This window comes from Prunus persica, chromosome G8, assembly GCF_000346465.2.
Source record: "Prunus persica cultivar Lovell chromosome G8, Prunus_persica_NCBIv2, whole genome shotgun sequence".
Lineage (NCBI taxonomy): Eukaryota > Viridiplantae > Streptophyta > Magnoliopsida > Rosales > Rosaceae > Prunus > Prunus persica.
In genome coordinates this window covers 12,283,705-12,343,633 of record NC_034016.1, presented here as the reverse complement: position 1 = coordinate 12,343,633, position 59,929 = coordinate 12,283,705, and the positions used below count along the sequence as shown (strand labels likewise).

General features: G+C 35.8%; 5 protein-coding genes across 10 annotated transcripts; 3 read left to right on the top strand and 2 right to left on the bottom strand.

The window, feature by feature from the left end:
* Positions 4,763-11,827, bottom strand: LOC18767413 (SUMO-activating enzyme subunit 2). Its single transcript, XM_007199679.2, has 11 exons — positions 11,326-11,827; positions 11,096-11,185; positions 10,137-10,220; positions 9,833-10,051; positions 8,415-8,516; positions 7,434-7,892; positions 7,066-7,295; positions 6,314-6,407; positions 6,032-6,214; positions 5,839-5,936; positions 4,763-5,413 (listed from the first exon to the last, which is right to left on the bottom strand). The coding sequence occupies exons 1-11, from the start codon at positions 11,356-11,358 to the stop codon at positions 5,077-5,079; spliced, it is 1,929 nt and encodes a 642-aa protein (XP_007199741.1). The 5' UTR covers positions 11,359-11,827; the 3' UTR covers positions 4,763-5,076.
* Positions 13,302-21,444, top strand: LOC18766904 (protein CHROMATIN REMODELING 35). 2 transcript variants are annotated; one of them, XM_020570588.1, is made up of 7 exons: positions 13,302-13,452; positions 13,641-13,710; positions 14,858-15,411; positions 15,530-15,697; positions 16,258-16,419; positions 19,195-20,948; positions 21,049-21,444. In XM_020570588.1, the coding sequence occupies exons 2-7, from the start codon at positions 13,665-13,667 to the stop codon at positions 21,050-21,052; spliced, it is 2,688 nt and encodes an 895-aa protein (XP_020426177.1). In that variant the 5' UTR covers positions 13,302-13,452; positions 13,641-13,664; the 3' UTR covers positions 21,053-21,444. The 2 variants fall into 2 exon arrangements, with proteins under 2 accessions (XP_020426177.1, XP_007201415.2); XM_007201353.2 differs by having other exon boundaries at positions 13,303-13,489.
* Positions 22,000-27,538, top strand: LOC18768934 (protein CHROMATIN REMODELING 35). 5 transcript variants are annotated; one of them, XM_020569632.1, is made up of 8 exons: positions 22,000-22,368; positions 22,986-23,330; positions 23,414-23,518; positions 23,607-23,711; positions 23,804-23,896; positions 23,984-24,391; positions 24,514-24,672; positions 25,362-27,538. In XM_020569632.1, exons 2-8 carry the CDS (start codon positions 22,992-22,994, stop codon positions 27,168-27,170), a joined length of 3,018 nt encoding a protein of 1,005 aa, XP_020425221.1. In that variant the 5' UTR covers positions 22,000-22,368; positions 22,986-22,991; the 3' UTR covers positions 27,171-27,538. The 5 variants fall into 5 exon arrangements, with proteins under 5 accessions (XP_020425221.1, XP_020425224.1, XP_020425222.1 ...); XM_020569635.1 differs by having other exon boundaries at positions 22,000-23,330; positions 25,362-25,523; positions 25,638-27,538; XM_020569633.1 differs by having other exon boundaries at positions 22,000-23,330; positions 25,362-27,142; positions 27,225-27,538.
* LOC18768334 (BEL1-like homeodomain protein 7) lies at positions 28,244-35,352 on the bottom strand. The gene is made up of 5 exons (XM_020569617.1): positions 34,393-35,352; positions 32,558-33,515; positions 29,929-30,308; positions 29,769-29,829; positions 28,244-29,275 (listed from the first exon to the last, which is right to left on the bottom strand). Exons 2-5 carry the CDS (start codon positions 33,455-33,457, stop codon positions 28,577-28,579), a joined length of 2,040 nt encoding a protein of 679 aa, XP_020425206.1. The 5' UTR covers positions 33,458-33,515; positions 34,393-35,352; the 3' UTR covers positions 28,244-28,576.
* On the top strand, positions 46,237-55,811 carry LOC18767955 (RNA-binding protein 28). Its single transcript, XM_020570569.1, is given in 19 exon segments — positions 46,237-46,812; positions 47,013-47,073; positions 48,955-48,991; positions 49,258-49,388; positions 49,728-49,820; positions 49,910-49,988; positions 51,107-51,240; positions 51,496-51,635; positions 52,217-52,267; positions 52,356-52,438; positions 52,534-52,588; positions 52,670-52,790; positions 52,935-53,460; positions 53,542-53,755; positions 53,890-53,934; positions 53,937-53,962; positions 54,339-54,507; positions 54,606-54,735; positions 54,899-55,811. Coding segments are annotated over 19 exon segments (2,928 nt in total). The 5' UTR covers positions 46,237-46,704; the 3' UTR covers positions 55,624-55,811.

Genomic DNA, 59,929 nt, shown 5'->3' with positions numbered 1-59,929 from the left:
ATGAAAATCCTAAACCAAACACGGTGTGAGCAGCTTTGAGAGGCTCCAAACCAATCCACTTTTATCGAACCCACAACACAAGTTGCGTCCCCGAACCCCAATCCCCATGACGTGTGACCTCCTATCCCCTCTGCCATTTATACATACGTGACCTCCTCCATACACATCCCACAATTCTTTTCTCATATATACACATATATATATATATATAAATAAAACGAGAATTGCTCCTCCTAAAGCCTCATAAACAATTCCATCCTTTTCTTCACCATCTCATATTTCTCTATTTTCTCTTGTTTGGATATCATGGAAGGTGATAACATGAGAGCCTTTGACATGGGTACACTTAGAACAAATCTTCCACAAAAGTAAGAACACAAATTTTGTTTGTTCTCTGGCTCTCTTTCTTTTCTTTCTTTGATTTTGCATTTTCTATAATTTTTCAGGTTTCGACAGAATATTTGCGAATGCAAATTATTAGTGTCCAACATAATGCACTAGAGGTGCATAGATTTTGTAGTTAGGTTTTAAAAATTTTGTTGAGAATATTAGGAATAGATGTGACAATAGTGCTACTGTTTATATTGTGTGTGAATAATTGAATGTAATGGGTACATGTTTGTTTTCTCAGCAGGAGATCTGGGTTGTCAAGGTACTACTCCGGCAAATCAAGATCATTTACGTGCATGGACGACGTTAGAAGCGTGGAAGATCTTAAGAAACCGGAACATCCCGATGCTAAGAAGAGGAAGAAACATTCAGAGAGGAAGAACTTTCCGGTTCCGACCTACCCTCCTTATCCATGTCGAAGAGTTTCTAGCACCACCCAATGTGCTGCACCTTGTGTTGGTGTGTGAATATATAAATCTAACTGGAAAAAAAATTATGGAAAAGCACAATAACATATTCTTTTTTGCAATATTTTGCTGCTTTCCCAAATCTCAAAAGATGCCGACTTCGAATTCCATTCTTAGGAATTTTGTGGTTTTTGGAGGATCTAGCTACGGGAGAGCAAGGAAGAGAGAGCTTTCTTTTCTCCCAAATTGTGTAAATAATTAAAGTGATTAAACGTACATGTATTAGATTTTATTTTTTGTTATTATTATTATTTTGGTTTTGGTTTTCCATACAGAAAACAGAGTTATGTTCTATTTGTACTAGATAGAACTTGGTTTGGTGTAATCAATGTCATGAAATCAGACAATTCAAATATCTAAAGGACTCATATTTTGGGAATAAATATTTTACCACTACGGCTAAAAAGCTTTACCATATTTTAAATAAATTTAAAACAAAATTTTAAGGGTTCGTTTAGTAGTAAATATTTCTTTAATTTTTTTATTATTTTTTTAAAGTGTCACAAGATACTTGTTTATTCCATAGCATGATTATGTTATGTCTAACTAACAGAAAGGAAGCAACATAAGTTTGATTAACGATAGAGGCAAGATACTTCTTTGATAAACTGCCATTACAGTGTCAAAGAAAATTCTAGTATAAACCAAAGGGTTAGATGTACTATCTGTACTCGATTACAAACATCCTTTTTTTTCAATATTCTGTATTTGTTTATTTTGCTAAGAACAAGTATGGTGAGATGTTGGGGAAAACTGAAACTTAATACTCATTCTTTTGGGGATAAAGGGAGCTTTTTTTGGCTCAATAATTTTTTCATTAATTATCGAGGTGGCTATAATGCATTACTGCATTTTAATAATGCATCTAAAACACATGAAAATTACAGAAACAGCCATCATAACAGCCCAATTGTCCCACTTCGGGGACCAAATCTGGCTGGTCATCCTTTCTATCACAACATCCGGCAAACTATCTTTTCCGCTAACCAATTTCGGTCAATCATCTCTGGCCAAGACCAATAACTGTGAGTGGCGGATTAACAAAGGGACAAAAGGAGACATGCGACCCCATAGACAGTGGCGGACAAACAGAATAGCAAGGAGGTACATATGCACCTCCCTTCGTTGGAAAATGCATTGAAGATACCGAAATTTGCCGCTCTGTTTGTGCCCACCAAGTGTTCAATTAAAAGCCTTAAAGAGGTTGTTCTGTTGCTGTTGTGTGAGACCCTGAATATTTACTTTCCATTATTGGGCTCAATCTTACAATCATGCAGGAGAAAACGGTTCATCAATTGGACCTCCACAACCAAAGTTATAAATTTGAGAAGATTTTGAAAAAATTTCACTAAAGTTGCAAACCAAAGTCGAAGGAGAAATGATTGGATGTGTTTGTAGTTAGAATCTCATGCTTTTTAGCTTTAATTCCTTTTGAATATGGTCCACTATCAAGGTGTCATTTGTCAAATTTTAACTAAATCAACTTTAAAATTCATTAAAAAATACATCTGTACTCCAAAAAATTCACCGAAAATTACCCCGAACTCATAATCACGTGCACTTTAATCTCGTGACCTCCAAATTATATGTACTTTGGTTAGATTAATTGGTATTGATTTTGGTTAGATTAATGGATGATTTCATATGAATTTTGTTAGACTAATTGTGTAATCTGCATGCATTCTGTTCATATTTAATATGAATCTTGGTAAATAATTGTGTGACATGAAATTTGTGCATATTAATTGATATACAAAATAGACTATAGGCAATTAGTCTTTGACATTAAACTCTTGAATTTACATCCAATGGTTCAAAAAAGTTTTTTAAAATGAGTGCAAGAGTGAGTGAACCGTTGAATTTACATCCAACGGTGAGTGACCATAAATCTCTTGGATCCCTGTAGTCCAAAAGATCAAGACTGATGAATAACATTAGTATTGTTCAAATTGTAAGGCTATTTGGTAATTTTATTTTTTTAAAACCTTTTAGCCTTTTTAACATTGCGCCTTCTTTAGAAAATTCATAGATCCGTCATTGCCCATGGAGGCCGAAAATCTGACTGTGCATGCGACCCCTTGGAAGCTTGATGGGCAACCAAACTTCGTTCGTTTGTCTTTATAAAAATAAAATACAAAAGTTTTTATTCTCACCCCTAGCCCAACAAGAAGCCCGCATTTCCCCCTAAAAGTCCCTACAATCTCTAATTCTCTCAACCTAACCTCGTCAAACCCTAACCCCAAACCTCCCCAACCCCCAAATCCCCACATGTTGCCGAGGTGTTGCCACTGTCGTCGGAGTTCTAGCACCGTCCACCACTTGTTGATCAGGTGGTTATGGTTTTTCGTTTTGGCCAATTGTTATGGATTTTTCTTTTGTTTAAAATTATACAAATTTTTATTAGGAATGAATAAATTGATGAACGAACTTTAAAAAATCCATACTCTTATCAGTTCTTTAAGGTGCCAATAAATCTTCATTATTTTTTTACAAAAAAAAAAGTGCCAATAAATGAACCTAATATGTCCAAAGCCTACCCAAAAATAATCCTCAAAGAATTCTACAAAGGATACCTTCAGTCTCAGAAACCCAATATCAAAGCTGAATTTAAAATCATCCAAAAGCATAAACTAAAAAAGATGATAACTAAAAAGAGGGATTTACTATTATGCCCAATATAGAGGCCTAACTTATAAAAAAAAATGAAATTGACTTTTGAAACACACCCAAAGCCCATTTATAACATAACAAAGAGGTTTCGAACTTCCTATAAATTACAAAACTACCATCGATTTCTTAAAACAAGCCCAACCCCAAAACCTCATATTAAAAACTCAAAACACTCAACATGGCATCAAAGTAATTTAATAATCAAAATTAAATTCAACAAGGCCAGCTGTCGTTTTTTAGATTTGTTTATAGAAATTAAATTGTATAGAGTTTATCTATATCATTAGTGCTAAGAATGAGTATATAACTAAATATCTAAAATAAAGAATACGAGAATGAAATTTCCTAATTTAGTAATAGTATTCGTACCAAACATCTAAGTTTCATACCCATTAACAAAATCAAAGCCACCAAAAAAAAATTTGTTCAATTTCATACATCATTCAAACTGTCAATTTTATCGTTAGCAGGTTTCACAACCAACAAGGAGTTTGAGAATGCTTGCAATGGCCTACAAAGTCACTCATGTATATTACCATACAATGTATAAAGTGTAAAAGTAAATCATTATAAATAAATTATTATGGTGTGTTTAATCTTATTTCATTAATTACTACATATTTTCTACACTCACAGTGTTTGTCAACTCGCTATATAATCAACTTAAATCAGTTAAACCCATCATGCAATGCATTTCCTTCTAATTTTTTATGATAAAGTAATAGATAATTGACTAAATAAACATCCTCCAAAGTTTCAATAAAAAATTTCAAGTTTTTCTTACAATTTTCGTGATTTTTATTTAATTTTTATCGATACCGATAATTTGTCGATATTTTCATCAAAATTTGTATGTTTTTTTGGATCACCGATATTTCCAAAACTACCGATTTTTAGACCTTTCTTCAACGCACCCCTGTCACAAAAGAAAAAAGAACGAACAGTAATTGATGGGTCGTTAGCACCCAGGGCCTATATTGGCACATGAAGTCTGTCTCCACAAAGAGGTGTAGATCCATCACACTTGTTTGCATGTGAGATAAAATGCGAGTGCGAATAAAAACAAATTACAGGCCCTATATTGTAGATCAATCCATCATTCTTATCGGTATAATTGGTTTTACTTTCATTTAACTAAAGCAAATAAGAGCTCGAGTATTTTGCTGGTTTTCAGAACTCGATCCTGCAAATTTTCCAGATGCATATGAGCGCATATAAATAGAGAGAGACCTGTGTGTGTGAAAGCTAATTTCAAAATGGCCATAAAGAAGCTTTGAAATTCATGGGCACTTGTTTGGTCACTGATGTCATTTCAGGTCCATTCCTAAGTTATGGTTCTCTTCATGTTACACTGCTAAAACTCTGTCAACTAAGTTAGGAAGAATACACATTACACTTACACCCACAAAAAAAGGGAACCAAACGACCATTTAATTTGTACCAGCTCTACCTAATAAATAGCAATTATGAGCCCGCCAAAAGAATCAATGCTTCTCACTAGTGGTACAAAATTAGGACTAAGGGCCTCCACATGGAATCCAAGGAAGAACTATTGCATTCTTATCTTCTTGTCGGTGACCGAATCCCAATTATCAAATATCATAAGCTCATCATCATCATCAAGAACTTGCAACTTATCAGGATTTCTTGTATCGCCATCAACACTTGATAAATCTGGATAGACCGCCTCAGAAATCTCGGACAGCTTTCTTTTCTTTTCAGGAGGAATTTCAATCTCATCATTCTTTTCAGCCTCCACTGAAGGCTCATTTGATGTGCTTCCAGCATTTGCAATAGACTCCTTGTCATCCTTTACCACTGAAGGAGCTTGAGTCCACCCAGAGAGAACCATTCCATCGGGCTCCTTCTCCTCATCAAATTCCTCTCTGTGAGAAATCAAACTTACATATATAAATTATGTAGCTTACAAGATAAAAACAGAGAAAATAACATCAACTCCCCAACCCCATAAGAAAAGAAGACAAAAGGAGACAAATCAGCCACTAGAATGAGGAAACTGCTTCATATAACATGATTAGACAACCAATTTGGTTGGGTTCAGAGGGGGTGGGGGAGCCAAACATAGGGGGGAAATTGCAGGATGAAGGGCATTAATTTCAACTAATAAAGTTTCTGATTGCTTATTCTATCATAAAAAAGATTTCAACTTCTACAGCTAGGTGAAGATTTCTGCAACCCACAACAGGAAAACTAGCAAATCCAGATGCTCAAGCCATCCATAATGTTGTATAACTAATAGATGCTAAGAAGTAATCTTAATGTCATATACATAAACTGTATAAAGAAGAACCTGTGCTTAATATTGATCTGGCATGATAGTTCTTGCTGAAGATCCTCAATTGTCAGCATGGTTCCACTGGTAACTGGAGTAGGAAGCTCAGACAGCACCTACGTGAAAAACATTAACCCACATAAACAAGAGACATATATCAAGTGAAAACAAATTACCAAGTCATCTTGAAACAGAGGAAAAGAATTTATACCTTATCAAGGTTTGCTGCATAATTTGCAACCATTTCTTCATCCAGGTCATCACCAATTTCATAAAGAAGGGCTGAGCCATGCATAATGAGTGGCAAGCTCATCCCAAGCATGGCTTTAACTATCTTTTCTACGAAGTCCCGCAACTTTGCATGATGAGTATTGATCTCTAGAGATAATGGTGTCTGCTTGCAATCATATTGCATTAGCGTCGCAATTATACTTTAAATGTCAGCAAAAAGATCCCCACAAAGATGGAATTTAGAAGAGATCATTGAATATACCTCTGAACAGACATAGCAAGACCGGTTAGGCTCAAATGGTTCCACTGGCATGAGCAACATTTTTCTTGTTGGATGTTCCAGACAATAAGTCATCCTACATAGCCATTCAGATCAGAGTAGAATTTTACCCCCAAAAAAAAGATCAGTGTAGAACATACAAGTTACAGAAAAAAGTAGAGCCAGTAGATTTTACAACAGAGACTTGCTGAATTACCATCATGTCTGACATATTGTTCACCATTAGTTTTACGTTTCAATTTTCCCTAGTATCACGTCACCCAAACAAAAGGTAATCGCAAGTGAATAGAAAGTAGGACCCTTCCTATTAGCACTATATGCAAGCCAATCAGTGCAAATAAGGCACTTCCAGCAAGTTAATAACATGTCACAATCCTTTTTTCTTTTCTTTTTTCAGTTCATAAGCAGCTAGGATGTTTTCTTCCCTAAAGATACATATATGATCATAGCTTTAGCTCATTGATGCCAATCACAAAAAATAAGGGTGTTGAGAGTGCATTTGGGTGTATGAGTATGCGTGTAAGTGTGCGGGTGTGTTTATGTGCGGATACCAGAAGTCAGTAAAATAATATTTTTGAAAATCACAAAACCACAAGCAAAAGCATTTTCTCTGCACCATTTTGAAATGCTAGAATTCAGATAGAAAAAGACCACATGCGAAAACATTTTTATGGGAATAAAAAGAAAAAGAAAAGGAAGACATTATTTAATTAGAAGGAAGGTCAATTGCACACCTATAATTCTTTGTATCATTTTTCAGCACCTTGATTGCCTCAATAACAATCAACCCAGCAATAATAGCATTCGTTGTTGCTACAGCATGTACAATATTACCAGCAATGCCTTTAGCTTCAAAAAGGCTATGCAATGGGATTCCAAAAGAAGCGGCCCTTATATTGGCAGCAGCAGTAACAAATTCCACTGCTAGCTGATCATCTTTATCAAAAGTCAGATTTCCAATCTCCTGCCAACCAATGCCCCGCCGGACCCAAAAGACAATAAAAATACGAAAAAGGGAAAAGAAATTAGAGTTCGGTCTTGACATATGGAAAATAAACGACCCTGCAAGGGCTTTATTTAAATGCAGAGAGTTCACACTAACCTTTTCCCTTTTCAGGAAAAATAATTTCAAAGCCTCAAGAAAGACTCTGGAATTTTCCTTAAGGCTCCATACATCCTGTGGATTCTTCATTCCTAGAGATGCCATGGCAGATACTGAAGATATATCATTGGCTGCACCATTTTTTTCCATACTTCCATTCTGTTGACTGAGATCATTAGGCATGAATTCACTACTGTATATAGGCTTTGGTCTGTTGCGGTTTTTCCAAGTCTCCTCATTAGACAAAGCTACCTCAATGTTATAACCAAATACATGATCATATATTCTCCTTCCATACTGCTCAATGTCTTCATCTTTTCTATGTTCAAATACATCTTCTGCCTGCTTTGATGAGCTAGCACCATCACTAGAGCGGACATTCAAATCATTTGCCTGATTCTTGTCCCCAAACAATTTTGCGAAGAGAAGTTCCTTCGCCCATACAATACAGTGAACAAACTGCAAAATTCAAATAATAAAATCAAAGCCTATACCTAAGACCATGGAGCAGGGGTTGTCGTGAACAATGATGTTTTACCACTGAAAGTCTCATGGAAAATGACCATTCTCCAACTCATAGTTTGTTCCATGCAAACTAGCAGAAAGCATACAATCAAATTTTTTTAAAGTGCAACTCTCAATGACATTTTTATGCCAAAAACATCATTAAATTTCCAGATAGCTTTAACCAATTACATATCAATTGCAGTGTAGCAGAAGTGGTAGTCCTACTAATGGTAATTTCTGGAATAGAAAAAAGGAAAAGCAGTTCAAATCTATTTACTATTAATGATTCCCATGGTTTCTTGGTTCCTTGGGTACCCGTTCCCCATTGATTTTTTTCATCTTCATTTACTCTTTTTTTTCTCTTTCCGATTATTGAATCCTCCGTGTTAGAATTAGACATTTTAATTCACAGGATATAAGTAAATAACTATGAAGAACCCAAAAAAAAAAACATAACTAATCTTTCAACAATACCTTTGATGGAGTACTGGTAATGGTACAGACAGGATAAGTTTTAGGAGCAGGTTTTGGTTGGCATTCATAGCACTCTGTTCTTCCCTTCACATGTACAGTCACCTGCTTTCAAAGTTTCAACAAATAAGTCAAAAGGGGAGGAGTATCATCACACACAGAGTTAACTGCAATGATGCATTTTACAAAACAAATGCCCACAGATAGAGTAATCACCATGATGCCAAACCATTTGAACATGCTAGTCAAACACACTGATGCGTTAATTCCACCAAGTGTCACTCAAAAAACTAAAAATCTACAAACTTAAAATACATCGTACATGAAATAATTCACTCCAAAGCTACATCTAACTACACACAAAGAAAAGACTCCTGAAAGTATTTAACATTATGCAGGAAACACATGACTGACATTATAATTCAGATGGAAATATTTCCCATAACTGAAACTAATGGAAGACAATAATTTATGTGGCTGACCCCATATTATCAGGACAAGGGTAAAGATGATGCTGATGATAGTGACAAAGTTGATGATTAATGTAACATTGCCATGACATAGGCTATCATAAAATAATAGAACAGGATCCTTAGCTCACGTAGTTATCCAATGAAGCCCATAATGCTTAGACAGAAAACAAACAGTTTCTATGCATGAACTCTGATGAAGGCATTCCATAGCGAAACCCATTCTGCAACTACTATAGAGAACCTTCTAGATCAAAGCTCAACATGTCAGAAAATTCACATCTCTAATCATCAAACCAGTTGCAATTATACTTAGTTGATGTGGAGTGGAGTGGAGTGGGCGATTCCTAAAGGGTGTTTTGAGCTCCTTAGTATCAATCTGAGGATTTCAGGGAAGGGGAAGAGAGCTGGAATCCTTCGTGATTGTCTAGTTCATGCTATTTTCTGGAATATCTGGATGGAGCGAAATCGAAGAATTTTTCAGGGTCATATAGGAGTTACGGTTGAGGAATTATGGGACAGAATTAAATTTTGGGCATCCCTTTGGGCTTCGGTTTCGGGGCAGTTCAAGGACTATCACTACTCTACCATCATGAGAGACATGATGGCAGTATTAAGATGATTTTACTGAAGTTTTTGTGTTTTTCGTGTTTTTTATACAGTTTGTTTTTCAACCTTAGTAGGTCAGACTCTTTTTTTGGTCTTCTTGTTTGATCGAGGATTTTTCCTCTTGATTATCAATACAATGTTTCTATTCAAAAAAAAAAAAAAAATTATACTCAGTTGATGTGAACTCAGACACAAGACACACCCACCCACACACCATAAAACAAACCAAAAACATAACAGGCGTTCAAACAAGACGTTATTGGATGCATCAATGAATGTATAAACCTAGTTCAATTAAAAATAAACAGTTACTTGCCAAACAACTCTAAAGCAATAACTCACCTGTCCAAGGAACCCAGTTGTCCCACTTTCAATCAAGGGAACGTCAGCTGCCAAGCATAGGCGATTCACATGTCGCCTCGCATCTAAGTTGTCAAGTCCATTCAATACAACATTAAATTGCTTAAAGAAGTCTACGTTGAAGTCAGAATCCTTAACATTTGCATGGTAAGGAGTAATGCTTATGTGAGGCCTAAATTTTAAGACAGCTTCCCGAGCAACCTGTTGAAAATATCCGATGAAAAAATCTTACAGAAAGCACAGCTATTCAAATAGACAAAAAAAAGTACGTAGTAAATACACCTACTTTAGCCTTGGATTGCCCAACATGTGATTGTCGAAAGAGGAATTGTCTGTTGAGGTTACTGACTTCTATAGTGTCCATGTCAATCTGCAATTTAACATTATCACTAATGAATAATTACCAAGAACAACAAAATAAACCAGCTCATACTTCCCTAAACACAAAATCAAGAAAAATAATTTGGACTATTACAATTTGCAGGCTATAACTTGTCGACTTAATAATACAGGGATCTATTCAAAGTAGTTAAAAATATAGACTGTACTTCCAAATCCAAACCCACTATCTCATAAAATTTTGACTTGTAGTTCATGCTTTTCTAAATTGGAAATTTTTGGCTGGTTCATGCTTTTCTAAATTGGACATACCTAATCAGTAGTGTTAAAATATATAGTTCTCTTCTACTTTTAACGTTTAGAAAATATGGTAGGATCCCCACCACAGAACATAAGAAGCCATAAAAAATGGACAGCGATGAAAGTAGAAATGCAAAAAATTGCAATAATTTAATCCAATTATTTCTTATTGGCCAGAACCTAGATTCCTCCAATAATATCTTAATTCACTTGTACTTGTTTACTATGGTTATGATGGTGATGATGATTAGTATTATGGTCATGATATAAATGAATGAATAAAACAATAGTAAGCCATCATTTGATCACTATTTCACTCTAAATTGTACATGACCATCATGTATAGATAAGTAAATTTTGTTTTTAAAAAAATACATCTGCAGAAAATTGAACTATATTTTGGTACCAAAAGAAATATTTTCCTAAAATAAGTAAAACCCTCTCCAAAACAAACACATAAATTTCAATCAACAAACATATGAGATGGGGAACACAAAATGAAAACCCTAGAAATAAAACCTTCGTAAACCACCTACAAAAATAAGAAACTAGCAAAAACCCATCAATTAAAGCTAACAAGAAAAAAAATTCAGGGAGAGAGCTCACAATATGAATGTCTTGGAAGCCAGAGAGAGCGAGAGTCTTAAGGAGCTCGCAGCCAATACCACCTGCCCCAACCATGAGCACTTTCGCGCCCTACAAAAAATAACCCAGAAATTTTTTAAAAAAAAAATAACCCAAAAAAAGTTCAAAATCCCACTCAAATTCGAGCGGGGAGAAACTTTGACAGTTGGATTAGGGTTTCAGTTGAAACTTTGTTGGGTCCTCAACAGTACCTTTACAGCAGGCAAGTGTTTCAGGGAAGCCATGAGAATTGAAGAAGAAGAAGAAGAAGCTGAAGAGACGAGAGAGAGAAGACTGAAACAGTGAATTGGAGTTAATAGCAGAGCAAGCAAGCAAGCAATTTGTCAAATACCATAGAGAGAGAGAGAGAGAGAGAGAACGAGATGGGTGGGCTTAGAATTCAGATGGGTTTGGAGGGAATCGAACAGAGGACGTGGGGAGAATCTTGGAATGGTGGGTTGTGGTCGTGGGAGGAGGAGGGTTCGAGGAAGGAGGGTTGAGACTTGGGGGCGCCAAAAACGGCAAAAAGTGAAAATTTTCACACCCAAAAACACCCTCTCTTTCCTTTTTGCTCTGTCCTTTGTGAGAGATGGAGGGTCTGAGAAGTGAGAGAGAGGTGGTGTTTGTGAGCGGAGTTTGTAAAGTTCGAGACTTTTTTTTGAGTCTTCCTCTCCCTCCCTTTGGGGTTAAGGGGATTTTGACTCTTTTTTGCCTACTTTGCTATGCCTAAAGAAAAATGGCCGATTTTGGTCTTCACAAAATTAAGTGCACACCCTCCTCTTAGGGCATGTTTTCTAATAGAGGGTACCAAAGGGTTAATTGATTAGTAATGGTACTACATCTACCAAATAATTAGGGTTTAGGATTAACAGTGTGTAAAGTAATGTGCTCAATTTTGGGTTTAGCAAAAAATTTGCAAAACGTTGTTGGCCTTTGTTTTAGGGTTTAGGATTTTTTTATAAAGACCTTAACTATATACTTATATTAAAGTGATACGTATTTACACAAATATTCATTGGGTGTCTAGGGCTTTCGAACTTTTGCCCATATGGTTGAGGTGGAAGAGCTCAACCAACTGAGCTAAACTCCCTTGACCATTTATTATTTATTTTTAGTAAACAAAGGTTTGATATCTTACTTTGTTGCTTAGAACAAAAAAAAAAAAAAAAAAAAGACTCATATGAAGCCCTATATAGTGTTATATTGTTTCACATTCATAGTGTCACATAAGGTGATCACTCTATCTATGGTCCTATTTATAAGGAACATATTAAAGCCACCACTTGTAAAATGCATCCTCTTTCATTACTAGTGAAAGGCTACAAGTATTCTGCTGGTTTTACAATTGGAAAAAATTACTATGTTAGATGACAATGTTGTCACACATAATAATTTTTGCACGTAATTGATTTTGGGGTTCACAATTTAGCTGTACGTGTGCATAACTTGAATGAATTCGTAATGCTATCATCATACTAATTTCTAAATTTTTTATTATTTATTTATTTATGAAAAAGCGACATTATTTTATTGATAAGGAGGAAACAAACAAGTAAAAAAAAAACAGGTAATAGATTAGGGGATTAGGCAAGCTTCTCTACACATAGGAGTCTGATTATCGAACTAACTATGTAGCCTTACCCATTCAACTACAAATAGGAGCAGGAACTCCGCCACTGATAGAGCGCTCCCCGGTCCCTTACGTCTATGCTCATAAAGAATTTTTTATTTATTTTTTTAAAAGAGAAATAAAGTAGATACTTTTGAGTTCAACTTAAACTTTACCAAAATTGGCATAGATCAGATGTTGCCTCAAAGCAACTTCGGATTGAGCACACCCCAAATTGATAATCAATTTTTCCAAAATTGCAACAATATCATGTTTCCCATTCCATTTCATTTTCAACGCATACCAAACACCGGATTCGAGTCATCACATTTCCTACTCCGGCTCGAGAGCTATAATTCCATATTTCCAAACATCCCCAATCCTCGCGGGACCAAAAGCGCCTAGATTCCAAGCGTGACGCGATTAATATATATTTTCTAACTTTTTTAATTTCTTATTGGCAACGACGTTTGCACCCACCACACACATCTTCTCCACCCAATCAGCTCCTGCCACGTCATGAACTCGCACTCTCACACGGTCTAAGTCTTATACACGAAAGCTCCTCTCTGCTCTGCAATGCTTTGCTTTCCTCGCTGACGCTGTGCGTCTGTTACGCTTTTACACAGAAACAACACCTGGAGGAGAAGCTGTACGGACGCTCCTACACACACTGTGTTTGAGAGCAAGAGAGAGCGAGAGTGTTCTTCTGAGACTCAAAAACCCAAATGCAAGTGCTTTTTCATTTCTGAATTGCCAGTTCGAAGGTTTTTGTTTTTTTACTTGTTATCATCAATTTCTCACACAAAAATGGTGATTTTACTAGTTTACTAGTTGGGTTTTTTTTATTTGATGAAAATGATTGATTTTTTTATTTGGGTCGAAATTGAATTTTTTTGTTGGGTTGCTTATGTTCAGTGTTTTCTTGGATTTTGATGAGCCATGGAGTCACCACTTGATCTAACGCCTATTAAAACATCTTACGATGGTAAGCCTCTGCTTCTTGAATGGTATTTTTTTGTATGGCATCTGAGAGAAATGCAGGGTTGAGGGTAGTCAAGAACCCATGAGTAGAAGAATTAGAAGTTGTGGAATTCATGTTTTGCTTAACAAATTGTTTATGCATTAAAGATAATTTGAGATGGAGAAGGGGACTTAGAGGTTAAGAAATGGATTAACGATGAAAATAGTAGAGATTATTTGGGTATTTTGGGCTGTTAGGGCCAATTCAATAGTCTGTGGCGTTTGAGAAGCTAGTGTTGAGAAGCTGAGAAGAACTTTTTATTTTTTATTTTTATTTGGGATGAGGAGGGCACAATCAGAAGTGCAACGGCCTTTGGAAGCGCACCATTTGTGTGGCTACTCTCCTTTAATAAAAACAAAACAAAATTCGTGCTGCTTCTCAAAGTTGCCTGTTGCAGCTCACCAAACAGTGTGGGGGTTGCTTCTATTCTACCATGGGGGAGTTGTAGTATGCACTGAAATTCCCCACTAGCGTAATCTTGCACTCACTCTTTTTTTTTTTTTCCAGTTACATAGTCTAAATATATGATTATAAATATTTTCATTAGTAGAGAAAATGCAATATTATGAGTCCTAATTAGAACATCATTATTAATACAGTCAAATCACTTTTCTCAATGTATAAAACCCCTAGCAGATGAGTCGGTGGTATAAGAGACTAGAACAAAATTTGAGGTTTGGGAAATTAGAGCTCATACTGATCAGGTCTTGTAGTTTTGGCTGTTAGCTAAATTTCTTTGCTTTTTCTTTTAAGTGACTACCCATAACAACCCGTTTTAAGCAACTGAATTTGTTGCCTGCAATTCAACTTATTTGTTTGCCCCTGTAGGCCTGCCCTATCCCCTCCTGTGAGGCATTTTTTTGAACATGTTGCCCCCACACACTCAAACAAATCACCAAGAAATCATCAAATTGATGTGCAAGTTCATGGGTGTAGAAAAGGCAAGTGGGGGCGATTGACTTCACTGTCCCTTGCTGGATCCACCATTGCTTGGCTAGATGGTTTTCTGAACTCATAAGTTTCTGGAATTAGCCTACTTCTTTTTCTCACTTTACGCAAGTTCCTCATTTCTTCTTTGTCTATTTGTATGGCACCTTTCATTCGAGCTCAGGTTTGTATTCCAAGGGATATAAGAGGATGAAAGTATGTTTTGATACAAATGATTATGATAGCATGGACTTCTCTCCAAGTAACCATGATGAAGCTGTACATAAAAGGCCTAAGTCTACTTCAGAAGTTGTTGATTACAGTGATCCATTTGCCATACCGGACTTGCTGGAGAGGATAGACTCTGGCAAATATGGAAGTGTTACAAAGGACATAGAGGCAATTCTTGCTCGAAAGAGGCAAACTCTTTGCCCTTATTTTGAAAAATATCCTGCTCTGTCAAATCTATCCTTGGAGGAGAAAAGGCAGAGTAAAAGGGCTCCTAAATCTGCAAATCAACAGGCTAGTCCATTGTCCCAAAATAATGTCATTGATTTGGAGGATGACTCTGTTGAAAATAATGCTCCAGCAGCATTATTGCCTGTTGTAATTATTGATTCAGATGAGGAACAAAGTGAACATCCAAGACCTCCTTATCCTTTCAAAGAGGTCGTCTTGCCAGAACCATCCTATTCTTTCCAGGAGGTTTTCTTGGGACAACCATCTGAACAGTTAGTGGTATGTATGCCTTATGAGATGATTTTATTTGTGCAATATTCTCTGACAGGAGGCTGTCTCATTGTTCTCTTCTCACTTTTTATCCTATCTGTCAAATGATTGGCTGGACCATGTTCAGGTAAGGGACTTTGTTGAGAACAAAGTTCCAGGAGAGACCAAAATCAAGAATGACCCAGGAGTTTATGTTGGTGTAGAAGATGATGACAATCACCAGACTGATACTGAAGAAGATGATGGGTTGGGAGATATTTGGAATGAAATGTCAATGGCATTAGAATCTAACAAGGTATCATTGATATACATTCTTTACTATGTTATCATGTCTCTTTGCTCTCTGTGTGTGTATATATTTTATGGTCTTCCAAAGTGGAAAGACATGTTTGCTTGGCCTACGGTTGGTGCAGATTGTGCCAGGTCTCTTTGCTTTGATGGAGCTCAAAGTAACAACTTCCATCTTTGATCTATAGGAAATGATTGTTTGTGCAAATATAGTCCACTGATGCTTCATAAAACTTTAAAACTTTTTCATTTTTCCCATTTAAAGAGATGTCTCATCACCTGAACAGACCAAAACATGATTAAAATTTAAGGTGAGAGGAAAACCCTAACCATATTTGAGGGAAAATGACAGAAAAAACCAAACCTTCCAGTAAATGTTACATTTTTCTAAGTTTGTTCTTCTTATTCAATCTGATGTGGACATGTGGAAAGTGTGTCTCAATGTCAAATGACTGGTATAAGCTTGAGGATTATGAATCTTTTGTACTACAATGTTTGATTTCTTTCCAGAGTTCCATTCACCATTTTAATAAGTATCTTACATTGACTTTATACTGCTTCTGATAGGATGTTGTTGTGGACCCTTCATCTGAAGGGATGAGTGACGGCGGGGAGGACTGTGACTGTGATCATTCTTTTGTCTTAAAGGATGATCTTGGATATGTTTGCCGCATTTGTGGAGTTATTGACAGAGGAATTGAGACCATATTTGAGTTTCAGTTTAACAAGGTATGGCTTTCCCTTGAGCATCTATAATATCATCATATTATCAGCTTTCTAAGTTGCTTCTAGAAAATAGCAACATATATGTGTGCGGTTTGATTCTCCTTGGATATTCAGTGGCCTGTAGGTATCGGTGATATATGGCCTTAGATACTAGAACTAAACCAATAGGAAAACAATATCATCCCTTGAATCAGCTTTGTCTCTTATGACGATTTCTGAAACTCTATCATGTGAGCTTATGCACCATGAAAGTAGGATAAAGTGGCCCCTTATATGAGAATGATCTGCAGGGCAGGTACCAACAAACCCATACCCGATTATATTCAATGGGCATTACCCATACAGATGACCCAAACCCGATGCACCAATCCTCAACATTAACAAATCTTTTTAAACTCTTGCACAAAACAATAAAAAGGAAAACGGTAAAGAGATAGTGAAAACATGCATGCAATAGCTGGAGGATCTAAGCGCTTCTATTCCTCCAATTTTTCATTTAAATGCAATGATGTAATCACATCAATTGTTTACCTTATAAAGCATATTTAAAGATTTTCTTTTTCTATTTTCTTTACATTATCAATTGTATACTGAAAATTAAGGTCTTTTCTATTCTATGACTCCCCTTTGAGTCCTAATACTGGAGCCTTGATGATCTATTACTCTCCCGTTCTTGATCCCCTTTTTTATGGAGTCAGTACCACCTCTTCCCTTTACTCTTTCTTTTTTATGGAAGTTTTTCAATAATAAAGGGCTCAGAAGTAGAATGTTTCTATTTTTTTTCTTTCAAATAAATTAATAATGTGATTTCTGGTTTCCCGTGGGTATTACCCATACCCGCCTTGCCTCGTCATTAGGTTTTATAAAAATCCCCATACCTGATTGTTCTTACCCAAACCTGCTCCTAATAGAGCAGGTCCCTGCGGCTACCCAATCCAGCAGCTAATTTGGCCATCCTGTAGCTAGGGTAACTACGTTTTGTACCAGCTCAATTTGAAATTCACTTTTTTTTTAATGCAAAATCTTGCTAGATTGTTGTACCAATGTATTTAGGGAGAGGAAGTCTTCAGGTTCTATAATCTAGAGTGAAATAGGACCTAAGTAATATAATCCTGATCGTCTTTTTTGGTGAACTGAGGATCTGTTGTTTCCATCAGAGGTGGTCGTGGTAATTTGAAGGACTAATGTCTAGCTATAACTCATATAACGCATGGATTATTTTCTAGTCCTTTTGAATGGATGGAGCATGATCATTCCAAGCTGTGGTCTTACAACCATGAGGTTGAAGAGTTAGTGATGGCTGAAACTTATCCTAGGGAACGTGAAGTTTCATCCTGCTATTCTGGTTCTTTATGAATGATGTCTCTAGGTTAATGCCTCTTTTTTTTTTCTTTTGGTCGAATAGGTTAATGCCTGTTTGTATGATCAAAATATGTGAATTTGGCTGAATTTTGCGCTTTATCAGCCGAGGATGTAGGAAGTACTGTTTTCAACATGGAGATGTACACGTACCTTTCTGATTACTGGATGGAGTGCATAAAGTGTCCCTGTTGTTAGCAATGAACCTATAGATAGGGCTGTTCTTGGACTGATCCATCCAATGGATTCGACCCAAACTAATAGGTCCTGGTTGGTTGTATCAGTTCATATGGGTTGGGTCTGCTTTATCGTTTAAAACCTGATATGCATTGGTTCCGTTTTGTATATGTTAACTTTCCACCTGAACAAACGCAAACCAGACCAGAGTTGTATATTTAAGGCTTTCTGAGCATGAGGGATTGAGCAGGAACAACTGACCATTATGCTTCATCTCCCATGTTGTCAATGGTAAGACCTTTTATCTTCCTGAAAAGGTTTCTGAACTTTGGGTGATAGATAATTGAATGAATCCCATATCACCTGAATCTTGCCTTGCCCTTTTGTGGGCTCCCTTGCTTTAGCAGGCTCGTCCTTTATGGGCCTGCATGCCTGAGTGATATGCCTAGAGTCGTGCTTTTGCTAATTGTTGGCCAAGTTTTGTCAAAAAAATTGGGTTTCTATTTTAAGCCCTAGTCGGTCCAATCCAATCAACCTTGACATGGTTGGGATGATGGAGAAAGTACCCCAAACCCAATCCGATCCAACATGTGAATACCCCTATCTATCAATTAGTGAACTGGGTATCCCTACAGGTTTCTTTTTTGTCTTTTGTTTTTTCTCAATTCTTCACCTTATTTTTGGCACTAGTAGAAAACTCACTCAACACTTACAACTAAATAAATAAATAAATAAATAAGGAAAGCAAGGGTTGGCTTCTCACTACTCAGAAGTCCAATATAATCTGCTTGATAGAAACACCCAACTTGTGTCTCTGAAGGACATGCGCTCATCGGATTTGACAATAATTTGATTCTAAACCCACCCCATTACTCTTTTGCCCAGGCTCAGGATCAGCTGGGCGAAAATGAGATAAGCAGGGTTATAGGAATAGGAGATAATTTTCTGAGAATAAGTACCCAGAAATAGTAGATAATTAAATTGGTATTAGTATTTTAATCCATAAAATTTATTGCATATTGGAAGTGAATATTTTTGTTACCGCCTTACTGATCACCTGGTTTAGCTTTTTAACTGTGCCTTGAATTCTAGTTTCTATATTTGCCTCATTGTTATGGAATAAATGTCATCAATAGATGGATCTACTTAAACTTATTAGAATTTATTTGTTTTCTTAGTAGCTAAATACCCTCTTCTGGAAAGTAAGACGCATATTATAATAATTTTCTTTTATTATCTCAGGTCAAAAGGAGTACAAGAACTTACATGCCTGATTCTCGGAATGCCAAAGACAGAGAGGCAGCTGAGATAAGTGGAGTTAAATTGTCAGAGGATGGTTTGATAATAACTGAAATCTCTGCCCACCCAAGACATATGAAGCAAATGAAACCTCATCAAGTGGAGGGTTTCAATTTTCTTGTTAGTAACTTGGTGGGTGATAATCCTGGGGGTTGCATCTTGGCCCATGCTCCAGGTTCTGGTAAAACATTTATGATAATTAGTTTCATGCAAAGTTTTCTAGCCAAGTATCCAAATGCTAGACCGCTTATTGTGCTTCCTAAAGGAATCTTGGATACATGGAAAAAGGAGTTTAAAATTTGGCAAGTAGAGGATATTCCATTATATGATTTCTATGAATCCAAAGCAGACAATCGATCACAGCAGCTGGAGGTGTTGAAACAGTGGGTGGAGCAGAAAAGTATCCTTTTCTTAGGGTACAAGCAGTTCTCCTCTATTGTTTGCGATCGAGAAACTAGCAAGATATCAGCTATGTGCCAGGAGATATTGCTAAAGGCACCTTCAATTCTGATTCTGGATGAGGGGCACACTCCAAGAAATGATAACACTGATGTGTTCCAATCCCTTACCAAATTACAGACACCTAGGAAAGTTGTACTTTCTGGAACCATTTTTCAAAATCATGTCAACGAAGTATTCAATCTTTTGAATCTTGTTCGTCCTAAATTTTTAAGGTCCGAAACTTCGCGACCCATCATTAAGCGCATCATGAGTAGAGTTCATATATCGGGTGTAAGGAAGCAGTTCAAAGCTGGAAGTGAATCAGCTTTCTATGAACTAGTGGAACATACTCTACAGAAGGATAATGATTTCAGAAGGAAAGTGACTGTCATACATGAGTTGCGTGAGATGACTAGCAAGGTGCTTCATTATTATAGAGGAGATTCCCTAGATGAACTTCCTGGACTTGTTGATTTCACTGTGCTACTAAATCTCACCACCAGACAGAAGCATGAGACTGAGAAACTGAAGAAGTTCGCGAGGAAGTTCAAGCAAAGTTCTGTTGGGAGTGCTGTTTATCTGCACCCAAAATTGTACTCCTTCTCTTGGAAACCCACTGATCCAGATGATAAAGTGGATGAGCTCTTGGACAAAATGGATGTGAAAGATGGAGTCAAGGCAAGGTTCTTCCTTAATCTACTGAACTTATGTGAGTCAGCTGGTGAGAAACTTTTGGTGTTCAGTCAGTACCTCCTACCATTGAAATTTTTGGAGAGATTAGTAGCCAAAATGAAGGGTTGGAGTCCTGGGAGAGAAATGTTTATGATCTCAGGTGAGTCAAGCTCCGAGCAACGGGAATGGTCCATGGATCAATTTAACAATTCCTCTACTGCTAAGGTCTTCTTTGGCTCAATTAAGGCATGTGGAGAGGGTATATCTCTGGTAGGGGCATCTCGAGTCATACTTCTGGATGTCCATCTTAATCCCTCAGTGAGCCGGCAAGCAATTGGCCGTGCATTTAGACCAGGTCAAAAGAAGAAAGTGTTTGTGTACAGATTGGTAGCTGCTAGTTCCCCTGAAGAGGAAGATCATAGCACTTGCTTCCAGAAAGAACTAATTGCCAAAATGTGGTTTGACTGGAACGAGTATTGTGGTTATCGGGATTTTGGAGTGGAGACCATTGATGTGAATGAATGTGGTGATCTCTTCCTTGAAAGTCCAGTGTTTAGGGAAGATATAAAGGTTCTTTACAAAAGGTTTGTACTCTTGTACATCTTCTTGTCATCTTTGAGTTGCAACTTGCAAGACCTAAATCTTTCTGTAGCATGTCCTAACTATTTTTTTCTATTATTTCAGGTAGGTCCTGCCATCAGCGTTGGGCTGACGTACAGAGTAGGGAAAGTTGTCTCACTATAGTTTGGTTGACATATAGTCTCTTGTCTGTTCATATATATGTTTCCCTAGATTTTGGGATTTCCGAAAGCATTTCAGACAGGTTGCTCAGCATCAGTGGTTTACCAGTTACTACACAGTTTCCATATTGAACTTCTCCTTCAGGGTTGCTTTTTGATTCCTTAGAACAGGCAGCTTTTGTTTTCTGTTTTTAGAAAGAATCAGACTAGTCAGAGAAATATCTATGTACACAGATCAATGAATCCTGACTTGTAAAAAATCTGAAGTATGGCAATTTTGAAAATGCTATTTGCAGGAGGGTGATTTTCTGTCTTTGGGTCACGTAAATTCTCCTGATAATTTAGGGTTGAAGCATTTTGAGTATAATTGAACTGACATCATGCGGTCACCAACCACCAGTTGCGCTTAACGTAAGAAAAAAAATATCGTATGCTAGTGGCACAAGGGTGATAGGAAAGAATCAGAGTGACACCTCCATGACCTTGAGACCCTTTTACAATTAATCATCGCTACATGCAAGTGCAAATGGGAATAATTATACTTGCCCTTCGTCACTGCATGCAAGTGCCAATTATAGGGAGGTGGTGGTTGGCTAGGTTGGGAGTGGGAGGTTAAGGGGAAGAGAGATGTTTTATTTTTATTTTAAAACTATTTTTAAAATTTTTTATTTGTATGGTTTATTTTAAAAGGAATTAACTTGTTAATAATTTGTGGACTGAGTTGCCCCTCCACAAATAACTGAAATTGTGAATTGTCTTTAAATTGCTTCAAATTGAAATCATAGGCTAAAAATGACCAAATTAAAACCACAAAGACCTTAATGATAAAAATAATAAACTATAAAACCAAAAGTCACGTTTTACCTTCTAATTTTTGACTCTCCGGATTCAGACGGAGAGTGCCACTATTTAACTTGGGAATCCGTACCGAGAAAATACAGAAAGAAGGGTGGGGGAAAGCAGAGCCTGTAACTTTGTGTGTACGGTACCTTTTCCCATTTTCCCACTCTCCCCACACAAACACTCGAAGAAGATTTTTGAGCAGAAGCCATTTCTAACACCCGTCCTTATACATTCAGTGCATGCTAGAACAACCCATCTTTTCTCTCTCTCACTCTTGCTTTCCAAGAAGAACTAGGCTCATCTTTTGCTTGCATTACAGAATAATGAACTGTTTGGTGTTTACACTTTCTTTAAACTTATTTGTTGAAACTGATTTTAGTGCTTAGTGAGCTGTGTGTGGGACCAGAAATTGATTTCCCAGGTGAGTTCTACCCGAGTTTCAGAGGTAAAGGTTCAGTCTTTTTCTCCGTCTTTCAGTAATTTCCTTTTATGATTTAACATTCAGTTGCTTGCTCTTTTTTCTTAAAAAAAGAAAGGAAAAAAAACACTAATATCTTTGATTCTTCCTTTCTTCATTCATTGTTGTCTATTGCTTTTTTAAGTGTGTTTCTACAAGCAAGATCATTTTTTTTTTTTTTAACAATAACGTTTTACAAGAGAAACCTTCATTAAGTAATGGGTACTTTTTATCTTTCCACCTAATCAATGACGCCTGAAAGCTTTCTGGGTTGGACCAAAAAGCCACCCAGTGGAACCAATACGAGTTTATTGGCTCCAAATTGATGGGTTATTGACATTTCAGTTTTTCTTTTGTTAATATTTACTGTTACCCAAAAACAGAGCTTTAGTATGTTTAGTTTACATTTTTTCTGGTGGGATCTCTTTCAAGATTAATGTTGGCATGTTCTGAGACAATGTTTATGTGATGAATTCGAAATAGTCGTGTTAGCGGTATAAAATAAAAAAATTGATTGTTTATCACTTAGCATTAACTTTGAAGCGTTGGAAGAGTAATGGAATCAGAAGGTTGTGCTGCAGCCTCCTATGGAACATCATCAACATATCATTGATATAGAGGATGAGAGTCCAAACAATAGTACAGCAGTAGGACCGCCTGTTGTTGTCCTTAGTTCGGATGATGAAGACAATGGAAGTAGGAGGCCACTTCATATCTATCAGAAGCTTGTGTTGGAGCATCCTCCAGACCATGATCAACATGTCATTAATTTTGAAGATGAAAATCAAAACAATATTACAGCACGAGCACCGCCTGTCATTGTCCTGAGTTCTGATGATGAAGACGATGGAAGTGGGAGGCCAGTTCATCTAAATCAGAAGATTGTATTGGAGCCTGTTGGAAGATTGCTAAAGAAAAGCATGACAGTATGTTCTATCCCTGCATTTGAAATATTAATGTACCTTGCGTAAAATTTCAGCGATCGACTGATCATCATATTCTGTTTCAGGATTCTGTAGAGGGCAAACATCAGAGTAGTGAGTTGGAAACTCTGCTTAGAGATTTCGATATTTGGATAGATAAAGATGTAAATGCTGGTGCAGCAGACAATATGGTGATTGGTCTAGAATTCATTGTTCAAATTGTTTTCCCTGTTATCCTATATTCATATTAGTTTTCATGGTCATCATATTATGTTTTAGGATTGTTTAGAGAGCAAAGATGAGAGAGAAGAGTTGAAAACTGTGTCTGGAAAAGTTGATATTTGGATAGATAAAGATATAGACGTTGGTTTTGAAGACAATATGGTGATTGACGTATAACTCGTTTTTTAAATCGTTTTCATTGTTTATCCTATATGCATATTGGCTGGCATGGTCATCATACTTTACTGGCTCAGGATTGTGTAGAGAGCAAAGATCAGACAGAAAAGTTGGAAACTTCATCCGAAAAAGTCGATATTGAGATAGCTGAAGATGCAGCAGAAAATATGGTAATTGGTCTAGAACTTACTGTACCATTTTCCTTCTTGTCCTATATGCACATTGATTGCCATGGTCATCATATTTTACTGTTTCAGGATCATGCAGAGGGCAAAGCTCAGACAGAAGAGTTGGAAACTCTATCCCGTAAAATTGATACTGGGATAGATAAAGAGATCAATGTTGGTGCAGCATACCTTATGGTGATTGGAAAAGGGAATCAAAGATCTTCTGAAAAAGAGGAATGTAATTGGAAAACTAATTATCAAGAGACTAACAGGGGGTGCATAGCTCAAAGCACAGAGGTAGGAGTTCTGGCTGGTAACATGGATGTTGGGACAGATAAGCCCGATCATGTTATTGGAGAATATGAACATGATAAGGTGGTTGGGGAAGGTAATCACGACACTTTCCAGATTAAAGAACAGTATCAGAAAAATGATATTGACGAAGATGATCTAGCAGAAATATGGAAGGAGATGGCAATGGCAACAGAATGTTCCAAGGTATCTGCATCAGATAGCTCAGAGCATACCAAAATTTTGATAATTGATTTTGTACCAAACTTTCCATGATGGCACTTTTGTTTTTCAAATTATATCAAATTTATGCTTGCTGCTTCTTCTAGGATATTGCTGTTGATCCTTCAGCTGATGAAACATCTGGTGTATGTGGGGAAGAATGTGATCACTTTTTCATCCAGAAGGATGACCTTGGATTAGTTTGTCGTATCTGTGGAGTTGTTCAACAAGGAATTGAAACTATGTTTGAATTCCTATATAGTAAGGTATTCATGCTTTTTTCTTCTTTTGTGCAACTTATGTCATTATATAAAGTTACACATGAATGAACTAGTAAACTACTCGTGAGAGGTTCATTTACTTGTTTCTGAAATTAAATGTTGGATATATTTGAAAAACTCTGGACTATCTAGCTTTGAGGTGGAACATGTGTTGTTTAATCATTAACTATCTGCTTCAATTTTTTTTTTTGTTCCGAAGTGGTATTTTTACATTCCTACTATCAACACCGATATTGTCCCCAACTTAACCATGTGCATAGCCTAGAAGGTGTGGCGTTTTATCACAAAAGGCCTCAGTGTTTTTTTTATTTTTATGCGAAGGCCTCGGTGTTATTAGTGGTGGAACCACTCACATATTGTATTATGTTTTGTCAAGTTTCAGATGTGGTACTTTTACATTCTTCAACAAGAAATAATTATCTAGGGTGCTATGTTTCATGTCATGCCTTGGACGGCTATTACTCAGTTGTGATTTTTCTTTAACTTATGATCTTTTGTCATGGAAAAATATTTGACACTTAATTATCCATCTTTTGTTCCTTGGTTATTATTTTGTGTCATCTAGTGGTATCTCTGATTGGATCATGTCAGGAGATGGGATGCCTTTTTCTGTTAATTTATTCTCGTGCTTATTTTTCACTTGTGATCCTTCATCCTTGTTTCCTCACGATCAGGCCAAAAGGACTAAACGAACTTTCAAGTATGAGTCACGGAATGCCAACACTACCGAGTCAACTCAGAGGTTCTCAGTTGGACTGAAGTCTACTAAGGATTATTTAATAGCAACAGAAATTTATGCCCATCCAAGGCATAGAAATCAAATGAAACCACATCAGGTGGAGGGCTTTAATTTTCTTTCTAGCAACTTGCTGACAGATAATCCAGGCGGTTGCATTTTGGCTCATGCGCCCGGTTCTGGAAAGACTTTTCTGATTATAAGTTTTGTGCAGAGTTTCCTAGCTAGGTTCCCCCATGCTAGACCACTGATTGTTCTACCTAAAGGCATTCTGGCTACATGGAAGAAAGAGTTCAAGATATGGCAGGTGGAGGACATTCCGTTGCATGATTTTTACACTTCCACAGCAGATAACCGGTCTCAGCAGCTGGATATTTTAAAACAATGGGTAGAGCAGAAGAGCATCCTTTTTTTAGGGTATCAACAGTTCTCTACTATAATGTGTGACAATGGGACCAGCAGGACATCGGTTGATTGTCAAGAAATTCTGCTGAAGGTCCCTCGCATTCTTATTTTAGATGAGGGTCACACTCCAAGGAATGAGGATACAAATATGCTTCAGTCCCTTGCACGAGTCCAAACACCTCTAAAAGTTGTCCTCTCAGGAACCCTGTATCAAAACCATGTGAAAGAAGTTTTCAATATTTTAAATCTTGTTCGTCCCAAGTTTCTGAAATTGGATACTTCCCGGGCTGTTGTTAATCGGATAATGAGCAGAGTGCAGATATCAGGTGTGAGGAAACAATCGAAAACTGGTACAAATTTAGCCCTGTTTGACTTAATAGAACACACTCTCCAGAAAGATGAAGATTTTAGAAGGAAAGTGGCTGTCATACAAGATCTTCGAGAAATGACCAGGAAGGTCCTGCATTATTACAAAGGAGATTCTCTGGACGAACTTCCGGGACTTGTGGATTTCACCGTTGTACTTAATCTTAGTTCAAGACAGAAACTTGAAGTGAAAAAGTTGAACAAATTGGATTACTTCAAGAAAGCTTCTGTGGGGAGTCTTGTGTATATGCATCCAGAGTTGAAATCTCTTACAGACAAATATTCGTCAACTGGAGGAAAAGGCTCTGAAATTGATAATAAGGAGATGGATAAACTTATAGAAAATATAAATTTGAGAGATGGAGTAAAAGCTAAGTTCTTTCTTAGTATACTAGGCCTATGTGAATCAACTGGTGAGAAGCTGCTGGTTTTCAGCCAGTATATTACGCCCCTGAAACTTATGGAGAGATTAGCAGCGAAGGTAAAGGACTGGAGTCTAAACAAGGAAATTTTCATGATCACAGGTGATTCAAATTCTAAGCATAGGGAACAGTCCGTGGAACGCTTTAACATTTCAGCTGATGCTAAAATCTTCCTTGGCTCCATTAAAGCTTGTGGGGAAGGAATCTCTCTAGTGGGGGCTTCTCGAATCCTAATTATGGATGTTCAACTTAACCCTTCAGTTACTCGCCAGGCAGTAGGCCGTGCATTTCGACCAGGACAAAAGAAGAAAGTATATGTCTATAGATTGGTTGCTGCTGATTCGCCTGAAGAGGAAGACCACTTTATCTGCTGTAGGAAGGAATTGATTTCAAGAATGTGGTTCGAGTGGAACGAGAGCTGTGGAGACCAAGATTTGTATATGAAGACTGTTGATGTCAATGAATGTGGTGATATGTTCTTGGAAAGTCGATTGTTGCAGGAAGATATAAAAGTTCTGCAGAAAAGGTTTGTGCATTCATCATATTTTCATTAAGCTTTCAGGAAGACATAAAGATTTGACTTTTTTTTCTTCTTTTTTTTTGCTCAGGTAAAACCATCTAGGCAGGCCCAAGGCTTTGGGGAAAATGTAAATAATCTCTCTTTTTGTCATGACTACTAAGCTTTATACTCATCTTTTTAGACTTAGGTCAAGGATACCAGTAGACTCTGTAGGCCATTTTGAACAATGCTGACGGTAGGTAAGCAACAGCTGTGCTTGGCTTCTCTTTCTTTTGTAAATGAATCTGCAGAATGGGAAGTTGTAAAAAATGCATGTTGTTGAGTTAGATATTGTAGCTGATCCAAATGCTCGTTAGAGCTTGTTAGAATTGCTGTGATTTTCAGCCGAAAAAGAGAAAAATATGTGAAGTGTTTTTTAGTATTTCGACAAGTTCTCAGGGATTAAGGTACAAAATACTTCTAAAATAATTAAAAATATGAGCATTCCAGAGTAATGACTTCAAAGGCCTTGAAAGCAAAAGAAAACTGCTAGTTTTAGAATGCCGAAATGGCTTTGCTAATCTTCCCCTAATTGCTTTAGAGCGTAAGAAAAGGAAAAGGAAGATAGAAAGAAGACATATAGCGTATAGGCCAAGAACGAAATCGGAACTGTAATATGTTGCCTTTCGGGAATTCAGCGTTCGAAAATAGTTTGTTTTTATCTTCTTCTTGTTGATCATTAGCAAACCTTAAAACTCCCTTGTAAAAGCAAAGATCTTTCTTAGATTTAGACAAACCATAATTTAAGAAAGGGAACTAGCTGCATAGAAGCAACTTATTTAGAGTTGCATGCGAAAGACTGCCAATATCCATCCATCTATATACTTTAGATAAGAGAGCCCTCTTTGTCAACCAAAGAGAGTTAAATACCAATTATACCCCTATCAAATAAAGTAGTTTTAATATTTATTTTAAAAACTTAGGGTACCAATTACTTCCTCCTAAGCGCTTGTATATCATGCACAGAAGTATGTAGCAAACAGCAATGCCGGGCCAAAAGAAGGGCTCTTGTTGGCTTTGTTGCTCTTGTGAAATTGACCGGGCAACGTTGAAATAACAGTCAGACAATTTGTCAGGAAGCTTTATTATTGCAAACTATAATATAAATTTTTTTCTTCAATACCATTACCACAGTGAGCACTGATTGTACATTTTTTTTCCCTTCCACATATTAAACCAAAAAAGAAATATGTATCTTATCTTTACAAATATGCTGATCTTTCAATCAATTTCCTCATATAATACAACTGTACTAGTATGTTTTCATGTCTGGAGGAGTACAATGTTTCTTTTCACCATTTGCAAGCAAAGACGAATGTCCCTAAACACGCAGTCCAAAGCCTATCAATGTCTGTTGTTTCTCCCCCTAAGAATAGGTTGAAAATAAGCAATGAAGCATCTTCACACGACGAAATCGCGTAAAAGATGGGAGGAACTGAATCTGTGTTGTTGGTTCCCAGAATCCATGCATTCAAAATCTGCTGTCTCAGATCCTACAGAAGAAGCTGCAGGATTGTATAAATCATCCCCTCTCATGGCAACAAAACTGTGATGAGTTCCAGTAGAGATGGGCAGGCTACCACCATCGCAATGCTGCAACCCCAATGTCAGAGACACCCCGCTTCCACTTCCAAATCTCCCCAACTCCGGCATGTGGTATGCATCAGCTGCTTCCATATACCTCTCACTGCTCCTATCAGAGTGAACATTTGGATCAGAAAAGAGGCTACAGTCATCCATACCAGCCCTCTGCCCCTCTCTAAGCTTCACCAGCCCATACTGAGCTTCAGCTTCGCGACGAGTCCCATTTTGGAAACTGGCAGACCCAGTGGATCCAGCCATTTCCACATCATGGAAATGGTCGGATTTGGAGTCCATAAATTGTCCAGTGCTGCATCTCTCAGTGCATGTCGAACTAGCACTAGGCTGCATATCTTCTACTCCATCTTCCATGGTCCTCATGTCACTTTTTTTCGTTTGAGGTGCGTTCTCAGATGAAGAATTGGAGTCCATTTCCGCATCACCAGCCTCTTCTTTGTACATCTCCTCGACCATGGGCTTCCAGAGACGCACCCGTGCATTTATAAACCAGTTTGAGACCTGTGCCACAATGAAAGAGTACATGAACTTTGAGATCTCAAGTTGCATCGAATTAAAATGAAGATATTTGTACTCGGTAACTGATATATTATCTGTAAATGCTAATTTTTTATTCAAATAAAACAATATTAAGTTTATTTGAATAACTTGTTATAGCAATACCATACCCATCAACTTTGAAAAGTAACAATAAAGTAACTGCTGCAGTAAAGTTCATATTTCTAGCAAGGAACTGGCTATATTTTCCTCCTTAATGTCGACAACATTCTTTTGCTTTTTCTTTCGTAATACTCAGCAAGTACCCCTACCAACTACTCAGCTCCACAGTTTTCCTAACTATGTATCCCTTTAAGAATCAACACATTCCATGTCCTAATTCAACAGATTTATATGTATCAAATTCAAAATAGGAAAAATATCCTATTCCCTGTCACATATGCGAATGTGCACCTAGCCAAATGCTATATATAAAATATGATTACTTCCCCATTACCTGACTTCTAGTCAAGCCTGTCTGCCTTGCTAGCATGATCTTATCAGAATCCTTCGGATAGCTGGAAAATATCAATAGTTAAGACATTAAATTAAGTTAAGGACTCTGATATCTCCCAAAAACAATAGTTCAAGAAAAAGGTTGAAGTCAGAGGATTTACGGATGAAGGAAGTGCTCAAACAGCCATGCTCGCAGAATCGAAACAGAGCTTTCTGGCAAACCTCTTTGTGGCCTCCATGCATGCTGTTGCATCATACCAAGTTGCTGAAGGGCCCTCTGTTGCCTGAGTTGCTGGTCCACATAACGGAGGCGAGATATTCCAACTCCTTTAATGCTTCCTGATGTACCTTCCTCCCCAAGGCTTTTACGGGTTGCTCGTATCTGCCCTGTGATTGCATCACGTAAGCATCGAAAGTGGCGTGAAATAGTCTGGAGGGCAACTGCTGTGTATGGTTTAGCTGCCCCACATCCCGCTACCACATCAAATGATGATACCACAATTTGCATCTGATGGTAATAGTGCTTGTACCTTCTATCAACCTGTTATTGTAAGATAAAGATCATTACGCCTCGTGGGAAAAAAGGAGCTCCATTATACTAGTGTAAATGAAAACATAGTCATGTATACTTTTTGACCTTTTGGAAATACTGGAACTTGTACATTTAAGTTATCAAAATAACACCACAAATGATTGGCATATCATATAGGTATAAATGAATTGAAGAGCCATGTAATTAAATAAGTTTCTACTTTCGGATAACAATGGATTCACAACATTCAAAAAAAAAAACAAACAAACAAACAAAGAGACAGAGAGAAAGAAGTGAAGTTATAAACCCAGAGTTGAAAAGGATTTTTTTTTTTTTTTAAAGCGATCACATATAGGAAGGAACAGAGAATTCAAAATTTCCCAATATCATTGAAATTCAAATTAAAAGAGGGTTTAATAGTGCAGAGATGTCATGGATCTAGTGCAATCTTTTCAGTACGGGGAACCTTTGTCATGTAGTTTATACGTAAAGCTAGAGATGAAGGTACAATTTGACAGCAAGAAAAGTCAGTGACAATCAACTATCAAATAGAGCAGTTAGTAGTGCATTAGGGAGCCCAAAAAGAAATAATCTCTTTCCCTAAACTTCCATAGGAAGTTTTAGGCATAAATAAATTATAGTTATCAAATGTGAAACAGATTCTTTGTTTCATACCATACCAATATATAGAATAGGTAGACTACAGTATTATGTACAGAATAACGCAAAGAACCACAGCTTCCTATCAGACTGTAAAACAACAGAATAATCAACTCTTGTTCCCAAAAACACCTAATATTGAGCAAATAACCTTTTAGAATTTAGACAGCCCCACAGAATAATAATCTGTCCCAATACCAGACAAAGGTCCCCAAGAGACAAGCAAACACAACCAGAAACTTCTAAAAAAGCCCTCAAAGAAGATATTGTTGTACAAATTTTTAAGTAACTAAAGCTGCTCGTGATGTAAATCCCCTAAATTAATAGACCAGAATATAAGAAATCTTATCATGAGCAATTCAGTGACTATGGAAACTTTGGCTCCAACCAAAGGGATTTTTCCCTCTCCATCCACATCAACAATTAACAATGATACCTGAGGACAATTCTGCACCTTATGTTATTTTCTGTTCATAGAAAAACATAGAGTACTAGTGTCAAATGTCTACATAGGAGGATTACCTTGATGTTCCATCGGAGTACATAAGCATATGGGGGACATTAAGGACATATTGGCAAGTATACAAGGAGAACCAGTTATCTTAATAATTTCATTAAGGTCAATTTTATTTCACACATCCCATGTTCTTTGCGAGTAAATACATATCATACAAGCCATCAACAAATTGGTATTCATGGTGAAAGCAGTAGAAATAATTGATACGATGCAATGCTTCTCAACATATCATCTAAAAAGCCTACATGCAAGGCTCCAGGTGATTCAATAATTGCCTGTGCAACATTTCCTTTTTCACAATTCTTGAAGCTTCTTCTTAATTACAGTATGTCTGAACCGAAAGAACAAGCCTCTTAAAACCAGTAAGAAGAGTAGTAAAATCATTATTATTCAATCAAATCTTTACAAAAACGTTGATTTAATCTGTCATTATCAGTTGGAACAATCAGATATTAACATATGTTTGGCAACTAAATCATTATAGATTTTTTTGGTTTTGCTTGGGTGGACTGCTAGTTCTTGTCCCTTTCCTTTTGTTTCTTAGTTATTTTATCTTCATGGTTGAACAAATGAAGACACCAAATACCTTTACACACACTAATCAGTTTTCTAGAATCTATTTGATACAGGGAAATTTGGCATGAAAAACTAAAAGCAATCTCATCCAATAAAACAATGCTCACTAGTATCTCTTTCTTTCATTGTTTTCTAACACATTGTTTCAAAATAGCCCCCAGTTACGACCTTTGATCATAAACATAATGATTACTTCTAATACTAACAATAAACTTATTACATAATATCACGAGCACAAATCACACATAAGTGATAAAAGCAGGTGATGTAGTAATCCACTGAACAAAACTGCAAACAAATCAATCATACCGGCTTAGAAAGAACAAAGATGATTGGATAATGTCAATCTAGCAAAAAGTGCAACCAAGCCTTGATTTTATGGTGGTAAACATTACGACCAAATGATCAGATGAGCAAGATTGAACATATAATTACCTCATAAAGAGAGTTTTCTTTTTTGGGTCTGTCTTGTAAGAGACATAAAACTAAAGTGCATTGTTCATACCTCATCTAACATAGACAGAAGCTTCGTCAACTTGCTTTGCAACTCTTGTTTCTCAGCATGTGAAAGCTCACATTGTGAGTTACTGGCTGTGTCTTGAGGGTTTGAAGATACTCCACTTTCGAGCTCATTCTTTGATCCATCATCTCGATGCTCATGTGTGCTTTGGTTCTTCTCCCTATCATGCTGCTTCAGTGCTTTCTGGACATTGACAACTTCATCAAGCAGTTGTTGTGCTGCTTTGAGGTATTTGTTATTGGGAATGGCTCTTGCAATACTCGACATCCCATATGGAGACAAATCCCCTTTACTTGAATCTGGATTGCCTCCAGGAAAACCAGATTGCAAATATTCAACATTCCTTGGCTGTTCATCTCTAAAAGAGCCATTCCTGCAGTCACCCTCACTTGAGATTGATGGATTTGGACTTAAGAATGAAGCAAAACCCATATTGGGATTGCGGTATGGAATAGAAGGCATTTGCATTCCTGATGGTATTTGTGTACTGAGACTGAGGGATAATCCCTGACCTTGCAAGTTCTGTCCGCCATGAAGAATAGCTGCAGAACCACCCATGGGCTGCGTAACTAGCATCTCATTTCTACCCTCCCTCCATGGACTGAATCCCTGCTCCCCAACACGGGAGCCACCAAGATGCGATAAAACATCCTGCTGCTGTGAATTGTTATCTGAAGCCCCCGCGGAGGAGACTACGTCAATGCAGTTGTTTTGCTGCTGAGAACTTCCAGCCAATGCATCCGAGTATGACCCAGAGTTCATATACATCATCATGTTACCAGGAAGAACAGGTGCTTCTGGATATGAACTAGGCAAAGGTTCCCTTAAATAAAGCATTGGCGTGGCATCTTTTTGATTATTCGAACCAGTATAATAAGTTGACATACTTTTCTCTGCTCCTTGTTGCCCAGTTATTTGAGTCAGATTACAGTCATCCCCAACCCTGAAAATAAATCAGTACAACTTCCATCATTACTAATCCGTAGCATAGTCAGAAAACTAGTAAACTTACAGGAATTTAATTGTGAATCATCAATTCTTACTCTCACCAGTATAAGCTTGCACTTAAAGGAAAACTACTCAAGTACAGAAAATTATCTGTTGGGATTCCAAGCAATCCTCACAGAAGAAAATCAACTCACCAAAGCAAAACACTTGGAGATATAGGAATTGATTGCAAATTCTATTACCGCAGACAGAAACTTATAATTATAGATAATACAGGTAATTAATGCCCCAACATATAGGAGAATTAATCATCCAAAAACCAGTCTTTGTATGCTGACATATGAACTTGTTAGGTGCCTGGCAAAGGATTGACTTTTGGACCAACATCCATTGGGAGAAACTTTCTTTGTACAAAGAACCTCTTAGAAGGAAGAAAAATTATTTATATCCATTATTTTTTTCCAATAACTGAATTATTCAAGTAAATAATAAGCAATAACTACCCAGAAGCGCCATGCAAACAGAATCAGAATTCAGAAATCAACCCCAGAGAAGGGAAAATTAAATTCTAAGAGAAAACCATGTTCAGAGAAGGAAAAGATAAAGATAAATTCAAATGAAAAACAAGATTTTTAGACTACCAACAAGGAGAGAAAAAAAGGAAAAAATAAAACAGCAACAAGGAAGACAGACTAATTATAACGGATCATCATCTTAACAAATAGAAAGAGAGAACCATAAAACAAAAAGAAAAACAGAAAAATTCATGACTGAGACAGAGAGAGAGAGAGAGAGAGAGAGAGAGAGAGAGAGTAGCTAAAAGATAATATTGAAGATAAAGTCAGGAAAAAAAATAAAAAATAAAAAAATACCTGGAAACTGGTAACAGTCGTGGGTTGTGTGGGGAACAGAAAAGTCTTAGAGAACATCACCCGATCGCTAGAACACAATCCTCTCAGAACCAAACACTTTCCGATCCCAAGAACACCAACAACAACAACTCTATTATTTAACAACAATAAAAACCCACAAAAAGGAAAAAACAATATCTTTTCTGTGTGAGAAAATAAGTGAGATGAGAGCTATGAATTTTTCACTTTTGCTCTGTTTTTTTTTGCAATCATAGATATTCTCCACCCATCACTGAATCAAACCCCACGTGAGACTCACACGCACACAGAAAAAAACACACACAGAGAAAGTGTTTCACTGAGTCACTCAAGAAAAATGATGACTTTCTCTTTCAAAGTATGCGGGTTTGTTTCTTTTTCCAGATATGGATTCTCCTTTTGGGGCTTTGGTGGGTTTCTTTGCTTTTCTTAGTTTTTTGCTTGAAACCCAGTTGGGGAAAAGTTGTTGGGTACTTGACTTTGCTGTTATTTGCTTCTTCTTCTTCTTCTTCTACAATTTGCTATGCTTAATTATTTCTTTGGCTGGTGATGCTCAAGTGTTTGGTTAAGGAGCTCAATCTCTAACCACCAGTTGGTGGACCTAAAACCCTCTCTTAAACCCCCATATCCTCTCCCACCATCTAATCTCTCTCTCCTCTTTTTTTTCTTCCTTCTATCTAACTTCAACCTCTATGGCTGTCTCTCTCATCCCTTTGAGCATGGAAGGTCTGGGTTTCCTGCAATATCCACCATATAAGCATATTCTATTATTTTCCTCTATTTTTTAATTTTTGTATTTTTGTCCTAAGCTTCTCTTCTGAATTTTGCATTCTATTTTTAATTTTTAATTTTTTTTTGTCTTTTAACAGATAGTTTTTTATATATTTTTTATTTAATTTAAGAGGTGCACCATTTAGCATTAGGTGCCCATATCACTGTATTTGTCGTTTTGTGCCAACTAATCTGGGATTTTTGCACTTGTGGTCCTGTCATCTTTATGTATTTCTAGTTGTTTCCCCTATTGTTGTGGTATTGCATATTTGTCACTATCATCCAAATTCTGTTTTGTATAGTTTTAGCTATTACTTTGTTCAAGTGGTGGGGACAAAAGTTTTTTTTTTTTCTTTTTCAAAGATCTCCAAACCAATTTATAAATATCAAGGACAAATGTCAGATTTACTGATAAAATTTGCACCCAAAAAAAAAAAAAACTATTCTCATACCAAAAACAAGAAGTCTATTTATACTTTTTTTTTAACTATTAATGATTATTAATTTTTAAATGTTTAAAAATAAAACTAATCATTTAGGTGGGAGGCTTTTAACTCCATACTAGAATTAGAATACTTACCTCACCCTCATAGTAATAATGATAAAAAAAAATTTAATTTCAATATGATGACTAAAAGTAATTTTTTTTATCTTGCAAAAGCATCTCCATCATTTTTACCTTCCCAAAAAAAAAATTTGTCTCTCACAAATATTTCATTTTTATGATGGGGATATGGTTTATTGGAGCTTCTATCTAAGATAGCACTTGCCTAACCCACTAATGTGACACTACTTACTTGTATTCCCACACCTTTAGCTTTCCCTTTTAGATGGTAACAATGAAAAAGGCATCTCTTTGATGAGGGGCAGTGAAGTGAGTGGGCATTTTGAGATTGGGTTTGGAATGAAAAGTACAACCTTTTGGATACTAGTGGGACTATTTTACTTGATGTTATGAAAGAAAATAAAAGGTAGAAAACAAAATTAATGGGGATAAAATACCAAAGATGCTTTGGTTTTTACTATAGCAAAAGGAAGTTTAGTGCTCAAAATAATTGATGGGCTTCTTTTTAATGATACTTCATGCTTGGGGCATTTGATTGATGACTCTCAACATCTACTATCAACTTTCTTGTCTAGTTCTTGTCATATTTTTTGAGAAGTCAATATTGTGGCATATAGATTAGTCTATTTCGCTTTATTTATGAAATTATGAATGATGGATGTTTTTATGATTCTCTTATATAATTCGGGATGTATTGTTCGAGGATGCTTACTTTGTAATTTTTGTTAGTTTTTTCTATAGAATACCTCTCATTATCAAAAGCAAAAGCAAAAACAAAAAACAAAAAACAAAACCCTTGTCTATTTTCTGGTCATATTATTTTATACAAAAACTAGACTTAAAAGAAATCATCATTCAACTTTTTCTATCTTGAAAGCCATAGATTAAGAATTACAATATAGAAAAAGGCAAAGAAAATTTATATACTTACAACATCACCAACGTATAAAACAAGTTTGACTCTTCAGCTAGATGGTAAATTATCATTCAAAAAAATTACAAGGTAATTTAAAATTCCTATTTTATTACTATTAGATTATCACTGGACATCTTTCTCAAAGTTACTATCGGTTTTGAGACATTGAAAGGCATTCTCAATTTCCAAATAGTTTGTTTGGCATTTTTGACAAAAATGAGGAAGCTTATAGCAAAAGCATAGCCACATATAGGTATGAAGTGACCATCCTCTGGATCCTCTTCAATTCAATTAATTTGACATCAGTGACGGATCCTGGATTTAGAAGTCGAGTAGGCACAATTTACACTTGCATGAATACGTGTATAAGTAAGCCGATACGGGAAATATCTAAAAACTAGGATACGTGTATGGCACCGATATAAATCATGATGTGCGCTCTCTAGTGTACAAGAAATTGGGCTCGGGTGTACAAAAAAATCAGGTGTCCAAACAATTTTACCCATTCCAAAATAATTATAGAGTCTTATACCACCCGTATCTAATCACGATACTGCTTGTCACTTTTATCCTTCTCTCCTCTCTCTCTCTCCCCCAACACCCCCACCTTTCCCTCCCTCCCTTTTTTTTTTCTCTTTTCCCTGGGGCTCTTGTTTCCTTCCCTCTCTTTTTTTTTTCCCTTCTTCTTCTTCCCTTTCTCTTTTCCTTGGTCTATTGCTTTATATCTACCTATTTTTATTTCCTGATAATTTTTGAGTAGGCAGCTGCCTACTTAAAACATGGCTAGATCCGCTAGTGCATGGGGCATTTTCTTTATAAAAAAATTCAAATTCTTGCGAACATAGTCTAACTGAGTGAAAAATAGCCTTGATTTGCAAACCAATAGTTTTAGGTTTGAACCTCTATGGCATCTTAGTAATGTGTGTATACGAAACCCACCTGATGTTTATGGTTTAGACTGTTACTTGTGTTAAAACAAAACAAAAATCCAAATTCTCACTCTTTACATGTAAAGCTACCATATAACTCATCTTTAATGTACTCCCTTCCTCACCAAAAGCTTTAACTAACTAGACATCAACAACCCACTTGCTAAATATATAAATATGTAATTCCAAATTTATTCACATTGATTTTTTTAAGGTTGTTAAATTAAAACAAGGTGAGTGCAAGTAAATGCGTTAGCCCAAATAGTTTGTTTGGCTTACAAGATAAAGCAAATGAAATGCAATAATTGTAACTTAAACTTGCATGGTTGAATTTCAAAATGCCAACAACCTCATTTCTTTTAAAGAAAGAGGGGCAGCAAACACTGGCGGATCTAGTAAAATGTCTTTGTCTTTTTACTTTTATTTATTTTTATATTACTTCACAATGTAAATAAGGAAGTACCCCCCATTTGGATTCAAATAAAAATACTAGAAAATCAAATTCCCACCAAATCAAAATATGAAATTTCGGTTTTAGTGCAAAATACGATTTATGCTAAAAATGATAGCTCATTAAGTCAATATATACTTCATACTGAAATCCCATAAAATCAAGTTTTCTTATTTGATATGTAAGGAATAAGAGCCGCCAAAAATTATCTTGAGAAAATAATTATTCCGAAAAATCATTTTTCATACTTAGTCAATATTGCACCTCCGCTAAAAAAATTATGGGTCCACCAATGGCAGCAAAGGATCCACTAGTGTAGTGATTTGGAGTATTTACTCTCTCAAGTAAGGTCCTGTATTCGAGTCCTAAAAAAAGAGGGGCAGTTTTGGTATTAGTCAAAGTCTACGAGGTCAATCGCTGGATTTCAAAAGCCTGCCTTAACAGCAAAGGCACACTGCCCTTAACAACAACGGCAGGAGCAGGGGAGCCCTAATTGAAGACGCAGGCAGGCAGGCAGGCAGGCAGCGCAGGACATGGCATTGCTCATTGGCTCTTGGGATTGGGGAAGGGCAGGAAAATCTAAGGCTCAAAGAACGACAGATGTGATTGGCTTGGGGGGAACGGGAATCTGTGTCGTTTCAGCATACTTACGTAAGGACGAATGACTTCGGGGTTTGGGGTTGGCCTTTTTTTTTTTTTATTTCTTAATTTCTGACACAAACGGAGTTGGGACTCGGAAAAACGAATGCGTAATCATTGTACTTGTGTCATTTCTAACAACCTTATATTTCCATTTTGACCCAAATTTTTCTTGTTTCTCATGGCATGGCATGTACCAAAAGTAAAATTAAAATTTATTTGCACCTAGTAAAAAGTTAAATTTTTTTGTTTTTCCATTGAAATCATTGTCACTTTTCAATTTTTCTTGCATCTCTATTAATATTGTGAAACAACTTTCTTATAACCTAACTGATTATGGATTAATCTATATATATTTGTACTACATCTAAACTAAAGATTCAGAATTGCGTTTTCATACCCCGAAATTGTAATCAGGTCGTGAATTTTTTAAAATTATGCTCGTATTCCTGATAATTACATTTGTGTTGTGTATTGATCATTCTGACTTTCTATTGTACATCTTATGATATTATATTAATAAAGTATCTTTTCTAACAAAAGAAACTCAAATAAGAATAATAAATTAATTACACATATTTAGTAAAAATGAGAGAAATTTTCATTTTTAAAAAATAAAATAAACACACAAACCTCTGTTACAAAAACAAATCTTTAAAATGTCAGTTAAAAAATAAATATTAGAAAGAGTTTAAATAAATGTGTCTTGATCATCTTGTTCAAAGTTCGTCATCTCCTTAAACATGCAACTCAAGTAATTCATCAACATTCTAAAAGTGGCATTATCTTGGGCCACCCTTACCCTAACGAGCCATAATTTCAGCCTACCCGCCTCTTCCTTTGGTCTCGATCTAATGTGTCAATTATTAGATGGACTTCACCAAACGAAGACAACTTTGTTAAGTTCAATTTTCATGATTGTGTTTCTCACAAATATATATATATATATATATATATATATTAAAAGTACAAGCGATAGTCTAAACTACAAGAGATGAGGTTTTTCACACAGACACACACTACCATAGTGCCACGGAATTTGAACCTGAGACCACTAATCTACAAATCAAGGCCCTATTCTACTTGACTAAATCCTCATTGACTTTTTTTCTTCTTCTTATTTTTTTTTATCAAAGAGAAATGGGGTCATATTACGATTATTAATAAAAGGGTTTTGAGTTGTTTTGGGTTATTTAATGAGCAGGCTCTTGTTTCCTCAATGGCGGAACTATAAATTTTTTTATGGATGGGCCAGTTAAATTTTTTAGCTTAAACTCTAATCATTTTTTTTCATTGACTAATTTTTATTCAATTTTATTATAAGACAAATACATATTAAATATAATCAAAACATACATACTATCAAAATGAATGTACGGTCAACAAATATAATTCAAAGTGTATCTATTCAAGTTGTGCCTTGCGATCATTAATAGAATAGAATTTTTTGTTATTGAAAATAAATAATTAAGTTTCACATATATATTAGTTGTAAACACAAGAAGAATATAATTAGGTTAACATAATATTCCGTTTTTGAAAGCTTCTTCCCGTTACTTACTGCGTCTGTAATTGTGGATTAAAGGACTTGCAAGGAATTTTATTGAGTCTAATGTTAAAGAGCTTTCTTTCTTATTTTTTATTTGGTGAAAAAAGGATAGCCTTTGCCAATTAAAACCAAAAACAAAAAAGCAGCACACTCTACAGAAGAAAAAAAACAAACAAACAAACGATTAAGAGGAGAGGACTCGCTCAAAGCAAAAGGCAGTAGACTTGGAGGGCCATATAGATATAGGTTTATTTATTTATTTTGCTTAAAGCTTACCTAGGCTGTGGCCCACCATAGCCATGGCTGTTCCGCCAGTATGTCTCCTAATCCAGTGAGGAGTCACGAATTAAGAATGATTGTTTATAAGTTACAATTTGAAGATTGATTTACCATACCAGCATAAGATCAATCCCACCTGTGATTTTAAGACAGTTTGGCTTAAGAAGACAATTCCTTGTCTTGAATTCATTCAAATCGATTCCAATTTGTATTTATTGATTTCCTTACATGCTATTTAGTTTTCTTTTCTCACGTATCAATGATGCTTGTTTTGTTATAACTCGTAACTCTCAATTCGTCGTCTTTAAATTATACACCGTTCAAATTATAAAGAATTGAATCTTAAAGCCCGAAACGTTGTTTAAGAGATAGTTTAATCTATTAACTCTTGGAATGTCGATCTCAAAATTATCTAAATATAATTTGGTTCACGATCTTTTTTTTTTACCAGTGTACCCAAAATTCAGTTACTCTTCATAGTTTTCGTTTTTAAATATGTCATCATGCTGATTTGAGTATGAACTTTGGGTTCACATTGTCATTATGGAACCCAGGCAGAACCCCCAAGTACCTAAGTTTGGTCAATAATTATTTTCATTTTTTATGCCCCCTGGTGTGCATATATCAATAATCTTATATTATAAATTTGAGAGAACATTTCGTGTGGATTTCGTGTGGATGTTATTCATGCAATTTTGTATGTATGTTGGTTGGGTTATTTACACCAAACCCTAATATTAAATCCCAAGGGTCCCAAATTGACAAGACTTTGGCCGGCACGTAGCTCTAGCATAAACCAATTAATAGAACAATTAAATAGATATATAGTAATATACTTATATTTAGCACTAATTATATAAATAAACCCTATATCATTTATTTTATATAAATAAACCCAAAAAAAACTTCAAAAAATGACAGCCGACCCCATTGAATGTTTTGAGTTTTTTCATAAAATTTTGGGGTTGAATTTGTTTTAAGAAATTAATGGCAGTTTTGTAATTTATAAGAAGTTAAAAGCCTCTTTATTATGTTGTACAAGAGTTTTGAATGTGTTTTTAAAGTCCATTTCATATAGGATTTTTTTTTTAATATTTAAAATTTAGACCTCTGTATTGGATATAATATTGAATCTCCCAAAATTAAACTGATTTTATATGTAATTATTGATTGCTTAACTTGTGATTAGCCACCTTATCCTTTGTTAAACAACAGATTAATTGAAATGAAACACAATTAGCAAATATAATAAAGGGAAGGTGCCAACTGTGATCTACTTCGTGTAGCTCAGTTGCTAATAGTAGAATAATATGGCTTGGAATAATCAAAAGCCAATGAAATTTGGTTAGCTAGTTGACAATAAGTTGGCAAAAACTGTTGGATATTTGTAAACTAGGTGACACGTTGCATTGTGATGGCTGACCACAAACAAATGTTTAATATAAGATTTGGTGCCTCTTTTAATAATGATTTAGTTGGGAGTGTGATAGCGTGAGTTTGGAACTAAGTAGAACATTTAAAAAATCTGGTTCTGTCCATTTGGAGAAAATCACACTAAGCACGCCTCTAACTCTCGATTTTTATAGCATCCAATCAAATAAAAAGAGAGCGAAACGAATAACGACCGTCCTTTTAAAAGACGAGAAATTATTGTATAATGTTGGAATATTATTACGTAATATGATGTGTTTATATGTCATAGTATAAGTAGACGACATAATTGATATTTGATACGTATATTATAACACGTGGTCATCTTACTAGTACCATACTGTACTTATTCGTAAAAAAAAAAAAAAAAACTAACTCATAATCGCTTGATACTTTTCATTCTCAAAATCGAAAGGTGTCTTAAATTCGAATCACACTCTCTAGTTATTAGAAGCAGTTACATCTAGAGGTTTTGTGTTTGAATAACCCCTTTTTTAGTATTGCTTTGCTTGTATATAAAAATCATTTTATCAACAAATAAATTGTAATTAAAGTTTTAAAATGTATTTTGATATATTTTTTTTTCTAAGTTTTCCGTGGGATAACAGTAAAGCTTCTGGTGTGGAATGTGGGATCCATCCTTTAGCTTTAAAACCAAACCACTGTATAAAAAATTGGTTCTCACTTTTTAAAATGGTGTTTGTGGATCATGAAAAACAAAATAAAATATTTTTTTTAAAAAGGAAAAAGTAAAAAAGTGATGCCTGTGTAAACGGGGGTCGGCTTATCACTACATGAGGTTTAGCTATGACACGGATTAGACCCACCAGATGATAATGGATGTGGGCCCCATTGTCGACGCAAAGTCCAGGAGGTTTTTTTATTTTTTTCTTCTGCTCAGTACCTTTTTGGTTTCATGCATTGGGTTTAGGGCAGGGAAGTTTGATTCAGTTTGGGCCACCGTTTTTTAGTTTTAATTTTCAAAGGTGGGTTTCCTTTTCACTGTAGAAAAGTATCAAAGCTTTTCTATTTTTGTTTTTTCGGATAATGAATAAAATACAACAAAATGGTAATGCACAGCCACATTAAAGTTACTCCAATAATTACGTTATCATGGATATTGCTATACGGACTATCATATTGCTGATTATCTCTCTAATACAGATAGGACTTATTTTATTAGAGTATTTTCATTTATTTGTTATAGTAAAAGTCAAGAGGTAAAGGCAGTTACTGTTCATGTGAGTAGTGACGGCCTTAGCAATTTTTTTGATGCATTCCCACCCACCGCCATAGCAACTTCAGGACAACCATTATTTACATGAGATATGAGGAGAGGAATTTGCATGGAGTTTTGGAGTGGGAAGTGAAGAATATGACTAGGTATTTATAGAAAAAAAAATTCTGAAAATTCTATTTTTTTTTTGGGTATTTAAATTGGTTGCTTACGTCATAGTGATGTCAGCTTGCTCAGGAAGCAGCCTAGGCTAGTGGAGTCTAGCGCTTGCCCTGGCAAGCCTTGATCGCTGGAAATAGGATTGGGGGGGGGGGGGGGGGGGGGGGGGGTAGCCGGGGTAACCTACTAAAAATGCTCTTAGAGAGGTGATTAACAATATGAAACAAATAACATTATTTTACATCAATGCGGTACTATCAAGAATGGAGAATCAAATTTTAAACCTTTTTCAATATTAGAAAGAGAAATATTACCGATCAATAATCAATTGGTATCTAATACTCGAGTTAGTTCTCGTAACCTTTTAAGATTAAAAGAAAATTTTATACGAGATAGTGCTTTTTTAACTCTCTTAAAATGGAATATATTGTTAACAAATTCAAATATAGGATCACCACTTTGTTGAAGTTTGACTAAATTCAAGCCCAATTTGTATGGGTTTGAGAAAGCTCATATAGCCCACTAGTTTAATGGCTTGGGATTTTTAAGTTCCTCATTTGATCTAACGAAATCAAGTGACTAACAGATCTAATAAAATCATTGCACGATGATCCTCATAAATAAAACATTTTGGATCCTTAGCCCCTCAAGAAAGAAAATTTCATCTTCACCCTTGATATCAATATATAATAAATAGGTGAATATATCCATAGTCATTTAATCTCGGGGTGACCTTATACATGACAATGTTTTTTGACTTTGTCTTATTCATTCATGTATTTATACCAACCTTGATTTAATCCTTCAGTACTGTGACATATTGAAAAAAGGAAAATCATAAATTCGGAAAGTTAGAAATAGAAAAGAGTTGAATGTGAATGAGATCAACTATTCCCTAATCAATGTCATTTATAGTTTTTCAAGTATTAGATTACGAATTATAATGTGAAATTCAACTTAAATTTTGATTTCTTATGTGCTAGTAATTGTAGGAAAAATCACGAATTAAAATAATTAAAATAATTATTTATTAACTAGTAAATAAATAAAAAAGAAAAAAAAGAAAAAAAAAGAAACGTGCGGACCATTTGTCCCAAATGACTGAAAGCTCACATCCTTGTCGCCATTAACTACACAAATTCATGGTCATAAACCATTTGATTGAAATTCAATGCTTGATATGAATTTTAAAAGGTAAAATACTTCATTGAGATTCCAACAAAACCTAAAAGCCAACAATTATTGTTCACAGTATTTTTAATAATAGTTTGATCTGTGTTTGAGGTAAGTGTGGCTTTGAGTGGAGGTATGAGTTTGATGTTGTCGATTAATCTTTTCGTATTGATTGTAACTTATTTGGAGTTGTAACGGGCCTTATGTATGTTATATTTGTATTGCCCTTGTGGCATAGTTTATCAATAAAATCTCCTTACCGTTTGAATTTTTTTTTACATAGTAACTAAAATTCTGTAAATTATAAGTTAATGATGCATGTTATGAAGACCCAAGAAAAGCCATAATCATAAGATTTAAAAAATTGAGAACAATTTTATGTTATGACGGTTACTTTTTCAAATAAACCAATTTAGAAATGTAAAATCCTAATCCAAAAACTTGCCATCCAATTGAAGGTGTTTCATGTCCCACGTTGATTGATAGGTTGTTGTCTGCCATGGTCTTCTTCAAGCACTAGCTAATACAGATTTATGGATCCTCCTTATCTATAACTCCTAGTGAGCTGAAGTTCAAGTTCTGTAATTTACTCACTGTCTTGCAATCCTTATGCTTGATTGCTTATGTTTTCTGTATTGCAAGAACCTACTTTAAGAGGTATGTTCTTCTTGTGTATATGTAGTTCCCCTGTTGTTTAATAGAATTATGCTATTTCACCACAAACCCAAAAAAAAAAAAAAAAAAAAAAAAAAATCATAATTCAAAAATTATGGTCACATATTATAGATAGTCCTGATCTTTTGGACTACAAGAGTCCAAGAGATTTATGGTCACTCATCGTTTGATGTAAATTTAACGATTCACTCACTTTTGTACTCTTTTTAATAAACTTTTTTAAACTATTGAATTAATATTCAACAGTGAATGACCACAATTTCTTTGACTCTTATAATTCAAGAGATCGGAGCTGATATTATTGAAGTAGTTTGAATTCTCTGTGGAGCGTGGGAGGCATGGGATGGGACACCCAAATTCACGAGTGCAGGTAGCATGCAACGTGTGCACCAAATTACTCATGCCCCACCATGTGTCGCTATAGGAGAGATAATAAGATGATTTCTAACATCAATTAGCAACTAGATAAAACACAGATTGTTTTTTTTTTTGGGCAAGATAAAACATTATGATTGAGTTCCTATCTCAAGCTCAAGAAACTTTTGGTTCATTTAAATTTTGATGAGCTTGTGGAGGTTGATAGTTAATTTGATCACGAGTTCCACGGGGAAGAAGTTAGTTTTTTAGTGAGGTTTCGTGATATCCTTTGGGGAAAACCATTCTAGTTCCATACGCAGCAGTTCAGTGGCATGTCATCTAATTGAAATTGAAATCACCGAAATAAATTAAAATATATTTTTGATGCTTTGTGCCCTCAAGACATCCATCTATAACAAGCAGCCACCTAGCATATGGCGCCGTTCTACTATTAGTAGAAAATACTCTTTGAAAGCTTGGAAAGTTCTCCAACTTCACCAAGATGCTCTCTGCCTGGTGCGTTTGGATGAGAGAAATAAATTTAGGATTTTGACAAAAGTCAGAATTTTTTAATTGATATGAACTGATTACAGTGTTTAGATAAAAAAATATAGAAATTTAGAAATTCTACGGGGGAAAAAAAATGAAATTTGTAAATCATAAATCCCAACTTTAAATTCTATCTAAATGTCGTAATTTCTAAAATCTTAAGAGAGATTGAGTTTTTAAAAAAGATGTTGTGTTTGTTTGTTTCTTTTTTGTTTTTTTTGGCATACAAGCGATAGGGTGAAGGGAAAAATCGAGATTCAAGTGCGTTTAAATGAGGAAATTTAAAAGTATAAAGAATTTCATAAATGACAAAATTTAAAATAACGGAAATTAATGTTCTAGAATTTGTAAAGTTTTTTGTTTGGATGATGGATTTAAAACACGAAATTTAACATTTATAAAGTCATCTAAATCCAAAACCACTTTTCTTACTGGGTCAGGCCCAAATTTCAAGCCCACTTTACTTACAAACCCTCTCCTTTGTTGAATAACAAACACCAACAAAAAAAAAAAGAAAAAAAAAAAGGGAAACCCTTCTCTTTCTTTCCCTGCTAAGGTTTTAGGTCCATATTCCATAGCTTCCCTTCGCTCACTTTCTCGCTAACCAAACAGAGATGGGAAAGAACAAAAGCAAAGATGGTGGCAAAACGAGAAGCGAAAGCGAGCACTCTGCCTCCACTGTCTTCGTCTCCAACTTGCCCTACTCTTTCACCAACTCTCAGGTACTCTCTCTTTCTTACACCCTAGTTTTGCTCCTGTCTTTCGTTTCTTTACTGAAATAGAATCACTCAGATTAGTTGAATAGTTGCATTACAATCTGTTTATATGATTGCTGTTCTTTTTGTTCTTTAAGTTGAAATTTTCTCTGCTGCTTTAGTAATGAAGGCTTTGTTTCATTGTTTGTTTTTCTTTTAAACCTCAGCTGGAGGAGACATTCAGCGACGTCGGACCAATTAGGCGGTGCTTTCTGGTTACCCAGAAAGGTAAGCCAAAATTTTGCAAAAATTGAGCTCTACGATTAGATTTTACTTCAAATTTTTGGTTTCAGAGATTATTATTATTATTATTTCTAAATTTATAATAATTTTGTTTGTTCTCTATTTTTCGTCTGTGGTTGATAAATCTAGTATAACTTCAAAATGTGAAAATCATACTGGCTTGAGCAGTTTTGGTACTTTATTACTTTTTAAAATTTAAAATTTCATTTTTGTAAAGAAACCAAATTGAATAAAAGCAGTTCCAGTATTTTTGGATAAGTTTTTCTGCATCCATAATGAGATTGGTTAGGGACTGGCACTTATCTGCCTGCCGTTGTATTGAATTCGAAGCTACATCAGCTGCACAATGGCCCCAAGATAAGCTCAGACCATTGACTAAGGCCCAGAGGGGGTGAACTTTGATTACTTGCCCAACCCCCCAAGTAGTAGCAAACCCCAGAATCCAATCACCATTGCTGTCCTGAATCACCACAACAGTGCCTTCAGCAAACAGTCCTCCCATTGCTAAAATGAGGTTCTAGAACTGCCACCATCTCCATCCTTTAGAACTTTATCAAGTTTTTCATAGGAACAGATTATAAGGATATAACCCAAAAATAGCAAAGGAGATCCTTCACTTGACACCTACTAGAATTACCTTGAACCAATTTATTGTACTCCCCTAATCCCTCAGATTTTCTCTTGATCCTCTGGTAGCATACTAGGATTTGCCAACTTAACCTCAATTAGAACCTTTTCTACTTCCTTCCTAAATTGAAATATTTTAAAGCTTTCTTATCCATAGATTCCTTCAGGCCACCCTTGGTTTTCAACCCTTGTGTGAAATCTTCAGTAGTTGGGGCACTAGCTTTCTCAAGTCCAAGATGCAAACTATTCTATTCCCCTTCTTCTCGCAGTACCTGTAACCTCGTTCATTCAGCTGTTGGATACTCCTTTTACCTCGAATTGGTTTATTAGTTCTCTTAGGTTCCCTTTGGTTTTGTCTAGTGTCGATGTAAGGCCCCCCACTCCAGCCTTGCTTTCCTTTGCTGCTTCTTTTAGCACTCCCTCACCCTTTCCGGTATAACTTGGAGTCAACCTAGTTTTACTTTCTTCTTTCCGTCACATCCCTTCCATACAACCATTACTCCTTTGTCTCTGCTTGCCACGGATAAAGCAATCTGATGGAGTCCCTTCCATTCCACTTACCCAAAAATCATCAAAACAGATGTGAGGAGTAAATGACTTAGAAACATCCAATTCAACATTGAGGCGCGAACCCTGGCTTGAGGTGTGATTTCAATGTTAACTTTTATTGATAAGTCCTAGCCGTAGCACCTTACCTACTTTAAGAGGCCCTTTGTAATAAAATGCTTTTCACGAATACCTGAGTCCAACCCAATGAGTTGCATTCCTCCAAATCAACTTGATTCCATGCCTTCACTTATGGATGACCACTTTGTGGCCAACAGTAATATACGATACCTCCATGACCACCAAGAACACGTCCTCCCTCAAATTGAACTGAACAACATAGTAAAAGTTATCTAGATGTTGGCAATCTCCCTTCACACATAATTTTGGATCAGGTAAAGTAGGATGGTTTCGGGTTTGGAGGTACAAGCATAAGCAAAAAGAACATGAAACAAGAGAAGGAAGCGATGGGAAGTTAATAGTAAAGTGTGTCTGTCTTTTAAACTATTTACTAGGAGGAATATGGAAATGATCAAGCACATTGAGAAGCTTGATTAATAACTTGTTTCATAAGACGTTCCATTTGTCATATGCTTTTCATTTCCTTTTCTTCGCTATCTGTAGATGTGGGTTTGTGGATTTAACATGCTTAGGTCAGAATGTTTCTAATCTGTCTCATTGCGTTGTTTACAGGGTCAACTGAGCACCGTGGTTTTGGTTATGTTCAATTGTAAGTCAAGTTCATTGCTTTTCCTATAAAGTATTCTTTATTGTTATGTTTGTCAAATTAGACCACTTCTTTTACTTTGTATTATTAAATCATGATGATCAAGGGTAAATGAATGTTTTGAAATTCCATAATGTGTTTTGAGGGCTAAAGGGTTTCTTCAGGAGTTTTTAGTTTAGAAGATATTACAGTAGTATGATAATATGAAATTGTGTTTGAGGTTTTAAACTTTTGAACACTTTTATGTTGTACTTTGTATCTATTTGTAGCGCTGTCACAGAAGATGCTAATCGTGCTATTGAGCTAAAGAATGGTTTATCCATTGGAGGTCGAAAAATTGCAGCCAAACATGCCATGCATCGTGCTTCCCTTGAACAACGAAGATCAAAGACAAATCAAGGTTGGTATCTCATCATAGGTTGGACATGCATGTATGTTATGACCTTTGTTTCTAATAAAGATAGAGAAGGAAAGGAGAGAAGAAATTGATAAGACGGATGATAGAGGTGAGGAAGAGGTGTAAACTATGAAGAATAATGTATAAAATAAGAACTGAACACATTGTATAGTTTTAAATTTCTATTTCCTTCAACTTTTCTTCACTACTCACATCTCTTGTCTCCGTTCTCTTTTCTTCCATATATTTTCCCTGTTTTTCGTTAACCAGAAAAATGTTATCCAACAAGTTTTTACTTTTTCTGCACTATTGGTTTTGTTTTTCTTACTACCTTTTGGTTAGGACTCGACTTGGATGAGACCTTGAAGTCAAAAAATGACAAGGATGGTGAAAATTTCAAAGCAGAAAAGGATGCTTCGAGCTTGCAGGAAAGAGGTCGCTAATCTTAACATTTAAATCATGCTATTGTTATTTTCATCATTTTTCTTAGCTATTTGGAGTTGTTGCTTTGGATAAAAATACAGAGAAACCTGTGAAGGCCAGAAAAGCCGCTGCACTATGTAATGATGCAGTGGCAAAAGTGGGTGGTTCAGAAAAGCAGAGGTACTGAATCTTCCCTTTCTTCTTATGGACGGTGCAGTTTTCTTTTCCTGCCTTAGAATCAAGTGATTCAGCTGTATATTTATTAAAGCCTTGTCTTTGAAGTAGAACAAGGTGTTGTTGGTTCATATTGTAATCCTTGTCTCGATCTATAGTTTTAAAATATCAATTTCCTGTTAATGCTACATGTTTTTGTAGAAATATTTTTCTTCTTCTTCTTGGTTTTTTAAGGAACAAGATTTCGTAGTAATAATTTTAATAAATAATAATAATAATAATAATAATCAATATGCAATTTGCTCGGTGAAGTAGAGGTCAACAAACATCTTCATACATTTCTCATAAAAAACAAAACCGAACTGCAAATCTCATAAAATGACACAGAATGGATCCCTAATAAAACAGATGATGTGGAGATAAAGTTTTAATTTTAGATTCGACAAAGAATCTGATGTCGATAGATTTTTAATGTCTTATGCAAAAATAAATTATTTCTGGGATTGTAGAGCTCAATTTCGGAAATATAGTTTGTGATTATTCATGCCAATTCAGAAAATACAGTGTCAGCAGCTCCTGAATGAAAGACTATTTATTTAAGGTTTCCTATTTTTAATTTTAGCTTTTGCTAAGTTTGTAAGAATCTGGCTGCATGCACGCACAAAGTTAGTGTTAGATTTATTGCCTTCTGATATTTCTGTATTTGAAAGAGTGATCTACGTTGATTAACTTTGAAACTTGGATCATGTCAAGAAGAGCCCTTTTAGAAATTCTTTTAGCATAAAGTGTTACCTAGTATAGGTAGTTGTATCCTTTCTTAATTCCATCTTCCAATTCAACATCGAATTAGTAGGCAACATGGTTACCAAGGTTTCCCTAACATTTTTGGTGCTTTGTTAAATTTTTTCCTGTAATACTGGATTTCACCGTATTAAGTTCCTGGCACCCACCTAAATGTTGGGTTCTCAATTCAACCGGGACAATGATTTTTTTCCCACGCTGCATTATGTGCTAAATTCTACTTAATCTCTGTTTTATATATAATCTTGATACGGTATGATGAGTGATAATGTCAGTTTCCAGAAATGGTGGTCTGATATATTTAGTCTCTTATTGTTGTGTAGGGTTGCTAGGACAGTCATATTTGGTGGCCTTGTTAATGCTGGTATGGCAGAAGAAGTTCATCGTCGAGCCAGGGAGATTGATGCCGAATGTTCAATAACTTATCCTCTTCCCAAAGAAAAGCTTGAACAACATGGTAAGGGATTTTTTCTTTTGTTTTTGCTTCTACCCCGTCACCCTTACTTTTCGCAGGTTTTTTACTTTTTGCAAGTAATTGAGGTTGGTTGGTTTAATATGTTGAGTTGAAACTTGAAAATTGTTTTCCTCTGTCAGATTTTTTCTTTGGCTGTTGTCACTTGAAATCATTTTTATGGAGAATAATATTAGCCATTCCTAGAAATTTGATTCAGTTTGGGATGGTGAATCAATCATATCTGTTGTGCCTTTTCAGGTCTGATGCAAGATGGATGCAAAATGGATGCTTCATCTGTACTTTATAACAGTGTTAAATCAGCACATGCTTCTGTTGCAACATTACACCAAAAAGAGATTAAAGGTGGAATTGTTTGGGCACGCCAGCTGGGTGGGGAGGTAAATCATATGTGTACAGCTTACTACAATTCGGAAGTTGTTGAATTGCTCTAGCTCATACATTCCTTATTTGAACCAATTTAAGGAGTTCCATTGTTTCTAAGTAATTTTGGGTTTGGGATTTGTTGTTACTATTTCAAGTTGAGCTCTATTTGTTCTTGGATATAGTTCAGATAGATAATAAAAAGGACGAGGCACTGATATTATAGGTTTTAGCGGTATCTGTTGGGCAGTACAGGGACCAGAAACAAAAAATGTATGCAGAATACTGATGTTGACATGCTCTTACTTTGCATGCAAGGTAAAAACCAGCATTGAGATTTTGTAAGAGATAAAGTAAGGCATTTTTTTAATATCTATTTTCCCAAATAGGTAAAAATTCCTGGCACCTGCCTACTCATAATTAAAAAGAACCAGCATGGATATTTTGCATTATCAGTTGTTAGTCATGTTATTGTTGTCATTGATGTTATTTGCAGTGATGGTGGTATTATATTTGCTTAGTGTTCTCATTTATGTTATTGGTGGTGGTGGTGTTATTATATTTGCTTCTAAACAGCTCGGTTGTTTTTCTGGGCCAGGGTGCCAAGACTCGGAAATGGAAGCTCATTGTTAGAAATATTCCTTTCAAGGTATTTTTTTTCTCATTGTATTGTCATATGACATTCTTTTTCCTTTGGGGAGAGCTTAACTTAAACTAGTTTGCTTACACAAATGCAGGCCAAAGAGAATGAAATAAAAGAGATATTTTCATCAGCAGGGTTTGTCTGGGATGTAATTATACCACACAATTCTGATACAGGGTATATTATCATTGTCCATTATTGTCTTTCTCTCTTAATGGAAATATCTTTTCTGTTCTTCATTCTTATTTTAAATTTTTATTCCTCATTTGCAGGTTACCTAAAGGTTTTGCATTTGTCCAATTCACACGCAAACAGGATGCAGAAAATGTACATTTGTGGTTTGTGCTTTACTTTTGGAGTACATAATGAAGCCCTGGGTTCATTAACATTTTTCTTTTTCTTTCTCAGGCAATAAAAAAGTTGAATGGACAAATGCTTCTTAAAAGACCCATAGCTGTTGACTGGGCTCTTTCAAAGCAGATATATGGTAGTGTCACTGGGAAAAACGCTCTTCTTGCGTCAGAAGATGGTACTTGTGGCATTACTGTAACTCTATTCTCATTTAGCAAACTTTTTTCTTACTGTAATGCCGTTATTGATGAATACATACTTTATTTTGGTACTTGTATGATTGTATCTACATCTAATGATACAAAAGCACTGATTTTTACAGGACAAAAGGATGGAAGTGATGGAGAAAATGATAGTAGCAGTGAAGATTTAGAGGGCGATGCTGGGCATTTCGGTAAAAAGTCTGAGCACGACGATGGAATCGACAGCGATCCTGATAACTCTAATACCATAGAGAAGAAAGACATCCCTACTGAAATAAATTTTGAAGAGGAAGTAGACATTGCAAGAAAAGTTCTAAAGAACTTGATCACACCGTCTGCTACAGAAACTCCTCATGATGATCTTGCACTGCCCCAAAGCGACAAGGAGCCGTCTATTTTTGAATCTCCTGAGGAGCCCAGTAAATCATCTTTTGAGACTGCAAAAGCATCAGATGTTACTGAGCCTGAAAAGTTAAGCAAAAGCGTAGCACCAAATCTTCAACAGACAGATGAAGAAGATGATTTGCACAGAACAATTTTCATAAGCAATCTTCCTTTTGATATCAATAATGAAGATGTCAAACAAAGGTTTTCTACCTTTGGGGAACTTCAATCTTTTTTCCCAGTCCTTCATCCAGTCACCAAGTATGCTTTAAACCTTTGGTTTGATATGATTCCTACATCTTTATTGTGTTTGAAATTACATGTGCAATTATGTTGTGGCAGGCGACCAAAAGGAACTGGCTTTCTCAAGTTTAAAACAAAAGATGCAGCCAGTTCTGCAGTTTCAGCGGGGAATGCTGCATCTGGCCCGGGGATTTCTCTTAAGGGTAGACAATTGACCGTCTTGCAGGCTTTGGATAAAAAATCGGCTCATGATAAGGAATCAAATATGGCCAAAAAAGAGGATCTGGACCGCCGCAATCTCTATCTGGCAAAGGTTATTTCTTTTACAAACCTCCTTCCCCCATCTTTACTTGCTTATCTGGATTTCACACTTCATTCTACGTGTAATGTCTATTTTAATGGATTATCCTGAATGGTTGGCATTTTCTTTCCTCAAAATGTTAACAGGAAGGCCTTATTCTTGAGGGAACTCCAGCTGCAGAAGGGTGTGGCTTAGTGAAGGATATTTGAAACGCCAAATGTAAGTTTTTTGATTTCTTTGTTTCCCTAGATATTACATAAGCATAGCCTCTCCATGGGATACCGGAGCATGATACAATTCGTACATGAATTTATTTGGACAAAATCTATTTTCAATAAAATCATGTTTTAACTTTTTTGTCTTTTTGTTTATAAGTTATAAACTGGTAAAACAAAGATGAAATCCTCTACAAGCTTTAGAAAAATATTTTAAAATTTAACAAGATAAAGCAATATCAAACTTTGTAGTTTTTAACAGATGTCAGCTAAACATTGGTGCTGCTTTGGTATTCAAATGCTGATTATTTTGCTGCTACTTCATGTTTCACTTCACATTCCTTTGCAACATATTTTAGTGAATTTCTGAAACCATGCAGGGAGGAGAGGAGCAAGATGATGAAACTTCAATCTCCAAATTTTCATGTCTCGAAGACAAGAATATTTATAAAAAATTTGCCGAAGTCCATGACTGCAAAAGAACTAAAAAAACTTTGTATTGATGCTGTTACCTCACGAGCTACAAAACAAAAACCTGTGATCCAACAGGTTAGTAAGTCAATAGTTACATTTGTCTCTACTTGAGGCTTTTTTTGGGTATATTTGTAGGAATTTTCGCTTATTTGTAATTGAGATTGTTCATGCAGATAAAGTTCTTGGAGGATGTGAAGAAAGGAAAGCTTGTTGCAAAGAATTTCTCTCGTGGAGCTGCTTTCGTTGAGTTTACAGAGCATCAGCATGCACTTGTGGCCCTGAGAGTTTTGAACAACAATCCTGGTAACTTAATTCCTCAAAAGTGTAATATCCATATTGACATATGACGCTGATTGTTTGTAATCTCTAAAACTGCAGTCTCAATTTCAGTCTTATTATGTTGAAAATATTTATATTCAAATGCTTAACTCCATTGTATTATAATTTAATGTGATGCAACTTGCAGAAACTTTTGGTCCTGAGCATCGCCCAATTGTGGAGTTTGCACTTGAGAATGTTAAAAAATTGAATATACGAAATGCTAAGATACAAGCACAGCAGCATGCAGCTTATCGTAATCGGGAAAACGTGGATCAAAATGAAGGCTCAAATAGACCAGATACTCATCCAAGCAAGAAGTCCAAAAACTCGAAACAAAAAGGGGAGAAGCGAAAATTGGATGATTCAGTACCAAATAAAGAAGAAGTTGAAAATAAGTTTAGTGATGGAGCTGCCACTGAAAGACACAGAGGTTCTAAGAGGCAGAAAAATGGTCCATTTGGAAAGGAAAAAAAGATCTCAGCAAAGGTATCAGAACACTCAACAACAGAGAAGGCGGAGGGCTCAAAACGTGAACCAAACAATCATCAAGATGGCAGGAAGGCTGGTGGTGGAAGATCATCTGAAGGTGAAACCGCAGCCATTGATGCACAAAAATCAAAACCTTTGAGAAAGACAAATGTGCTACCTAATAAGAGGAAGCTACAGGAGCAGAAAGAGGTAGAGGGGGGAGAGAATGTGACGAGGAGACAAAGACCAAAGAAGAACAAGGACCCATTAGGGCGGGATGTTACAGATAAACTTGACATGCTGATTGAACAATATAGATCCAAGTACTCGCAACGGAGCTCCGTTCAAACTGATGGCGAAAAGCAAGGTGCCAGAAAGCTTAGAAAATGGTTCCAAACATAATTTTATTTTGATTTTGTAAAATTTCATGATAAGTCTCACAAGTGAGGAGTAAAAGCAGTTGCTGGATATGCAGTTGCTATAAATTTTGCGCATTGTTTAACTTTTGGCAATATTTGTAAGCATGAATTTACTGTCTGGCATTTTGGTTGAATAACTATTGATCCCATAATGTGTTTTTGAGGGCTAAAGGGTTTCTTCAGAGAGTTTTTAGTTTACAAGATATTGAAGTTCTGGAAAATGTTTCCTTATTCAATTCAATGGTTTACTTGATTACGAGGAGATAGTTTTACATAGAAGGATCAGAATATTAAATTCTATATCAAGAGAGCTTTTGAGTTGTTACAAGACCGACACTATGATAACACTACAAAAAACTAATGTTACTGAGGAAAATGCGAATATCCGAGACCACCATCGGCGGTTGCTGGCGGCGAAATACGAGCTGAGACGAAATCTGTACAAAGCCCTCTGCAAAGACCCGAGCCTTCCCAGCGACCTGCGTGAGGAGAACCGCTTCAAGCTCTTCAAGCTGCCCAGAAACAGCTCCTTCATGCGTGTCCGGAACCGCTGCATCTTCTCCGGTCGCGCATTGATGGAGCACAAGAGATGTGATCCCAAAAATAGGAAAAAGGACAGAAGTTGTAAAAGGCATAAATGAGTAAATTGTGTATTTGTCTGCTATAATACAAAATGATATCAAGAATAGGTAGCTATCTAACGGATATACCCAGTATTCTGGGGTATTCCTTCTAGAGAGTTCTATTGCAAATGGTGAAGTTGGCTGGGTCATGGCCTCATGGGTTTCTCCGTGGGTTGGGCTGTAGCTAGGGCAGAGACTGGTCTCATCACGCACGCGCCGTCTACGAGACCTTCCGTATGTCCCGTATTGTTTTCCGTACTCTGGCATCTAAAGGCATGCTCAACGGCATCAAGAAAGCATCTTGGTAGAGTTCTTCATGTCCATGGTTTGCAGTTTTTCTAGTTTTTTTTTAAAATCGAAATGGTGTTTTGCTTGTGGCATCCAAAATAAATGTATCTCCTTCTCTGTGTTTCTTTTTTTGTTCAGTTGTTTGAATTTAAGTATTCTAATACTTTGCTTATGCATCTTTCTATGGTTGTAAGATCCCCAGCTAAACATAAGAACAGAAATGCAGAACCCCAGCAGAAATTGTTGGTTTTTGCCATTTTTCGTGACGTTAATGTTCATACACAATGGCAATTTTTTGTAGGGATAAGACATGATAGCAGGTCAAGGTCTAATGGTTTTATAGGGCTGTCGGCAAAATATAAAACAAATTTGGTATCAGTTTGTGAGATGGAGGTGTTGTTGTCAACATTAGGTAGAGACTGCAGAGGTTTCATTTGAAAGTTTGGAAGGAACATACTGAATTTTTGTTGTTGTTTAAAGAAATGAGGGAAGCAGAGTAGTGGAAGATCGTCATCTTGTATTTTTTTTATTGTTTAGAGAAATGAGGGAATGAGGGTTTAAGCAAGCAAGAGAGAGGTACGTGAAACATACGGCTCTCTCAGCTTCAGAGTCAAAGGAAAATGGTTGGCATCCAGCGTGTGTTTCTTGTTGACATATCCACTTCCCCCCTTTTTTGAGCTTCTATGCAGTATGTATAAATGCCTTTATAAAACAAGATTTAGTGTTCAGTGTTTTAGAGCTTATTAGATATATAATCTAATGGAAATTTTAATGTCAGTTTGAATGCCTAACAAACATTTGTTGTGTTGCTAGTCTCTCAGTCTAGATCATTGGTAGATGAAATCTTTAACCTAATAGGCAACATAAATGTCAAATATATGTGAAATTGGATTGTTGCCCTTGTTGAATTTTGGCATATTAAGTCTAGTGGTATTTCTCTTCCATATGTCAGAATAGTTCCCAAGATCGCACTCTCCCGTTGATTTTTAGAAAATTAAAGTAATTGGTCAAAATTTGAAAGCTTTTAATTTTTTATATATAGTATTTGAAAGCTTTTAATTTAAATGTGAACTAGTTTGACACTGTTCTTTACCTTCATTTGAACATAGGCAATAAGATATTTTGGGAGCACTCAGAACACAAGTGAAATCCACTATAAAAGATGGCTACCACATATCAACTAGCTCTTGATATAGTGGTACGTTTCTTCCTAATGTTGGTAGATGTCTCAAATTCAAATCCTCCCTTTCCGATTGATAAAATAAATAAATGAACGATGGCTCCCACATAACCTAGTGAAAGATGGACATAACAAGCAACAGGGTTTTTCCTAGAGAGGTACGTACCATTTTTACACGACGGATGTAAAAGTTTCATTTGTCTATTTAAAATTCTAAAATCCTTAATAATATAGTAAGCAAAACAAGAAGAGCCTTGCTTCTAAGCTTTGGGACCAATTGTTTATTCAATATCTGGTTGTTAAGACTGCTTACTGAGGACAAAAGCTTGCAATGCCATCTAAAAATGGTATTGATCGCCATATAGCCACCCTTGCCATATAGGTAGGTCTCTAAGTGTTTGAAAGGAACACTTAGAATATTTGACCTTATTTTTCTTGGGCCAGATTAGTGAGTGCATGAGTCTGGTTAAGAATGTAAAGACATATTCCTGAGCTCAGTTCTATTGATTTTTAATGCTCCATATATATTGTCAGTATATAAGGTCTTATAACGTTGAATTATTACCGTTTTCAGGGAACTCAAGCAAATTTCTTCTCGGCTATCAAACAGGCCACGATAGACCTTGAATCCAAACTAGACCTCAAAAGAACCTTGCACATTTTTCTAAGAAGTGACAGCAATCAAGCCCGATTTCTACATTAGCTTGTTGAAATTTTTGAGATCAAAGTTCATCTTGAATTTGGCTGTGATTGTTGACTATAATGGCAGATGGATTCAACCATTACAAGCAAAAGGGTGATTTTTGTTTCCTTTATAGGTTTAATTTGTTTGATTATATCTCTTCATCTTTCCCTATCTCTTTCTTCCTGTAGTTTGCAATTTTGGGAACAGGGATTCTCTTTTTTGAATGCTTTGAATTTTGAAGCCTGATATGCATGGCTTAGGCCCTACTTGTGATCTGAACTATTTTGCTTTTTTGTTATCAGAGCTTCAGCTTGTTAGAATTATTCATATGAGTTACTCTTCCATAAAGACTGATATCTCTCACTCACAACTTTCCGAGTTTGAATTGCGAAAGAAATTCCTCAGACAGACGAAGAAGATAATTTGCACAGAACAATTTTCATAAGCAATCTTCCTTTTGATATCAATAATGAAGATGTGGCCCTAAGAGTTTTGAACAAACAATCCTGGTTCGATTCGATTCGATTCCCTCTAATGTAAAAAAGAGTCATCTATACTTAATCATTTCGGTTCCCCTCAAGCAACTCTTTCGATCTTTTCTTTTTTTCATTAATTGTTCCGCAAAAGTTTTTCATCATATCTCAAACAAACGAGTGTTTTTAAACTTGTTATCCTTATGTTATGAAGAATGTCATCTTGCTTAGGGCAATCTTTGCATTCTATAAACATTTCCCTTTATATTACAAGGAGAATCAAAGGTACATTCTAGCCGTCACCCTCACCCTATCCTTGTCCATATCACTTGAGCTAAAGCACATCTGTAGTACGTTAAAATAGTTAAATAACATCTTACTTTTTTTGTCTTTCCATTTTTTGGTACAAACAACTTATTCTTAAATAAAATGGATGATAAGATACTAAATCTATACATACTACACGAATGTTAGGATTCGAACAAAGAACCTTCTCATCAGGAAGCAATCAAACCACTATACTAGTGGGTCTTTACCGAATTTATTCGTTTTTAAATGTCCTATCAAGATCATAACATTGCCATGCCTAACATTAAGACTTCCATTTTCATTTACAATTCGGAGGAGAAAAGGCATGAAACATATGGGGGCGTATATGGTAATTCATATAACTTGTTAAAGCGAGAGTCGTACTTTAACATGTAAGTCTATGCTTTTCATTTTACGAAGGGGCACACTTTCATAGCCAAAAAGGCACCCAACGAAGGATCCTATGTTCTTTTGACCCCAAAATTCCGTTCTTTTGACTTTGTTTATCAAATGTCTGCTCCACTCACAACCAATTACAAGTTGCAACCAACCATAAGTTTCCTATTTGTTAAAGCCTTTTTAGCTATCAAAAGGGAGAAAAAAAGCCTATAGACTCCAAGTTTTGATAAAAACAATCGTCTAAACTACTCTAAATATTGAGTTTTCAATTCATTTTGCTAAATAAATTGTATTTGTTGACCGAAAAATGGAACTAGATATAAATTTGTCAT

Bases quoted from the DNA above. Each gene is read 5' to 3' on its own strand.
- LOC18768334 (XM_020569617.1), bottom strand. From the start codon at position 33,457: ATGTCAACTTATTATACTGGTTCGAATAATCAAAAAGATGCCACGCCA. The intron at 29,830-29,928 runs GTAAATCCTCTG...GATATTTTCCAG, and splicing joins TTTGAGCACTTCCTTCATCC to CTATCCGAAGGATTCTGATA. The intron at 29,276-29,768 runs GTAATGGGGAAG...ATTGTGGCACAG, and splicing joins CAGGCTTGACTAGAAGTCAG to GTCTCAAACTGGTTTATAAA.
- LOC18766904 (XM_020570588.1), top strand. From the start codon at position 13,665: ATGGAGTCACCACTTGATCTAACGCCTATTAAAACATCTTACGATG. The intron at 13,711-14,857 runs GTAAGCCTCTGC...ATTCGAGCTCAG, and splicing joins TATTAAAACATCTTACGATG to GTTTGTATTCCAAGGGATAT. The intron at 15,412-15,529 runs GTATGTATGCCT...GACCATGTTCAG, and splicing joins AACCATCTGAACAGTTAGTG to GTAAGGGACTTTGTTGAGAA.
- LOC18767413 (XM_007199679.2), bottom strand. From the start codon at position 11,358: ATGGCTTCCCTGAAACACTTGCCTGCTGTAAAG. The intron at 11,186-11,325 runs GTACTGTTGAGG...TATTTTTTGTAG, and splicing joins AACACTTGCCTGCTGTAAAG to GGCGCGAAAGTGCTCATGGT. The intron at 10,221-11,095 runs GTGAGCTCTCTC...GTTAAATTGCAG, and splicing joins GCTTCCAAGACATTCATATT to ATTGACATGGACACTATAGA.
- LOC18768934 (XM_020569632.1), top strand. From the start codon at position 22,992: ATGGAACATCATCAACATATCATTGATATAGAGGATGAGAGTCCAAAC. The intron at 23,331-23,413 runs GTATGTTCTATC...ATTCTGTTTCAG, and splicing joins TGCTAAAGAAAAGCATGACA to GATTCTGTAGAGGGCAAACA. The intron at 24,673-25,361 runs GTATTCATGCTT...CCTCACGATCAG, and splicing joins TTGAATTCCTATATAGTAAG to GCCAAAAGGACTAAACGAAC.